The sequence below is a fragment of the Podarcis vaucheri genome (genome assembly GCF_965113315.1).
Source record: "Podarcis vaucheri genome assembly, chromosome: 6".
Taxonomy (NCBI): domain Eukaryota; kingdom Metazoa; phylum Chordata; class Lepidosauria; order Squamata; family Lacertidae; genus Podarcis; species Podarcis vaucheri.
This window is the reverse complement of record NC_138764.1, coordinates 22,745,939-22,818,027: the sequence shown is the minus strand read 5'-3', so window position 1 is coordinate 22,818,027 and position 72,089 is coordinate 22,745,939. Positions and strand designations below refer to the sequence as shown.

The 72,089-nt window shown below is 43.7% G+C and overlaps 1 long non-coding RNA gene across 1 annotated transcript; it reads right to left on the bottom strand.

Annotated features, from left to right (window-relative positions):
* Window positions 1–18,842: 18,842 nt before the first annotated feature.
* LOC309533947 lies at window positions 18,843–26,759 on the bottom strand. Its single transcript, XR_014220561.1, has 2 exons — window positions 26,669–26,759; window positions 18,843–19,461 (listed from the first exon to the last, which is right to left on the bottom strand). It is a non-coding gene; the product is annotated as an uncharacterized lncRNA (long non-coding RNA).
* Window positions 26,760–72,089: the final 45,330 nt, after the last annotated feature.

Sequence of the window (72,089 nt, the reverse complement as noted above, 5' to 3'; positions counted from 1 at the left end):
GGTCATTTCTAATACTTGCTTAGTTATTTTGCATATTTCTCTTATGGCTGTTGTCCAGGATAGTTGGATTTTGGGACACTCCCACTACATGTGGAGGTATGTGCCTAAGGAGAGTCCTTTTTAATGAGTTTTATTCAATCCAAATAGACAACACAATGAGCCTTAGCAATGGGGTTACTCCAAACTGGGCTCCTCCTCCCTAGCAACAGTACCTTCCCTTACAGTGGTCACTCGTGGTCAAATGCCTCTGATGTCGTTGTTCCTCCACTCTCAAGGAATGTTCTGTTCTGGGAGAAGGGAGATCAGAAATATTCTCAAGTGTCATTTGGCTGCCCCTCTGCAGCTTCCCCTCTCCTCCTTCCAACACTGCCCAGCTTCTCTGTTCATCTATCTCAGAGCTGTGACCTCCCTCAAACTCCTCAAAGCCCCGCTGTAATTCAGTGCTGTCTTCCTCCCCTCCTGTAGCGTCAGAAGGGGGGGGTGATATCCAGCACTCCTCCTCCTCCATCTCACCCTCTTGAGTCCAATCCCTGACACTGCCCAAGCGAGGATGAAAGCAGCAGCGGCAAGGGGGTGCTCCCTCACAGCCTCCACATCACCATCACTCAGGGCATTTGCGTGGCAAGACACCCAAGCCGATCCCCCATTAGAATAAAGAAATTCACACAGACACAGATATTTTGTTTAAGGTTTTTGGGCAAAAGTTTTGGCCACAACTTTATTGATTACAGGAATGAGAGCGATATTGGCTTAGGCATTGGCAAGACTATATCTGACTCCTGCCTGCTTTGCAGGAAGTCTGTAAGGGTAAACTACCCAAAGGGAAATTGCTTCGGGGGAATCTCCCCTGGTGTTCCCAGAGGCCTGGCATGGCCCTAGCCCCTCAAGCAGACTTCAGACAGGATCCAGGCCCCAGATTCCTTTAACAGAATACCCTGGAAATGGAGGGGCAGGCTATAGCCGACCTCCCCTCCCCCATTCAACAATAAGCCAATGCCTAACCGCCAAACTTTAGAAAGTTGTGACGATTGCTAAGAGGTAGGCAAAAACCAAGTGGCCCGTGCCAATTTGCCAAATGGAAAAAATCCTACCCGGTCCCTGACTCAAGACGGGCAACAAACTGAAGTCCAAAGCAAGGCCAAAGGTCATTTAAATTAAAGGGAGGGTGGGCGGGTGTTCGGCAGCATGAAGCAAGTGCTTGGCACACATTGTGCTGCCGCTTTTATACTTTGCACACAATCACCCATTCAAATTGATTGGGCAAAAAAACTAAGATGCTTGAGAAAAATTTAACACCGATTGAGAAAGAGAAGTTTCAGAAGGAGACAGGTTTAACACTGGTTAAGAAAGTAAAATACCTGGGGGTGAATATGACCGCTAAGAACTTAAACCTATTTAAAGACAATTATGAGAAATGTTGGTCAGAAGTGAAAAAGGACTTAGAGATATGGTCAAACTTGAAGCTTTCCTTGTTAGGTCGAATTGCTGTTATAAAGATGAATGTATTGCCGAGAATGTTATTTTTGTTTCAATCATTGCAAATTTTGGACAAAATGGACTGTTTCAAGAAGTGGCAGAGAGACATTTCTAGATTTGTCTGGCAGGGCAAGAAGCCCAGAATAAAATTTAAAATATTAACTGATGCAAAGGACAGAGGTGGATTTGCCCTGCCAGACCTTAAACTTTATTATGAATCAGCAGCATTTGGCTGGCTGAAAGAATGGCTGCTTCTTGAGAACACAGACATTTTGGATTTAGAAGGCTTTAATAACGTTTTTGGGTGGCATGCATATTTGTGGTATGACAAGGTTAAAGCACATAAAGCATTCAAAAACCATATTGTCAGAAGAGCATTGTTTAATGTCTGGACAAGATATAAAGACTTACTTGAAAATAAAACCCCAAGGTGGCTATCACCGATGGAGGTGAAGGCTCAGAAAAAACTCAATATGGAGGCCAAATGACCAAAATATTGGGAGATTTTGGAACACGAGGGTGACAAACTGAAATTGCAGAGTTTCGAGAAATTAAAAGATAGAGTGCGAGATTGGCTTCATTATTATCAAATAAGGGAGGCTTACAGTTTGGACAAAAAAAAAATGGTTTCCAGGTGGAAAAATCAAAATTGGAAACAGAACTGTTAGATCCTAAAACCAAGATATTATCAAGAATGTATAACTTGCTGTTGAAATGGAACACTCAGGATGAAATGGTGAAATCAGCTATGATTAAATGGGCACAAGATGTTGGACATAACATAATGATGGCTGACTGGGAACAGTTATGGACCATAGGTATGAAATTCACGGCATGTAATGCCCTAAGAGAAAATTTAATGAAAATGATTTATAGATGATACATGACACCAGTTCAAGCTTGCAAAAATCTATCATTTGCCCGATAATAAATGTTGGAAATGTAAAGAAACTGAAGGTACATTCTTTCATCTTTGGTGGACGTGCCCAAGGATTAAGGCTTTCTGGGAGATGATTTATAATTAAATGAAAAAGGTATTCAAATATACCTTCCTGAAGAAACCAGAGGCCTTTCTCCTGGGCATGGTCGGCCAATTGGTGCTAAAGAAGGATAGAACTTTTTTTATGTATGCAACTACAGCAGCAAGAATACTCATTGCAAAGTATTGGAAGACACAAGATCTACCCACCTTGGAAGAATGGCAGATGAAGGTGATGGACTATATGGAACTGGCGGAAATGACTGGCAGAATCCGAGACCAGGGAGAAGAGTCGGTGGAAGAAGATTGGAAAAAGTTTAAAGACTATTTACAGAAATATTGTAAAATTAATGAATGTTAGAATGATGTTGGATAGAAACTAAGTGGTTTATAGCTGTAATGTTATAAGGGAATATGAGAAAATGGATTATTAATAGGTAAAAATTCAACGTTACAATATTTTAAGATTGAACATTAGGATAAACAAAGAGGGGAGGGATTTGCTGAACTAACAAACTGAACTGGAATACAGAAAAGGAGGTCCGGGAAATAAGCAAATGAAAGATAAGTCATTGAAAGATTGAATTGTTTTTAACTATTTTTATTTTGTATTTTTCTTTTTTCTTTTTTTCTTTTGTAATATTTGGAAAATCTTAATAAATATCTTTAAAAAAACAAAAAAACAAATTGATTGGGCAATAGTCCTGGGTGATCGTGGTCCCACCCCGGCATAAGGGTGATTGCTCCAGCCACGCCAGGGTGGTGGTGGGGAACCAGTTTGAGGGCCTGCCCACAACCAGGACCATCTGTTAAGATGATCCCATGTGCTAGCTCATCTTCTTACCCGAGCTCAGCAGTGGCAGCACTGGTGGGGGAAATAGGGGCATTCCAGGATCAAATCAAAAGCCAGGATGGCTTTCATAATTCCTGGACTGTCCCTGTAAAATAGGACCATTTGGAGGGTATGTCCAAATTTTAAGAGTGATGGTTTACAACTGAAACTATTACAGAAGACACACAGAACCCAACCGAGTGCAAGCAAAGCATTTTCGGGTGCTGTTTCAGTGAGAGTTAAGCATGGATTCATAATGAGAGTAAAACAAACAAACAAAAACCTGTATGACTTATTAGAGGATTGGATAAAGCATAGTGACGGTGGACTAATCATAAAATGAATAATACGAACTGCAATATTATCAGGATTGTGCTGCAACAGCGACACATACTCGAGAACATTTGGAGCTGTTCTGAATTGCCGATCTTTGGCTTTCATGGAACGAGAGATATAAAGGATATGCTATTACAGTGAGAATTTAATTGTAGTGTGAATAGGAGAGAGGGCATTATTCCCGGCCATTTTAGATGCCAGGGCTGTGGGATATTATAATTAAAGTTTTTTCCCATTAATCCCTGAGATGGGGGAAATTAGAATTGAATACTTGCTCTAATTACAGCAGCAGTTATGTAGTTTATGTGATTAAATGTGCATGTGATTTGCTTTTTGTGGGGAAAATCAGTTGAGCTTTAAGAATAAGAATTTTGGAGCATAGGAGTAAAATTAGGAACAGAAAATTAGAAGCACCTTCACATCTACATTTTAAAAAAACACAACAAACCCAGCAATTTTATTCAGAAACGATTTTAATGCTTTGCTTGGAAAAAGACCAGAAGCGTAGACCATAATGATTGCCAAATTCAACAAGATGCTTGAGGTCTGTGATTGAATCAGTAGTCCCTCTGCATTTTTTTCCATTTAGGAATCAGGTAAATTGGGTTGGTACTGCAGAGTTATTGGTGGAGGTTAACCCTTTGTCCCATGTCCTCTTGTTCAGGGATCTCCACAGCTGCTTTTAAGAGACATTGAAAGAGACCTGAAATATGATTATGGATCTTGTCTCATGTTCAACTCATGTATTGATTTGGATTAAGATGTAGATCAGCTACCTAGGTAATCTTTCGCCTTTAAATTGTCAAACACAGCTGTCAAGAGTGGCGTTGGAAGGCAAGTGGAGTGTTTTCAGTGCTTTGTAGGCATTCAGTTGCAACTTCCTGAATCACCCAACATATATGTGGGGCACCAAGGTCTGTAGGCCACACAGGATAGTGCTGGCTTGCAATGCCATATGTGAATGCCTGCCATTGTTCAGCAGAAGTGGCCAAATGCTATCTCCAACTCAATCTCATTGACTGTAGGTGGATCTAAACATGGGACACACACACACACACACACACACACACTATAAATAAGTAAGAAAACAGATCATTTTAACAAAAGAAAAAAAATCACTATGGAAAACTGTGTTTTAAAATTTCCTGCTCTCTAGCACCCTCTGGTGTTGTATGTTTATAGTGCATTCAGTTTGCTGTTTCTTTACTAATGTAACTGAGTCCTGTGTCAGGTCATCTAAAGTGTGTGTGTGGTGGGTTGGGAAAGAGAGTCACTAATCTGGAAACACTAATTTGGATATGCTTTTATCTCAGTAGAAAACCTTTTTGATCTTCATACAGTAACATTTCATGGTTTAAATAAATAAAATAACAACAGAAATTTATATTTTATTTTTAGATAAAGCCAGGCCCAGTAGCTATTTGTTCTGTGTCTGTTAATTATAATGATGCTGGCAATTTTCTGATATTTCCGTTGTTTATTGTATTAACATTTTTGTTCCTGTTTAAAGTGATTAATTCTCTATAAGTGTGTGTATGTGTGTGTGTGTAACACCATGTATCAGGAAGCTTTTAATGTTTGATGTTTTTATATATGTTGGGTTGCCCCAGCCAGATGGGCAGGGTAATAATAATAATAATAATAATAATAATAATAATAATAATAATATATTGTGTTCACACAGTCACTAGGGGCGGTCACGCCTGCTTGCATTGTTCAACAACAAACAAATAATGTTAATAACTATTACATTTTGAATTAGAGCAGCAACATTTTATTCAGGAGTGACGTCTGCATACAGCTTGGAGAATAGGAAGATCTCTTCTCTTCTATATTATTTGAGTGGGGATTGGCACTATAGTGAATTTTGCTATTTAAGCAAAGTTGAGAGGCCGGGGCACCAAATTTTGCCCTTGTACAGGGTGCCACTGAAATTTGAAAAACCAGTCCACCTCTGAGGCCACTGAACACAGTGCAATTTCCATCTGAGTAAACATGCAAAGGATTGAGAGAGTAACTTTCAGTGTAATGTAGGGCTTTCTTAGTATGAACTTTATGGAGGGCAGAAGTTATGAAGACACCTGGATAAGATTCTTCTGAGTTTGATTGAACAAGTTGTTAAAAAAATGTTTCTAGGCGAGGTGACATAAATCAGTATTCATGATGAATTGATATCATTGACTGGAGTCTTTGTAGATTTGAATTTCACTAAGGTGAAAAGTTATTAAACTGAAAACCATGTTTATATGACTTTGTAGAAGGGTATTGCATTCACCAATCGTGATTGGCAGAATGCTTTGTTGCAATATTCCTATGCTCTGTGTTTTCATTATTATTAAGAGGCTTGCTCAGCTGCGAGAAGCTCATGAAACAACCCAGGGAGTCAAAAAATGGTCAAGTTAAACTTGAACCATATGTATCACACATGGAAGCTCTGTTTCTGTTAAAGCTAAAGTATTATTTATATAATACATTTAAAGCAATCTCATGCTACTTCAAAGAGCCATGGATTCTCCCAGATAATCCTGGGAGATGTAGTTTCTTAAGGGTGCTGAGAGTTGTTAGGAGATCCCTATTCTCATTGGAGAGCTACAATTCCCAGGGTTCCCTGGAAAGAGGGATTGATTGTTAAACTACTCTAGCTCTGTGCAGGGAATAAGGATCACCTCCCAGCACACTTAACAAACTACAGTTCCCAGGATTCCAAGGACAACCAAAGAGTTATATGTAAACCTTTTTCTCAATTTGATGTTCTATTCTGCTCGTCATTTAATTCTCCTCTTCCATTATTCCCCTCCTTTGAATCCCTTCTTTCCTTTCTGTCAAACAAAGCATTTTTCTTTCTCCCCTGAACTGCCCATTACCCTGTTTCCTCAATTTACTGTATCTCTATTTGTATTCACATCACCTTGCCAACAAAGGTCTGTATAGTTAAAGCTATGGTTTTCCCAGTAGTGATGTATGGAAGTGAGAGCTGGACCATAAAGAAGGCTGATCGCTGAAGAATTGATGCTTTTGAATTATGGTGCTGGAGGAGACTATTGAGAGTCCCATGGACTGCAAGAAGATCAAACCTCTCCATTCTGAAGTAAATCAGCCCTGAGTGCTCACTGGAAGGACAGATTGTGAAGCTGAGGCTCCAATACTTTGGCCACCTCATGAGACGAGAAGACTCCCTAGAAAAGACCCTGATGTTGGGAAAGATGGAGGACAAAAGGAGAAGGGGATGACAGAGGACAAGATGGTTGGATAGTGTTCTCAAAGCTACCAGCATGAGTTTGACCAAGCTGCAGGAGGCAGTGGAAGACAGGAGTGCCTGGAGTGCTCTGGTCCATGGGGTCACGAAGAGTTAGACATGACTAAACAACTAAACAACAACAACAACAACAACAACATTCTTTTGTAATTACATCCATTCTGTTTTTTATACTCGTATCCAGGTAACCTTTCTTCTTCTTCTTGTACTTGTGTCTTTACCACTTGTAAATGTGAATCCTTACTGTGACCCTTATGCAAAAGTTACATGTGGCATCTTTGCAAATGGAATTGACCCCTTTGTATCCTTTGCCTTATCAGTGTATGTTCAACTCCTCAATGATTGTAAGTATTTTCAGGACGCGGGTGGCGCTGTGGTCTAAACCACAGAGCCTAGGGCTTGCTGATCAGAATGTCGGCGGTTCTGTGCGCTGCTCTGGTTCGCCAGAAGCTGCTTAGTCATGCTGGTCACATGACCCGGAAGCTGTCTATGGACAAACACTGGCTTCCTTGGCTTATAGAGTAAGATGAGCGCTGCAACCCCAGAGATTCACAACTGGACCTAATGGTCAGGGGTACCTTTACCTTTACTTTCAGGAAAATAAGAATTGGAACCCATATATACAAATTGCATCACTTTATTGTAACCATCAAAGTATAAATGTTATTTTTACATCAACCTAACTAATCACTTCCATTCAGCTCCCCTTCCTTCTTTCTTAAAGTGCCAGAGGACAAGATCCATTTCCTCGGACCCAGGTGTTACATAAAACTCTCATCCCTACTGTTATTCTCGAAAAACCAGATTACCATATCATTTGCCATCTCTTCCTGGATTTCTAGGTTACTAATGTAGATAGGATCCACATCCCACCTTGTATCTTGCACCCGAACCTCCCTTTTGTACCCTGCACCCATGTACCTCCCATTTACCTTGTAAATTGGCAAACCTGTGATGAATGGGATCACCTACAATTGCAATTGTATAAAATACTGGACTTACCTTTGGGCGGGGTTCCTTATACCTTTTGTCACCTTTGCATAGGGAACCCGGTTGCAACTGAATAAAGGATCTTTGCTCTTAAAAAGCCTCTTGCTTCTTTCTTTCCTTGTTTGGACATCACCCATCTTCTCGGACCGTAACAGACCTTTCAGGGCCCCGAACCAAAATGTTAAGTGTTTTACATCACTGCAGATTTATGTTGTAAATTAAGCTTTGGGCCTTACTTTCCCCATCTTGCCTGTTTGCGTCATGGGCACATTTTATATTTGTGCTATGAACTTCACCACAGTGAATTAGAAAGAAAGGAAGGTTGCTATTTCTCATTTAGTAACCAAATATTTTAGCGTGGGCCCAAAGAGGTAGAACCAGATTTAGCCTGACTCGGATGGTAGGAAATGCCCAACCATTTATCAATAGCTAGAAAAGTTTCTGGGGCTCAGAACAACCATTTTTGTTGATACTTAAAAAGCAGAGACATCACCTTGCCAACAAACGTCCGTATAGTTAAAGCTATGGTTTTCCCAGTAGTGATGTATGGAAGTGAGAGCTGGACCATAAAGAAGGCTGATCGCCGAAGAATTGATGCTTTTGAATTATGGTGCTGGAGGAGACTCTTGAGAGTCCCATGGACTGCAAGAAGATCAAACCACTCCATTCTGAAGTAAATCAGCCCTGAGTGCTCACTGGAAGGACAGATCGTGAAGCAGAGACTCCAGTACTTTGGCCACCTCATGAGAAGAGAAGACTCCCTGAAAAAGACCCTGATGTTGGAAAAGATTCAGGGCACAAGGAGAAGGGAATGACAGAGGACGAGATGGTTGGATAGTGTTCTCAAAGCTACCAGCATGAGTTTGACCAAACTGCGGGAAGCAGTGGAAGACAGGAGTCCCTGGTGTGCTCTGGTCCATGGGGTCACGAAGAGTCGGACATGACCAAACGGCTAAACAACAACACCAACAACAAGGCTTGGCTACCATTAGCCTGTGTGCCACAGGAACCCGAAATTACTCCTTGCTTTTCTCAAAGTTTAGCACTGGAAGTTTTAACTTTTGAGTGCTGATTCACCTGCCAGATAAAATTGATGCATTTCCCGCCCTCCGTATCTTGTCTCCTGGCCCTCTCCCCCTCCCTCGTACTGCACCAGTGTCAAATATTTAAGTGTTGGAACAACTGGATACCGTTACCTAGCAAGCATTGCTGGCTAATTGAGTTTCTAAATCTGTTTCATACCAATTGCAAACTCAACCAATTTACACTGTTGCACAAAGACAATCTTGAGGTGAAATGTTGCCATCCTTACTAATTATTCATAAGAAGTGCAAATTGCTGCAAAGCGTATTAGCATTTTCCCCAATAAACAAAACCTGTTCCCTCTGCAAGGTAGCTCTCAGCAGTCTCCATTGAAGTCAAGGGACTTGCAAAAGAGGAAAGTTGGCGCGAATGCATCTGTTCACTGCCACACCAATGATTGCATATTCAAAACCTAGTCAAGCTGCTTCACTTTTTAATTTATTTTAATGTCTATCAGACCCTCCAAATGCCCATATTTTCCAGGGACAGTCCCAGATTTACAGAAGATGTTCTGGTTTCTGATTTGATCCTGCAATGGCCTTCTTTTCCTTAGGACGTCCCTAAGGAAATGTTGGAGGATATGGAGTTGTGTCAGTGAGATATGTCACTATACAACCATTAGAGGACACCTGAAGGCAGCCCTATATAGGGAAGTTTTTTAATGTTTAAAGTTTTATTATAATAATAATTTATAATAATAATAATTTATTATTTATACCCCGCCCATCTGGCTGGGCCTCCCCAGCCACTCTGGGCGGCTTCCATAAAAACCAAAAATACAATAAAATATCACACGTTAAAAACTTCCCTGAACAGGGCTGCCTTAAGATGTCTCCTGAATGTCAGGTAGTTGTTTATCGCCTTGACATCTGCTGGAAGGGTGTTCCACAGGGCGGGCGCCACTACCGAGAAGGCCCTCTGCCTGGTTCCCTGTAGCTTTGCTTCTCGCAATGAGGGAACCGCCAGAAGGCCCTCGGCGCTGGACCTCAGCGTCCGGGCAGAATGATGGGGGTGGAGACACTCCTTCAGGTATACTGGACCGAGGCCGTTTAGGGCTTTAATTATGTTTAGATATATGTTGGAAGCTGCCCAGAGTGGCTGGGGCAAACCAGTCAGATGGGTGGGGTATAAAATAATAATAATAATAATAATAATAATAATAATAATAATAATAATAATAAAGGTAAAGGTAAAGGTACCCCTGCCCGAACGGGCCAGTCTTGACAGACTGTGGGGTTTGTGCGCCCATCTCACATCTATTGGCCGGGGGCCAGCGCTGTCCGGAGACACTTCCGGGTCACGTGGCCAGCGTGACATCGCTGCTCTGGCGAGCCAGAGCCGCACACGGAACGCCGTTTACCTTCCCGCTGGTAAGCGGTACCTATTTATCTACTTGCACCCGGGGTGCTTTCGAACTGCTAGGTGGGCAGGCGCTGGGACCGAACAGCGGGAGCGCACCCCGCCGCGGGGATTCGAACCGCCGACCTTTCGATCGGCAAGCCCTAGGCGCTGAGGCTTTAGCCCACAGCGCCACCCGCGTCCCCCCAATAATAATAATAATAATAATAATAATAATAATAATAGGATGTCCCTATTTTCATCAGAGAAATGTTGGAGGGTATGCTATATCCAATACTTCCTTCTTCGATTTGCCCAATAACAGTTCCTATTAGGTTGACTCATGTAAAATACTGGTTTTATAAGTACAGTGGTACCTCGGGTTAAGTACTTAATTCGTTCCAGAGGTCCGTTCTTAACCTGAAACTGTTCTTAACCTGAAGCACCACTTTAGCTAATGGGGCCTCCTGCTGTTGCCGCACCGCCGAAGCACGATTTCTTTTCTCATCTTGAAGCAAAGTTCTTAACCCAAGGTACTATTTCTGGGTTAGCAGAGTCTGTAACCTGAAGCGTATATAATCTGAAGCGTATGTAACCCGAGGTACCACTGTACTTGGAAGGCATCATAAGAATCAGTATATATACCATCCATTTAAAGCACTTGTGAGGTTGGGTAGTTATAGGGTTAACCTCTGTATGTCCTGCATCTGGGGAGGAGCTTCCACACAGGAAGCTGAGTTTCTTTGTCTGTGTGGTAGGTTTCACTTCTGACCGGGAAAGCATCCGGGATGTACGTTATGGCTCCGGTCTCTGACGGATCTGTTTCTTTTATCTGTCTGATGTAAATAAAGGCTGTTTAGTTAGCAAGAAACAGCGTATGGACTTTCCCTTTCTTCCACACATCAAGCATGCACTGCCGCTCGGCTGCTGCCTGAGAGCTTCTGGCGCAGCGGAAACATGCCGGACCCAGGCAGTTATCCAACAGCACTCTTATACACTTTAACAGGTGGGATGTGGGTGGCGCTGAGCCTCTTGGGCTTGCTGATCAGAAGTTCGGCGGTTTGAATCCCCTCGATGGAGTGAGCTCCCGTTGCTCTGTCCCAGCTCCTGCCAACCTAGCAGTTTGAAAACACACCAGTGCAAGTAGATAAATAGGTACCGCTGTAGCGGGAAGGTAAACAATGTTTCTGTGCACTCTGGTTTCCATCATGGCGTTCCATTGCACCAGAAGTGGTTTAGTCATGCTGGCCACAAGACCCAGAAAGCTGTCTCTGGACAAACGCTGGCTTCCTCAGCCTGAAAGCGAGATGAGCACCGCAACCCCATAGTCGCCTTTGACTGGAATTCACCGTCCAGGGGTCCATTACCTTTTATACACTTTAACAGCCAAAGCTTTCCCCAAAGAATACTGGGAATTATAGATTGTCAAGGGTGCTGAGTATTGTCAGGAGACCCCTGTTCGCCTCGCAGAGCTACCATTGTCAGTGTGGTTTAGCAATCAATTCATCTGCATAGAAAACTCTGCGAATAGGTCAGTGAGGGAAACGGGGATCTCCTAAAAGCTCTCAGCACAGATTTTTTTTTGGGGGGGATAGTGATGGGGAGGACAGGGGGGAAGTTCCACTGCCTATGGACAAATCCTTGCACTGATTGATCGAGTTAATTACAAACGACATATAGCTACTACTGCTACTAAATTAATAATACAATGAGCATGAAGATTGAAGAAAACTACCCTCAACTCTTTGCTGTTTGTCAGCTTGGCAATGCAGTTTCTTGCTAAGTGTTCACTCTGTGTTTTGCACAGAGAAAGTCTTGTAAGAAAGACAGGCAGTCATTAAGGAAATGCAGACAGTGGCATTATAAGTAAGATCTGTGCATTACTACAATACATGCTGCAATAAAGGGGAAATATATTGTTCTGTGGCTGGGATTATGGAATCCTTAAGAGCCCCATAAACTATAATTAACAGGATATCACAGCTTTATAAAGTTTTAATGTCATAAACTTGCCATTCATCTATTAAAATAAAGAGAAGCAATTTCTCATCTCAAAATTCTTCCTCATATTCATTATAATGGGAAGTGAATTATTTCCATGCAGCGAGCGGCTCAACCCGAGACTCCTTGTTAACGCAACTTTGAATTATGCTTGAATAAAAGTGGCTGGGAAGAAATCAATTATTGCTCTCTCTTTCTCTCTGCACTGCCTGGTGTAGAGGAAACAACTTAATATTGTACCTAAGTGATATCAATTATAAAATTTGATTGGCAAAGACTCATTTGCGGGAATAATCCTCTGTTTGCTTTCCCACTGAAAACAGCAAATGCAAAGCCAAAGGTACATGTTACAATGGAGGTGTGTGAATCCATTTCTGTTGTTTCTTTTATTTTTATTTTGCAAATAATAAGTGCATGGGGGGGGAGGCAATCTGTTTTAGAACTGAATTATATGGGAGAGAGAATGATGCTTCCCCCTCCCAATGGAAATTGCAGAATGCACAAAAAAGTATGCACAACTTACAAGAGAGAGAGAGAAAAAAAGCTTGGATCCCTGGCAGGGATGCCTACTGGAATAAAATATTGGGGGCAGGTAAGCCCTGTCCCACATAATTGATCACAAGATACAGGGCACACACACCATTTGTTTGGCAATGCCCATTGAAATATACTCAGAGTTGAGAGTAGATTTTATGCTCTTTATTCAGCTCATAGTGGTGAGGAGGAATGAAAGGTCCCCCAAAGTATCTGCTTTATATACATTATTTACACAATGGGCTGTATGTGATTGGCTAATTCTGGAATTTTCCTGTAGGCCAATCAGGTTGTGGATTCACTTCCACCTGGAGCTGGATTGGGTGGCTCCTGAAGACCAATCATACTGCTGCATTGTTCTAGGACCAATCAGACTGCTGCATTTTGGATCCTATTCAAACCAGTACATAACATCCATCAACTTGGGGAGGGGGAGGTTTTTTTTGGGGGGGGAGTGAAGGACCTTGGCCCCTAGCAGTTGGCTCCTATGATTCCCGGGTATGCTAAAGCTATCCAGTATTAGATGAAAATTACACATGCACACATCCCAAATTATTATTTGCTGTTTTTTTAAACCATATAAGCACTCAAACTAGGCAGCTGAGAGGTTTATGTCCCTGCAGACCTGCCACTGTCTTCCCTGTGGCTCCTATCCACATGTTTCTCCTTGAAAAAAGGATAGTTTTGCCCTACAGCAGTGGAGGGGATCTTGTGGCTCTACAGAATTGTTGGACTCCAACGCTGTTGTAGTGTTGTGGGTATCAAGGAGTTAACATTCTGTGCTGTGGAAATGCTGACTCAGCAGCACGTTATGACTAAGCATCACAAGACATGGGGATTTGCCTAACTGGCCTATAGCCAGCTAGTATTTCTTTTTCTGTCCCCGCAAACTCTCAAAAGAAATCATCTGAGAAAAGCAATGAACTGATACGTCATTAAGAAACTAACATGTGAGCCAGCCCTTTGGAATACAAGGTGTGACCAGAAAGTTCGGTGAATGGTCACAGAAATCGGACAGCGAGAAATAGTCAAACATACAATCGGCATTGGAAACCTACAAAATGCTCACAATTGTGTAACTCGAAAGACAGTGTATGAACGGTTTAAGCGTTTTTGTGAAGGGTGGCAAGCCATCAAAGATGACCCTGGGTCTGGCAGACTGTTGATGAGCAAAACGGCGGCAAATGTTGACAGAGTTTGTGTGAGCTGTTGATGTGGGATCAGCGTTTGTCCGTTCAAATGATGGCGGAAGAATTGCATATTCTGCAGGAAATCGTTACTGAGGTTACTGAGTTTTCCCACCTCCATATTCTCCCAATCTGGCCCCAGTGGATTTTTTTTCTTTTTCCAAAACTGAAATCTGCACTGAAAGGGCACAGATTTTCCAACATTTCACATGTCCAAGCTGCTGTGACGAGGGAACTGAAAGCAGTACGAAAAGAGGACTTCTCTAGAAGTTTCCAACAGTTCTATGAATGTTGTCAATGGTGCATTGCATCAGAGGGGGACTACTTTGAAGACCTGTAAGGCATGCACGTTCAAATATTTCTCACTGTCCAATTTCTGTGATCTTTCACTGAACTTTCCGGTCACACCTTCTATTATCATGGCCAAGATTGTTTGGCTAGCTGAGAACTCCAAGGATAAGATGAACTCTGTTTTTCAAATAATGATGGGTTTGTGGAATTTAACACTGGAAAAGGCACCAACATAAACATATACAGGCACATGGTTTTCCTACCTGACTATTGGAGTTAAAATGAATCCAATATATGTGAAGCTCAAAAGAAGTTAACCGAGGTAAAAAAGAGAAAGGCATAAGAAATGCCCTGCTCGACACTAAGAGCTGAGTACTATATTTGAATGTCACTAGCTATCAGTGCTGAGAAGATCATCTTATTATATACTAAGTCAAAAACTCGTTTCCCAACATGTTAAGGTTATGCCTGCATTCTTGGAAATTGGCTCAGACTTTGAAGGATACAATTTCAGTGATTGTGGTATAGGCTATACATTTCTCAGTCAGGGATTCAACCCCCCCCCCCCCGCCGCCCAATTCCATGCTCCTTTGAAATTACATGGGTGTGAAATTGTAGCTTGTGAAAGATAGTTCCTATCACCACTTTGGTTGTGATTTGAATAAACAGCAACAGAGAGTCTGTAAAGGAAATTTGAAGCATCAGCAATTGGACAGTGTGAGGAAGAATGAGCTTTTCCTGTGAGTTCACAGCATAAGAGCAAGATTAATCATTATGCTTATTATGCTGCACGTATTGGTTACCTGGAGTTCATATGTTACTGCATTTTGTGAATTCCACTGTGTGAACTTGTGAATAGCTTCCTCAAAACATGATGTGAGATTAGGATTGAAACAAAACTGCATACTTTTATGTTCAGTGTTGTGAATGTTAAAAGCACCTCCCATTTTTAGCCATATTTGATACTCTTCGCAAACTTAATTGCATTGTTTAAGTACCATTCAGTGAACTTCTGTTCCTTTCTTTACTCTCACTATAGTTACCTTCATTTGCTGTGAGTAACATTGAATTTTATTGTGTGTAGTAATTCACTACAGTCAGTTTACGTTCCATAATTTACATCGATGTAAACTGGGAGTATGAACCATGAATAACTGATTATCATTCCACAAGGGGGGAAACTATTGTGAGACCAATCCCTTCATTTAAAACAATTATTAGGTTATTATTATATAACAGAAAGAACAGCAACAACAAGCTCTTACTGATCTTAACCCCTATTTTACAGTTTTTTACAGTATGCTAAAGGAAGGGCAACATGAGGAAAACACGTTGGCAGAAATAGCTTCTTTCTCTGACATTAGAAGTCTTCCCTCATACTCTAGAAAGGATAATAAAAACCTCATTTTATTCCAATTTATATGTACACATCATGGTCAGAAAGATGTGTATTCAGCCTTCCCCAGCAAGAATGCAAAAGCTGACCACTTTCTGAGAATAAAAAATCCAAGAAATAATTAGATCAGCAGGATTGTTTTTTTCCTATCTTTGCATTTTTCTTTAGCAGACCACCAAAATATATTTTAAACTCTGATGAGAAAAAGTGCCTGCAGCTCTCGAGATGAGCTCCACAGGAATGAAACTGATTACAATTTTATATGAGAGAGCTGGGAAACAAAAATGTTGGCTTTAAAATACTGTTTGGTGTCATTACCAAATCTTCCTTTAATGTAATAATGGCAATAGATTAAACAAGGACCTGTCACTTGTGTTATCAAAAACAATATCTCCGTAGATGCATTAGAGGGTGTTACGATCTATAGTTTCAGATCGTCCCATTATGCTGTTAATATTTCAGGTTTCTGTTTTCAGTTTTACGTAACAAATATTGGCTTTCATCATTCAAGTCCATTCGAATTTCATTTTTTTTGGCAAGCTCTAATGGGAACTTATTCTTGAGAGTCCCATGGACTGCAAGAAGATCAAACGCATCCATTCATAAGGAAATTAGCCCTGAGTGCTCACTGGAAGGACAGGTCGTGAAGCTGAGGCTCCAATACTTTGGCCACCTCATGAGAAGAGAAGACTCCCTGGAAAAGACCCTGATGTTGGGAAAGATGGAGGGCACAAGGAGAAGGGGATGACAGAGGACGAGATGGCTGGACAGTGTTCTTGAAGCTACCAGCATGAGTTTGACCAAACTGCGGGAGGCAGTGGAAGACAGGAGTGCCTGGCGTGCTCTGGTTCATGGGGTCATGAAGAGTCGGACACGACTAAATGTCCAAACAACAACAATGGGAACTTAGCAATTTGCACAAGCCATATAAAAATGGGTTTCCTTCAGGAGGTTCCGAGGTTCAGTTCCTCACAGGACCAGTTAGGGCTGAGAAGGATTCCATCCTGTAGCCCTGGAAGCTACTGCTTGTGTTCAAACTGAAAATGGGGATGAGGAATGGCAAGAGATTTGGAGGTGAAAACTTTTCCCGTTAAACTTATGCACATTTCAGAGTTATAATCAACCTCCGTGCCTGAAGAACCTAACATTCTGTGGTCTCGCTGCATTCATTTACCTTATCTGAATCCTCACAACATTAATCTGTGAAATTTATCAGTGTTCACCGTGAATAATGGTTTTAGCTTTAATGCTTATCATTTTCTTGTTATAAATGCTGAAACCTCCCCATTTTCACACAGGCCCAGGTATACATTAAAGCGCACTGTGATTATATTATCTGTGCATAGTCATTCACAAAATTACCCAATAGCCTTAGGCAACTCATTACCTCTCAACGTCAGTGACCTACCTCACAGGACTACTGGGGAAAGTGTAAAATTAAGATTGCCACCCACTCTGCAGGCCAAGTTGTATAAAAAAACCTCCCAAAATTAATAATGAACCCTGTTTGCTTCATGGATGTGGGGAAAATGAGATGACCTAGCACTTCTGTGTAAATACCGAATAATGCTTGAGAAGTTTGAGAAGACGTACTGTCCTTATATCTTTGGACAAGACCCTGATTCCTAGCTGAACCCCAAGCAGAGATGACAAATAGGTGTTGTTGTTGTTGTTTTGGAGGGGGGTTCCCAGCGGTGGAGCATATTTTCCCAGCACCCCGGAAGATGGATGCAGATGGCAATGTGAGGAAGACACAGCAGGGCACTCATGTGCCGGATTTACGTATAAGCTAAACAAGCTATAACTTAGGGCCCTACTCTCTTGGCCCCCCCCCCAAAAAAAAATAAAGGAAAAACACACACCTGGATGTACATTTCCAAAATACAAGATAAAAAACAAATAAAACCTGCATACAACAACAGTGTTTTGTAGGCTCCTATGATGTAAATAATGGGCCTCGCCTGCTAGCCTGCTCCCTAAAATATTCAACAAAAAACAGTGACAATTTGTTGTTGACAAAGTACAGCTGGACATATAAAGGGCCCCATTACCTTTAGTAGCTGAGGGCCTCATCAAACCTACCGTATTTTTTGCACCATAACACTCACTTTTTTCCTCCTAGAAAGTAAGGGGAAATGTCTGTGCATGTTATGGAGGGAATGCCTACGGGTGGCGGGCAGGAGGGAATCTACTGCAGTCGTGAACAGAGGATCCATGGTTCCCCTTCCTTCCCTCCTCCGTGGCTCACTTTGAAACAGCAAAGCGGGAGAAGAGCTGCTGAGTGGGGAGAAGAGAGGGACAGAGAGCCTGCTTGCTTTAAAGGAGCAAAGTGGGAGAGGAGAGGAGCCTTCTCCCCTTATACCCCTCTTCATTATTAGCAGCATCCTTCTCCTTGTCCCTTGAGTGCTTTCCCTTCCCTCCCCACTTAAAACGTGGTTACAAAGCACGGATCCACATGGATCCTCAGGATTTTTGCATTGGGCTACTCCAAACTCACTGTCAGATCACATGTCTGTGGCCACAGCATGAACCACAAAAATCATACATCCACTGTTTCGTTTAGAATTTTTTTTGTTCTTGTTTTCCTCCTCTAAAAACTACGTGCGTGTTATGGTCGGGTGCGCGTTATAGAACGAAAAATACGGTAAATCCGGCCCTGGTCCAATAGATCTGATTCGAAGGGTGCGTGCTTGTTGCATCCTCCTCATGTCTGCCATTTAAGAAGTCACAGATTTGAGGGGGGGGGCGAGTGAAAGTGATGTAAGTGGCTTTCAAAGAAAGAATTGATTATGAATGATTTTCTGCCTATGAAAGGCAGAAAAATATATTTATATAAAATGAATGTAAAAGCCATGAAAGAATATTGTAAGGTTTGGGGTTCATTATTTTTTTTAAAGCAACTTTCCACCTCTCTAGATGAGAGTTAATGAGAACTTTAATATTGGCGTTTGGAGGAAACACATATCGCTTCTAGTTTTTGAACTCTATTACAATAAATTGACTTTAGTAAGAAATGTCCAGGGAATGCTTCCTTATACCCCATGGGAATATTAACTTTCTACCAAGATCATACTGTTTGTAGTGTTCTTTTAATAAAAAAGTTTTTGAAGGTGAGGAAAAAAAGAAATCAAATTTGGACCATATGAGGATCTAGCACAGCTACTATTGTCATTGTTTAATTTGCTTTTTCCTGCCTGAGACACACTGACAGAATGAAAAAGGGTTAGGAACGGAATGCAACGTATATTGATCACTGTATACCCAGCTGTGATATTGGTACAACTAACTTCATTTCCAAAGGCCAAGGAAAGAGAAATCTGTGTCACTGAAGACTGTTACCCTCAAAACCTTTTAGGACCCTGGAGATGGGAAGGTGATCAAAACCGACATTGATATAAAAAAATGGCATTCCAGATAAGGGTTTCAAAATGGTGAGAATACATCATCTAATGAGCTCCCCTCAGCGGTTCAGCCTGAAAACCATGAGGGTAAAAAGTGTGCCAGGGAGCCATGACTTTCTGTCCTGGCTCCACCCTCAACATCTCCATGAACTTTGGCCTCACCTCTTCCTCTCCTCATCTCTGTGTGTTTTGTACAAAAGTTACTAAAGTCAACTTGCTGAGTTCAAGGAAGCTTCTAAGCATCTTCAGCTGAGCACATGTAGAAGCTTCCTTCAGATTGTGTCACTCCATGCAGGAAGATGGAGACGAAGTATTTGCACCCAACACGAGCAGAGAATTCAGGGGCGGAGTGGTGTTTAGGCTGAAAGACAAAAGAAAGGCTACAGACTCTGTGTCTTCCAAAACTAACTTCAATTATGTCTTCTTCTTGGTGAACTAAATCATTGGCTTGTCTGGAGCAAGGGACTCTCCACAAAACCCATCTCTTTTGAAAGTTCATCGGCATTCAGATTACACTTTTCTAACTCAGCCACAATTGTGAGAGATAATCAAAACTGAGCTGGGTAGTGTTGCTGAGTAATGAGGAAGCTGGTGTCTTTCCTATAGTCGTAGATTCCTTTAAAACTCTTCACTTTATGCTGCATTTATAGCTTAGGCTATATACATTGTGGCTCTAACACCCCTTGATTTAAGTCTCTAATTACACTTCAGTCGTGATTCCAGCACACATGGATTCCATTGTCTATTGAGTCAGTGCATGTGTTTGGCACATGCCACAATTGCATTCTACTGAGAACTGAAACACTAGCCAAGAAAATGGAAACGAATGAAACAATAAACATATAACCCCCCCACACACACTTTTAGAAGCCATGTGGAGAGAATTCAGTTCAGGGTTCTTGTGCTAGTCCCGGGGGGAAGGTTACCGTTGTCGTAGTCAAAGTCCAGTCCTGAGTCACTAGCTTGGAAACAGTTCACAAGGAGCAAGGCAAGGTCCGAAGCAGGAAGCCGGGCGGGGACAGGAACACTGGAAGGTCAGAAGCAGGAAGCCAGGCGGGGGCAGGAACACTGGAAGGTCAGGTCTGGGTCCGGGTAGGAGCAGGTACTCAACGACGACGTTGCTTCCGCAACCTGGGACCGGGCTGACTGGCCTTTATCTTCTCTGAGGCCAGGGGCGGTCCCGGCCCCCAGGAGACCCGCCTCTCCTGGCCTTAAGGCGAGCACTCCTCCTGGGAGAAACCAGTTCCCTTCGCCTCTCTGCCCTGAGCCTCTGCAGTTCAGGAGAGGCTGAAGGGTTACTGGGCCCAGGGGGAGACTCACCTGTAGGCACTGAGTCCTCAACCACCTCTGGAGCCAGAATGGATTCACCTGGTGCCTGCTCCTGAGGATCCGGCACAGGTGCAGGCACCTCAGAATCAAGGCCCTGCCCCAGTTCAGCCAGCCCTGGAGGCGGGGACTCCTGTGCAGGCTGGGATTCCTCTGGTTCATCCTCTGAATTGGATTCCCAGGCCATCACAGTTCTGTAATACCACTGATGTCCTTTTTCCACACACCCCTTTCCCTGTTGTGGGAAAGGGCACATACTTCTAATGCTCTTTTGTTCATTAGGTATCAAGACAAACAGCTCAGGCATGCTTTACATCACTACATATCTGTCTGTCAGTATGTTTTTTATTAAGTTTTTATTTTATTTTATTTTTAAAATTAAAGGTTAAGTCCAGTCAAAGGTGACTATGGGGTGCGACACTCATCTCACTTTCAGGCCGAGGGAGCTGGCATTTGTTCACAGACAATTTTCTGGGTCATGTGGCCACCATAACTAAACCGCTTCTGGCACAACAGAACACCGTGATGGAAACCAGAGCACACGGAAATGCCATTTACCTTCCCGCCGCAGTGGTACCTATTTATCTACTTGCACTGGTGTGCTATCAAACTGCTAGGTTGTCAGGAGTTGGGAAAAAGCAATGGGAGTTCACTCTGTTGTGGGGATTCGAACTGCTGAACATCTGATTGGCAAGCCCAAGAGGCTCAGTGGTTTAGACCACAGTGCCACCCGCAGTTCACATTTTTATTATTGATGTTCTGTAATGTGTTTTTAATGTTGTACACAGCCCTGGGATCTTTTGATAAAGGGTGGTATATAAATTCAATAAATAATAATAATGAATAATGATTTCCCCTTAAGCCCCCTTCTGGAACAATAGATCCACGCCCCTGGCCTTGGCCTTAGCCATGCTCCCATGCCAATTGAAGGGGGAAAGTCTACACATTGGCAGTTGCTCACAGGTGGGCTTCCAGAAATGATAGGTACAGCTTCCCTCCTTCTCCAGAGGGAATGGCATTAGATTACATGGCTTAGAACAGCAGCCATACAATCTGATCCAGCTGTAGAAACTTTTGCATTGGCTGTCATGGTGATATTCGTACTCACAGATATGACACTTTGCTCTCACATTTAGTGGATTGGGAGATTCATCAAAGTGCTGCAAGATCTGGTAAAAATATTAACAGGTGGTAAGCTAATTGGGCCCCAACTACACCTTTTGTTCATGTCAGAAAGACACTGATCAGTGTTGCAAACTTCTGTCTAATCAGATATCGCTAGCCGTTAATTTGATACAATGCGGGCACCAAAGAAAATTAAGAGACTTCAAAAAATGGTATCAAAATAAATCTTCCCCTGACAGAATGAGAAAGCAGATGGCTGTGGCTGTAGGGCGAAAATTTCAAAGAGGCAAAGTGGGATTCAATTACAAAACACAAAGTAATGCATGGAATTCTGTGACTTGTGTGGGATTTTAAATAAAATGGCTAAAACTCTGCATATTTTTTTTTAAAAAATCATTTGTTCAAATGTAGTAACCACTTTTCAGTTGGAAATGCAAAACCAGTTCACAGCATCAATGAAAACACAAGTCACCAGTGAAGAGGAAATTGGGAATAGGAAAGGAGCTGCAGAATAGGAGGGGATGGTGTGTTCATAATTAGTAAAGGTAAACGGACCCCTGACCATTAGGTCCAGTCGTGGTCGACTCTGGGGTTGCGGCGCTCATCTCGCTTTATTGGCCGAGGGAGCCGACGTACATGTGGCCAGCATGACTAAGCCGTTTCTGGTGAGCCAGAGCAGTGCACGGAAACGCCGTTTACCTTCCCGCCGGAGCGGTATCTATTTATCTACTTGCACTTCGTGCTTTCAAACTGCTAGGTTGGCAGGAGCAGGGACTGAGCAACAGGAGCTCACCCCGTCGCAGGGATTCAAACCGCCGACCTTCTGATTGGCAAGTCCTAGTTTAACCCACAGCGCCACCCACGTTAGGCAGGAGGTTAAAATGGTGCTTAGTAGCTGCAATGCATGAGGACAATGTAGAGGGTTTCCATGGGGGTGGTCTCAGTACAAGGGAGACTGTGAAAAAGGAGCTGGGAACAGAAGACATGGGGTGAAGGTGGAAATGAGTGCAAAATAGATGGGAGAAGATGGGATGTTTTCTTGATTGGGCAGATAGTGAAAGTAAAGTATCTCAAAGTGGAGCAAGCAGGTGGGCAGAGCCTCCTCTCCCTATTGAGACAAATTTGCTGGTGAATTTTCATGAGGACTCCTAAAACAAATCAATAAATGACACAGAAATGTAGAAAGCCGAATTTAAGAATGGAAAACTGAAAAACTGAGAGAAACCAAAATTGGCAGACTCACCTACCCCGGCACAACTTGTGATTCACAAACCAAACCAAACTTGCCATCATTTGTGGGTGCTTAATAGCTTCTATTAAGGGACGCGGGTGGCGCTGTGGGTTAAACCACAGAGCCTAGGGCTTGCTGATCAGAAGGTCGGTGGTTTGAATCCCTGCGACGGGGTGATCTTCCGTTGCTCAGTCCCTGCTCCTGCCAGTTCAAAAGCATGTCAAAGTGCAAGTAGATAAATAGGTACCACTCCAGGGAAGGTAAACGGTATTTCCGTGTGCTGCTCTGGTTCACCAGAAGCGGCTTAGTCATGCTGGCCACATGACCCGGAAGCTGTATGCCGGCTCCCTCGGCCAGTAAAGTGAGATGAGTGCCACAACCCCAGAGTCATCTGCGACTGGACCTAACGGTCAGGGGTCTCTTACCTTTTAATAGCTTCTACTACTCACTCTTGCAATAACAGAAAGGGAAGAGAAGAGAAGAGAAGAGGACCTTTGCTGAGCTCTATATAGAGTACCATATATATAGACAGCAGAGGGAGATTGTCTTGGGTAGATATAGCCCGTAATACAGAAGGCACCCTTATTGGAAAACTTTGTTATCTCATTTCAATTCATTTCCCCCCTACAGCTGTAATTATGAGCAATGTTAGTTCATTCCATATTCAACAGATCTTCCTCAGAAAGTTGCATTATGCAAAGGAACACTAACAGACTCTTCAACAAACAGCTTTTTCATTAAAGTCTCTGGAGAAGTAGAGAGAACATACACAATTGACATCTCTTACTGGCGCGGGTGGCGCTGTGGGCTAAAGCCTCAGCGCCTAGGGCTTGCCGATCGAAAGGTCGGCAGTTCGAATCCCCGCGGCGGGGTGCGCTCCCGCTGCTCGGTCCCAGCGCCTGCCAACCTAGCAGTTCGAAAGCACCCCCGGGGGCAAGTAGATAAATAGGTACCGCTTACCAGCGGGAAGGTAAACGGCGTTCCGTGTGCGGCTCTGGCTCGCCAGAGCAGCGTTGTCACGCTGGCCACGTGACCCGGAAGTGTCTCCGGACAGCGCTGGCCCCCGGCCAATAAATGTGAGATGGGCGCACAAACCCCAGAGTCTGTCAAGACTGGCCCGTAAGGGCAGGGGTACCTTTACCTTTACCTTACTGGGGGAAAACATGGCATTGGATCAAATATGCCATTCATAAATGATGGAGATGGGTATACTCCTCGTCTTTGGAAAGTGAACTGCGTACCATGCATGGCTGGTACATTTTAAAGGTTAATTGGGAAGTTTAGCACTTTATTTATTTGTCTGTATTTACCTATTTACTTATTTAAAAGCATTTACATGCTGGCCTTTTATTGACTGAAACTCCCAACTCAGAACTCCGAAACCCAGAACAAAACAAAACTATCTCAAACACATAGTAAAATGATATTTAAAACTGGCAGAGCAGAAACAGTACAAAAGAAAGTCTACTTCTTTTTTTAAAAAAAATATTTTGTATTAAAAATAAGCAATATTAGTAGCACGCTTCCATGGAGCTCAGAGGTCCAAGCCGTCAAGGCTTCTTTATCATAGAATAATAGAAATGTAGAGTTCCAAGGAACTCAAAGGATCATCCAGTTGAACCCCCTGCAATCGAGGAATCACAGCTAATTCGAAGTGCCATGTTACATTGCTTGAACTGGTCTCATTCGAACATGCTTCCTTATTGCTTGAAGACAGAAGACACAGTAGCTTTTTGGAATTGTTTCATGAGCGCAGGGAGAGTGGTGGACAAAACAAACTAAACCTAAGGAAGATAGCAGGAATGAGCTGTCCCTATCACCTTCCAGCTTGTGGATGATGAACTTCTGAAATGGGGTCTCCAAGCAGTTGTGTAGGCTCAGTGAGTTGCTGTGGTCTAAACCACTGAGCCTCTTGCGCTTGCCGATCAGAAGGTCAGCAATTCTAATCCCTGCAACAGAGTGAGCTCCCGTTGCTCTGTCCGAGCTCCTGCCAACCTAGCAGTTCAAAAGCATGCCAGTGCAAATAGACGCAGTCATACCTCGGGTTGAAGTAGCTTCGGGTTGAGTGTTTTCGGGTTGCGCTCCACGGTGACCTGGAAGTGCATGCGCATATGCTCATTTTGGACTCACAGCTGTCCATGGAGGCGCAGGTCAATTCTGTATCCAGGGCAGCTGTCTACCAACTCCACCTGGTACGCATGCTGAGACCCTACCTGCCCGCGGACTGTCTCGCCAGAGTGGTGCATGCTCTGGTTATCTCCCGCTTGGATTACTGCAATGCGCTCTACGTGGGGCTACCTTTGAAGGTGACTCGGAAACTACAGCTAATCCAGAATGCAGCAGCTAGACTGGTGACTGGGGGCGGCCGCTGAGACCACATAACACCGGTCTTGAAAGACCTACATTGGCTCCCAGTACGTTTCCGAGCACAATTCAAAGTGCTGGTGTTGACCTTTAAAGCCCTAAATGGCCTCAGCCTAGTATACCTGAAGGAGCGTCTCCACCCCCATCGTTCTGCCCGGACGCTGAGGTCCAGTGCCGAGGGCCTTCTGGCAGTTCCCTCATTGTGAGAAGCAAAGCTACAGGGAACCAGGCAGAGGGCCTTTTTGGAACGCCCTCCCATCAGATGTCAAAATGATAAACAACTACCTGACATTCAGAAGACATCTTAAGGCAGCCCTGTTCAGGGAAGTTTTTAATATATGATATTTTAGTGTTTTTTTGGTTTCTATGGAAGCCGCCCAGAGTGGCTGAGGAAACCCAGCCAGATGGGCGGGGTACAAATAATAAATTATTATTATTATTATTATTATTATTATTATTATTATTATTATTATTGTTATTATCAAAATGACATCACATGCATGCACGGAAGTGGCGAATCGCGACCCGTACACATGCAGACGCGGGTTGCGTTCGCTTCAGGATGCGAACAGGGCTCCGGAATGGATCCCGTTCACATCCAGAGGTACCACTGTAAATAGTGCAAGTAGATAAATAGGTACCACTGTGGCAGGAAGGTAAACAGTGTTTCCATCTACTCTGGCTTCTGTCATGGTGTTCTGTTGTGCCCGAAGCAGTTTAGTCCTGCTGGCCACATGACCTGGAAAGCTGCCTGTGGACAAACTCTGGCTGGCTGTGGACAAACACCTCAGTCTGAAAGTGAGATGAGCACTGCAACCCCATAGACACTTTTGACTGGACTTAACTGTCCAGGTGTCCTTGACCTTTACCTTTTACTGCATGGTTTAGAACCTGAAGTGTGCTGGTTTCTGAAACCCAAGGCAGTACAGGCAGGGGCGTACGAAGTGGGGGTGGAGGGGGTGGTCTGCCCCAGGTGCCACTCTGGAAGGGGGGTGACAAGATGGCCCCTGCCTCCCCCCAGCTGTAATGCAGCTGAGGGCACGCACATTGTGCATGAGTGGCAGCCCATATGGACTGCGCATGTGCAGCATCCCATATGGAGTGAGCACGTGTGGCAGCCTGTATGGTCATTCCAGTAGCACCTTAAAGACCAACTAAGTTAGTTCTTGGTATGAGCTTTCGTGTGCATGCACACTTCTTCAGATATGCACACAAAAGCTCATACCAATAACAAACTTAGTTGGTCTCTAAGGTGCTACTGGAAGGAATTTTTTTTATTTTGACTATGGCAGACCAACACAGCTACCTATTTGTATGGTCATTGCGCATGTGCACTCTGTATAGGATGCCACACATGCACAGTCCATATAGACGTCGTGTGTGCGTCACCGGGCAGTTTGCCCCACCCCTCTGTGTCCCACTCCGGGTGCCAGAGAGGGTTCCTCTGCCACTGAATACAGGAGGAGCTCCACTTCAGAAGTTCGAAGTGGTTCGAAGTGGTCAGAGCTTAGCACACTCATACCTGTCCTCTCTGGCCACTTGGAACATTTGCACGTAAGCAGAGGGCTTGAGTGATGGCATGTAATGTAAATGAGCCATTCCAAGTGAAGAACCGCAGACCAGTGGCGTAGCGTGGGGGTGCAGGGGGGCCGGCCGCACCGGGCGCAACATCTGGGGGGGCGCGCTCGCACTCGCAGCTCTCTGCCCCTACCTGGCTCACTCACTCTCTCTCACTGCAGTGCTGGCTGTGCGAATCCGATCCGAGCCGCTGGGTCGCCGCCCACTGTGGAGGGGGTGGGTGCCAGGCGTGCGGTGCGGAGAGAGAGCGAGGGACTATCTGGGGGAGGGACAGTGCAGCGGCCGCCCAGCACAGCGCTGAGCGCGGGAGAGAACCACACCAGCCCAGCCCAGGCAGCAGCAAGAAGAAGCTGGCAGCGGCGGCAGGTTAGGGGTTAGGGGGCGCAAATTACTTGCCTTGCCCCGGTTTAGGGAGCGCAAATTACTTGCCTTGCCCCGGGTGCTGACAACCCATGCTACGCCGCTGCCGCAGACAGAACCTTTGCAGCACTGCACACCTCCAAGATAATATGTCACAATGGAGACAGTTGCTCATGCATTCAGTCACAAGGGGTACTCTTCACACATGACATTCAACAAATGTACCATCTGAGTAGCCATGGACACAATAGCTGAGCCATTCAAACAACTAGTGCATACTCTCACACAAACACTGTAGAGAAAGCATGTACCTGTGTTTAGTGTAACATGTGAACAATTAAGCAAATAATCAAACGATGGGAGCAGGAAGGATTAGTATGTGAATCATATGCATAATTGATAGCTATAGGATTGCTGGGGAGCTCCATTTAGAATAATAGAATTCCAAAGTTGGAAGGGACCCTGAGGATTGTCTAGTCTAACCTGCTACAATGCAGGAATATGCAAGTGTCCCATATGGGGATCCAACCTGCAACCTTGGTACTATCAACACCACGCTCTAACCAACTGAGCTAGAACCCTCCCTTTTGCCAGTGTGGGGTAGTGTGGGTTGATCTGGATATCTGGAATCGCACTGAAAGATCTGAGATTATTAAGGCTTGGTCTACCTGGGCTCCTTGAGAACTCCAAACCTGCTACTCCCCTCTGGGTACAGCATGGCACTCTGGATAGCTCCATGCAGCTATTTGACCTGTGCAAGGAAGGGGGCAGTAAAGATGCCACTGGCAGTGAATTGAGGCCTAAATTTCCTTCAGCATCCAGAGTTAGATGACAAATAGGTTTGGCAATCCAACTTTTCTTGGATTATTCATGAATCAGACTGGCAGGGGACATCCTGAATAGCTTCAATATCGCTGTGTGGTATCCAGATGTGATTCACCACATCTGGGTTATCCTAAGGCATTGTCTCTGCTCTGTCCTCTGAGGATAATTTTTCAGCATAGTTAGGATCTGCTACAGGACAAAATATTATTGTGAACAGCCGAGTTCTCTAATACAGTTTTGGAATACTTTACTTTTTATTATCTTGTGCTACGAAATGACTTAATTTGTTTTCTGTGCAAATATTCTAAGAATAGAAAATCTATTATGTTGGTACAATAATAGTGCCTACATTTCCTATAGCAACCTGCATTGCATTCTTAAGGCGTAATGTGGTCTGCAGCGATAAGCAATAGTAACTATGCTGGACTTTGTGTGGATTCAGATTTATTTATTTATTTTCAATGCCCATCGGTTCTAAACTTCTATTTTGGTGTATTATTTAGTTACACACATTTCTGGTGCATACAGACCAATTAAGAGAGTATTGTGGCAAACCAACTCAGAGTTTGGCCTTCTAAATATGATTTAAATTCGCTTTGGGCACAGAAATATATGACACTACTATATTGCACCAATTCTAGAATCCAAAAGGGCTGCTTTAGGAAAAAATTCTATCAAACTTTAGGATTAGAGCACGGTGGCCTCACACCTGTTCACATGGCTGATGAGAACAAAGTCACCGCCAGACTTGCTTTTAGTGTGTATGCATTGCCCAGGAGCAGTGGCTGCTGGTACCTTTTGGGCCTGGTAGAGCAGAAGGTAAGGAGCCCAACAGCAGGTGGTACCAGAGCTAACAGAAGGCTTAGCCAAATAATCATAGTTCTGTCTCCATCCTCCTCCCTGTTGAATTCTACAACAATATCCTGAGACTAAGGAGGGAACTGTAAGGCAGTCTTCTTCCTCTTCTTTGGCGATCACTCGTAGCTATGTAAGATTGTCTTCCATAAACACGGTTTTAATAGTGGGTCCTTAAGTGACTGTGGAGGCCAATTCTGGATCCACACATTCTTCCACAGTGGGGACATTGGTTTCCGGGCGGGGGTTGATCATGGTGAGGGTTTGCCAGGCATGCCTTCCTCTTAGTGCATTTCCCGCAGTTTAGTCAGACTCATGCTGGTAGCTAGCTTCGAGAACACTATCCAACCATCTCGTCCTCTGTCGTCCCCTCCACCTTGTGCCCTCCATCTTTCCCAACATCAGGATCTTTTCCAGGGAGACTTCTCTTCTCATGAGGTGGCCAAAGTATTGGAATCTCATCTTCATTATCTGTCCTTCCGGTGAGCACTCAGGGCTAATTTCTTTAAGAATGGATAGGTTTGATCTTCTTGCAGTCCATGGGACTCTCAAGAGTCTCCTCCAGCACCATAATTCAAAAGCATCAATTCTTCGGTGATCAGCCTTCTTTATGGGACAGGAAAGGTAGGGGCTGGCTAAGTGAAGAAGAAATTGGTGGGACAGTACCCATTCACCCAAATGGATCAGCCTCCACTGACCAGGAGAACAGACTCCTGACTGTGTGTTTGCGTGTGAAGACCCCCAAAACCACCCCCAAATAAATACACAGTAAACACAGAATTTTAGTTTAAGGTTTTTGACAATAATTTTGGCCACAACCTTATTGGTTACAGCATGTGAGTGGTTGCTTAGGCATTGGTTCCCAAGTACCTGAACCTGTACTGTGTCAGGAACAGGACTGACAACTGGGCACCACCTTATGTCAATACAGGAAAGCATCCTGGGGGAATGAGAAGCTGGCTTCGATCTCACAGCTCACCCCAGATGCTGTCAGGGGCTCTGGCGTGGCCCTAGCCCCTTGACAGGGTTTGGACAAAAGAAAGACGAATCCCTGGATTCATTTAACAGAATTCCCTAGCAGCAGCAATGGAGGGGCAGGCACAGCCAACCATAGCCCCTCCCCAAAACATTGAAGTAATGCCTAACCGACAACCTTACAAAGTTGTGACTATTTGCTACACGGTAGGAAGGCTGATCGCCGAAGAATTGATGCTTTTGAATTATGGTGCTGGAGGAGACTCTTGAGAGTCCCATGGACTGCAAGAAGATCAAACCTCTCCATTCTGAAGGAAATCAGCCCTGAGTGCCAACTGGAAGGACAGATCCTGAAGCTGAGGCTCCAATACTTTGGCCACCTCATGAGAAGAGAAGACTCCCTGGAAAAGACCCTGATGTTGGGAAAGATGGAGGGCACAAGGAGAAGGTGACGACAGAGGATGAGATGGTTGGACAGTGTTCTCGAAGCTACATGAGTTTGACCAAACTGTGGGAGGCAGTGGAAGACAGGAGTGCCTGGCGTGCTCTGGTCCGTGGGGTCACAAAGAGTCAGACACGACTAAACGACTAAACAAACAAGGCAAAAACCAAGTGGCACCAGCTAATTAGCCAAATGGCAAAATTCCTACCGGGCCCCTGCTCAAAAACAGATGACCCCTAGACAGGCACAGCAAGGTCCAAAGAACAGCCCTAAATATAGGGAGGAGGGAGGGTGATACGGTGTACATTGCGATCAAGTGGAAGCTCCATGCGACATGCGGCAGCTTAAATAGCCCCTCGGTAGCCAATAGCCATCCCAAAAGCCAAATTTCTGCCCCAGCAACCGAGGGACATCCAATGGGGTGTTTTGGCTATCCAAACAGTCCCGCTGCAACAACCAGGAGGCAGTTTAGGTGATCTCATCGCAACACGTGCTCTCCGTGATGGAGGACACGACTTCTGTGACGCACGGAAAAACTGTGGGCAGTGTGAGCATGCCCTGAGTCACCCAGCAAACTTTTGCAGGCTTGTTCCCTCTTTGTCTTTCCACCTCACCCCAAGGAAATGATTCTATGATTAAGAAGCAACAGCCGAATCTTACAAAATGTAAAAGTATTTTAGTAGCTGCCGAGTTAATCAGAATCAATTAACTTTCCGCACAAGAACGGGCCATTAGCAATGCATAGTAGTCACATTATCATCTGCTAAGCCTGTGCTTCTTGCACCTCTGCTTGCTATTGATTTTTGCACTTAAAACTGTAGTAAGGTGTCTTAGCACAGACTTAGACTTCACATGACATTTAATCATGCAAGGTTGGTTCCCCCCAGGATTTGCTTTCATAAATAAATACAGCAGCCACTCGGACAGTAACCTTCAATGGGAGACCAGTATTTTCTCTTTCCAAATGCCCATTGCCTGCTTCATTTGCCCCTAATGGGGGACAGGTACATGTTGGTACGCATTACTGGCTTAAAACACAGCTAGCTCATTCTTGTTCTTAATTCAGATAAAGGCTCATTTGGGGGGGAATGCATCAAATTGCAGCATTTCCTAAGAAACAGCAGAATAGATAGGGCTGAGGCAGTATGGAGACCACTTTGATTCAGAGTACGCATGCCTATGCCAAAGCCTACTATCATCTTAAATTGATAAAGCGTGTTCTCCATAACAGAGAGCACGTGTTGCGGTTGGGAAAAACAGGCCACCCTGCAGTGACTAGGCAAATTTGGAGGAACCCAAGCCTTTAAGTGGTTAAAATTGGGTTGCTGGGGAGTTTTGATTGTTGCCAATTCGGAGGAGGGGTCAGAGTCTTTAAATACAGGGGCCAGACGTTGGACGTTCTCTTGGCCGTTTTGCACCGGATCACCCGCCCTCCCTCCCTTTTATAGGGTGGTTTTTTGTTTTGCTTGATTGACCTTGCTATGCCTGTCATGGGGTCGTCCGCCTTGCAGCGGGGGCCTGGTAGGAATTTTGCCATCTGGCTGATTGGCTGGTGCCATTTGGTTTTTGCCTACTGCGTAGCAAATCGTCACAACTTGTAAGGTTGGCGGTTAGGCATTGGTTAAATTGGTGCTTGGAGGGGTAAGTGCCTATCCCTCCAAATGATGCAAAGGGAATTCCGTTAAAGGAATCCAGGGGCTTGCCATTCTTTTCGTCCTTGTCCCCGGAGTCGGACTTGGGCCGTGCAAGCCCCACCGGAACATGAGGGTGAGAGGTGTGGGTCTGTGTCCCAGCTTCATCTCTCACCCAATACTTGTTTCCCACGCTGGTGTTCGGAAGGGCCAGCTCTGTCCTTGAGGGCAAGGACAGATAGTTGGAACCAATGCCTAAGCAACCACTCACATTTTTTGTATTTGAATAAAATTGTGGCCAAAATTATGCCAAAAACCTTAAACAAAAAATCACGTGTGAAGTGTGAATTTTTTGGTGGGTGGCACTGTGGGACTCAACATGCAAAGTTGCAGCTTGTTTCATGTCTTGTGGTTATTACATCTTCCCAATGTTTGGTCCCTGCTACCTGCAGCCTCACAGCCCCTGGGCCAGAAGCACTCTACAGTGGTATCTCGGGTTAAGTACTTAATTCGTTCTGGAGGTCCGTACTTAACCTGAAACTGTTCTTAACCTGAAGCACCACTTTAGCCTATGGGGCCTCCTGCTGCCGCCGCGCCGCCGCAGCACAATTTCTGTTCTCACCCTGAAGCAAATTTCTTAACCTGAAGCACTATTTCTGGGTTAGCGGAGTCTGTAACCTGAACCGTATGTAACCTGAAGCATATGTAACCCGAGGTACCACTGTACTCTGAATTGGCCCACTATCCATAGTGGTGAACTGAACTCCGTCTTTGGTGAAAATTTGCTAGACGATACATCACAATATTTTGTTGCAGATCTCTTCTTCCTTATTTTTGCTATCACCAGATGATCGTGATGATCAAGACGCAAAGGGAACGTTCCAAGCAAAGCCAAGAAAACTTCAATGACTTGTATTTCAGGCAAAAATAAAAGCCTGACATTTCGATCACATCACTGCAACAGTTTTGTAGCACTGCTGATAAAGCTATGCATTGCTCACCGTTCTGTTTGTGAGATGACCTCTCTAAAGCAAAATGAAAAAGTCTGCAGTCCTACCCATTGCATGTAATGGAACTTACATCCAAGTAGACATAATAGGATAACACTGAAAATTGTTTTAGAAGGGCGAGAGCAGCATTTGAGCATTCCTGCTTCTGCTACTAAACATTCATTTTCTGTTCTTCCTAAGTAAAACAAAACATTACAAATGGAAGACAAATTGCCAGGACTTGCAATATTTCATAGAGATGTTGTTGTGTAGCTAACCAGATTCATTATTTGCTCTTTATCTGGAGGGCTAATGACAGCTCAGCCTTCACAATAAATAAAAGTGCTGTCTGCGTATGGTCATTTCTATGCATTCAGATATTTTATATTTTCCTAGGGTATTTTCAGCTGCATATAACAAATGGTGCTAGCAATAATAGCTTCTTTATGTTTTTGCCCCAACTTCGTAGTTTTATTGTAATATTCCAATAACTTATTTCTATCTGATAACAAGGGAGCACTTCCCATTTATTAAATTTCGCCTATTTCATTAATCTCCAGCATGCAGCAGGCTTTATTTTGTCCGCCCTGCATCGGCATCTTTGCTCCTGGGCACTGTTTTTAACTTATTTAATAGGAAAGGATAGGAATTACTAGTCTGCCTTTATTTCCCAGGCAATGAAGGACTGATTTATGCATGGTGCAGGACACCCAGCAGAACAGGGTTCCACACATCCCTGCATCTCATTTAAAATGCTTTTATCCATGCTTCATGTGCATAGTTTGCACCCCAATGTGGCTCTCTTCTGGGTTACTGCTGGTTGATGTTAGGGACCCAACGAGCGTGAAATGCATCTTGCACTTCAAGACCCCCAAGCCACCCCCAGAAATAAAGACACAAGGACACAGAATTTAGGTTAATGTTAATGGGCAAATTTAGGCCACAAATTTATTGGTTACAGAATGTGAGCGGTATTGGCTTAGGCATTGGCAACAACAGACTGTATCTGACTCCTGCCCACCTTGAAGGAAGTCTGGAAGGGTAAACCACCAGTAGGGGGAGCCCCACCGAGGCAGATCAACTCGAGCCCCCCTGGGTTCCCGCTGGGGTCGTGGCATGGCCCTAGCCCTTCCCCGGGCTTCGGACAAGAGCCACACCCCTGGATTCCTTTAACAGAATATGCTTACGCATGGAGGGACAGGTGATGGCCGCACCTCCCCTCCCCCACACATTGCTATTCCAGTGCCTAACCGCCAGACCTTACGAAGTTGTGATGATTGCTACGAGAGCCAGTGTGGTGTAGTGGTTAAGAGCGTTAGTCTTGTAATCTGGGGAACTGGGTTCGCGTCTCTGCTCCTCCACATGCAGCTGCTGGGTGACCTTGGGCTAGTCACACTTCTCTGAAGTCTCTCAGCCCCACTCATCTCACAGAGTGTTTGTTGTGGGGGAGGAAGGGAAAGGAGAATGTTAGCCGCTTTGAGACTCCTTAGGGTGGTGATAAAGCAGGATATCAAATCCAAATCCAAACTCTTCTACGAGGTAGGCAAAAACCAAGTGACTGGAGATTCCACAATATGTAAATGCATACTGGGTATAATCCAAAACTGAAGATGTAGTTCTACTTTGGTATATAGAAGCTCTAAACAGCTCCCCTGGAACCCACAAACTAGATGTGGTTTCCAGCCACACAATTCAAAAAACAGTTGCTGCACATCTGTAAACCAGTGCAACAAGACTGATGAGTGCAATGGGGATTTCTGCTCCTTTTCTCATCCCATGCAATCTTTCCGTTCTGTGATTCTCTTCGTCTAGCGGTTTTTTCGTCTTGCGAAGCAAGCCCATTGAAGGATTAGCGGATTAGCGCTATTAGCGCTATTACCGGCTATTAGCAGCTATTAGCGGCTTTTAGCGGCTTATCTGCTGATCGGATCAGCTGATAAGCGGCTTAGCGGCTTAAAAAAAGGGGGGAGGGAAAAAAACCAGCAGGAACTCGCAAGACATTGTCGTCTTGCGAAGCAAGCCCATAGGAAATTCGTTTTGCGAAGCACCTCCAAAACGGAAAACTCTTTCGTCTAGCAAGTTTTCCATCTTGCAAGGCATTCGTCTTGCGGGGCACCACTGTAATTGCAAGTAGATCTAGCCTGTACCTTTTTCAACTCTATGATTACCAGGCTTCAGGCAATCTGATCTGTCCCCCCCCCCCATGGCAGGCTGCCACTAATGGATAGACAAGAAGCTCTTTCCAATGTATTTTATTCAATATTCAAAGAGAGAGGCTTAGAAATGCTGCCTCTTGGGGTAATGGCGTTGCTCCGAGGAATCTCCCCCATTCTTTTCTCAGTCATCAACAGCACCACACCCATTACGGTGGCTCCTTAAGGCCAATTGCCTCTTAGCTCTCTGCTCTCCTACTTTCATTGTTCACCAGGTTCTGGGAGTAGGAAGAAGAAGAAGAAGAAGAGGAGGAGGAGGAGGAGGAGGAGGAGGAGGAGGAGTTTGGACTTGATATCCCGCCTTTCACTCCCCTTAAGGAGTCTCAAAGCGGCTAACAATCTCCTTTCCCTTCCTCCTCCACAGCAAACACACTGTGAGGTGAGTGAGGCTGAGAGACTTCAGAGAAGTGTGACTAGCCCAAGGTCACCCAGCAGCTGCATGTGGAGGAGCGGGGAATCGAACCCGGTTCACCAGATTACGAGTCCACCACTCTTAACCATTACACCACGTTGGCTCTCTAGTGATAACATGTCAGCCAGCTGTTCCTGCTCTGCATCTCTCATTATTTCCCAGCTTTGCCCCTCTTCTAGCTCTGAGCTGTGGCCCTCTGCAAACCACCATTGTAAATTTATACTGTCTTCCTCTTCTTGGGAAGGTTCAGGAGGAGGGGGAGGCGGTCTCCACCATTCTTCCTCCGATGTCCAGTGCCTGACAATGATATCCTTTTTGAGGTGAGGTACCCACAACTACACAGTACTCAAAATGTGGTTGCACTGTAGATTTGTACAACGGCATTATGGTATTGGAAGTTTTGCCTTTTTCAACACTGTCACACACTGGAACGACATCTTCCTCACGCTGTTTGATATGACCTCAAGGTCTTGCTCCTGGCCCATCACAGACAGTTCAGACTTCCATGAATGTATACGTGAAAATAAGGGTTCCCGATCTCCCTGGCAACATGCATTGCTTTACACTTGTTTACACTGAATTGAATTTGCCAAACTGAGGCCATTCACTCAGTTTGGAGAGATCCTTTTCAAGCTCCTCACTGTCCCAGTCTCTGTCTCTGTTTCTATCTCTCTGTCTGTCTGTGTCTCTCTAAATGACCTTGAACAATTTAGTATCATCAGCATACCTGGCCACCTCACTGTTCATTCCTAACCCTTGGTCATTTATGAACAAGTTAAAAAGCACAGGTCCCAATTCATTCCAAAATGAGAACTTAAAGCAGCGATATTTTCATCCAGCTTCATCAACTTTTCAAGCAGAAACAAAATAATCCACTCATGAGAAGAAGAATCTAAACCTTATATTTACTGGAGAGTTGCAATGAGGGAACAAGGAATGTATGGCTGATGTTTTAAGATAATATTTGTTACTGTGCAGCACAATATCTTCGCAGGGGGCCACTTTCTTTCCATCCCCATTATCGGGCTTAGACTGCTTCACCATCTTATTCTTGTTATCTTGAATACCTTGTCCTCTCTCCAAAGCACTTCCTTGCCTTTTGCTACTGCAGTGAAGATGGATGTGCAGTCTTGGATGATATATTTAACTAACAACAGGAAATAATTTATGGAGTAAACACAGTGCTTAATGTAACCGTGATATATCTTATTTGCTGCAATTGATTCTCCTCTCTGCTGGATGTGTGGCAACTTTTAACATTTCCTGCTGGGTCCTAAATATCTTCCACCCAGGAAAGGTGCTGGAGGGAGGAAGGGAAGATGAGGGCAAAGGAAAAAGAGGGAACCTCCAGTGCATATTTGTTGAAAGACCTCAAGTTTTCGAGATTAGTCTCTGGCCTGCTGGGCTCAGACAGCAAAATCAGTTAAAAGGATGGGCATGAACATACAAATATGGGAGATGGGCATATTCTCCAGTGGCCCCTATTTACTTCAAACTGATTTATTTACCATAACTTGGTAGGCATTGAAAGTAAATTGCTGTTCTTTTTTCTTCTTCTTCTTTTGCCTTTAGGCAAAGTGAGGCAACTGCACCATCTCATTTTGGATGCCATGGAAGCACACAGGGACATCTTAAGTATATCCGGCGCCATGGCGCAAAGATCCCTCTGGTGCCCCCCACTTTCCCAGAGTTGTTGACCTTTTTCAGGGCTGGAGGAGGCAGGCAGCAGCTGGAGGGCTGCCCATCCGGCAGGGAAGAGGCGGAGGCTGGACGCAGCACCTCTCTGCTCAGCTGGATGCTTCATGCCATGGCAGGCAGCACACCCAGCGAGCGGGCCTGCGCCAAACAAGCAAGCAAGGGCACATGTGCTGCTCCCACCGAGCATTGGCTCGGGTTTTTTCCCCTTTTAGCCTCTGGCAACCTGCAGAATTCGGTGCCTGCAGGCTAAAAGGGAAAGAACCTAGCCGATGCACCCTCGCTCACTCAGCGAGCTCGTTTGGTGTTTCCTGGACTCTCACCTTGTGCCCTCCAGAGCTTGGCGCCCTGGCGCCCACGCCACTAGCCTCTATGGGTAAGACGAGCATATTCTTGCTTAAATAAATAATAAATAAGAATTAAATAAATAAGAATAAATAGTAATACATAATTTATTACTATTGTTGCTGTATTTTTATGGCCGGAGAGCAGAAAAAGTGCTTATAGAATTTTCTGCCTTGGGTGCCAAAATAATTTGGCTGTACTTGGGCCCTACGTATCTTGACTGAGAAGGGGCAGAAATTCTGTTTGGAGCACCCTATGTTGTGGAGATTTGTGGATACCATTTAAGATTTTAGTTAGGATGAATTACAAATATTTCTGTTCTTCAGGATCCAACCCCTCTCCCCTTGTAAAAGGGTGGAATGGACCATTATTTAAGTGCATATGCATGTTACATTCATAAGCATGAACACTAAATGATTTTGCTCTTTCTCTCTGTATCTGTATGTGTGCATATTTGGCTACGTTTACACTCCTGAGAACTATATTACAACACTTGAAGAAGTATGAAATTGGCTTGGTAGCTAAATTCTAGACTGCACATTAGCCTGAGAAGTGGGGACCACCAGGTCACAGAATTCACAGATATTGAATTCCTCAGGCATCCCTTCAAGATATTTTATCAAAAGTATAAACACCTCTGGTTTTACTTCTATGTAAGGGTAAGAATTTCAGGCAAAGAGGAACATTCAGCTTTATTTAGTAAAAAGGTGAGAGAAGATGCCTTGGAGTTATTTAGGTCTGCTCATGCACACTAGTGTGTAGTGTCAGAGGATAAGAAGGTAAGTAAAAGTCCTTTTTCATCCCCCTTGCAAAATACCTACAGGAGCTGCAGAGGCTGGTGTAAACACACACCTCTTCCCTTGGTAATAGCATCTGGGACAGAAGGCTTCTTAGAAACACAACACAGCTTGCAAAGCCTGCTTCAATTGTCTGAAATATAATCACAGCTGAGCTGCAGTGGTAGAAATTGCGGCATGTTCTGATACACTCAAAGGCGATCTCTAAGATCAGGCTGCCAGAGAGCCTGGCAGAATGTTTTGCCATAAAAACAAGCAGTGCCTCTGAGAAACAGAGATATTGATTAGATCTAGTGTTTGTTTGTTTTTTCTTTCTCTGGAGCTGGGTTTCGAAAGCTAAGATGCAAAAAATGGTTAGCTTTATAGCCTTCTGTGAAGATTAGACCGGGGGTGATCAACCTTTTGGGTAAGTGATGCCAAAGTTCCAGTCAAAGAATAATATGCTGCCACTTTTGGGTGCTATGCAACATGTCCATTAGTGTAATTTGGTTATTGTACCCTAAACCTCAAAAATTAGGAGTGCAGGTTTCACTTGATGACAGTTCTGTGGTCCAGCCTAGGAACACCATGTGCTCCCGTTCCAATATGTTTGCCAGTCATGAATTACAGACTGACAACTCCTCAATAGATTCCATCAACGGTGTCTCTGAAAATTTCTACACATCACTTGGGAAGACAGGAGAACTAATGCCAGTGTACTGGAAGAAGCAAAGATCACCAGTGTTGAAGCAATGATTCTTCCACATCACCTTCGTTGGACTGGCTGTGTTGTGAGGATGCCTGATTATCATCTTCCAAAGAAACCACTCTATTCCAAACTTTAAAATAGTCAACAAAAGAGGTTCAATGTAGTATAAACACCAACAATTGGGAAACACTTGCCAGCGAGCGCTCCAGTTGGAGAACAGCCTTTTCCAAAGGCGTCATAGGCTTTGAAGACACTCAAACTCAGGACGCAAGGGAGAAACATGCTAAGAGGAAGGCACACTTGGCAAACCCTCATCGTGATCGACTCCTGCCTGGAAACCTATGTCCCCACTGTAGAAGGAAGTGTGGATCCAGGACTGGCCTCCACAGTCACTTACGGACTCACTTTTAAAACCTTGTTTATGGAAGACAATCTTACTCAGCTACAAGTGACAGCCAAAGAAGAAAGAAGAAGAAGAAGAAGAAGAAGAAGAAGAAGAAGAAGAAGAAGAAGACAGACTGACAGCCAAAGAAAGAAGAACCTGCAGGAAGTTTTCAATCTCTCTCTCTGCTAATAGCAGCTTAGGGGGAGCAATCACAGTTGGTGCTATGACATGGGGGTAAGGATAGAGCTCTTCTTCTTTTCTTTTAAATAGTTTTTATTTCATTTTAATACACCACATAAAAAAAGAAAATATGAAGATACACAGATATCCATCACCTCCTAACAACTAAGAAAGAATGAAGAACAGAAAAATACAAAATAACAACACCATACATTGAATATTGCTCACAATACATTTAACATAAAAATGACTTTTTCCTATGTAGCTGACTTCCTGTCTACTCCTTACTTCTATTTCTCATCCGTTATTCACTGCCATATTATAGCATATTTTGGCTTGAATGTTATTTATTCTAGCCTAGGTTTTCCATCAGATTTAAAACTCCTACTGAAGTTATTCAAATGCTGCTACAGACTTCAAACTGCCATTGCTATTTTTCAAATAAATTTTAAAGACTTCCCCTTTTGTGGTAAATACTTCCTTTGATTTATTTTTTTATTCTTTCTGATAAAGCGTGTTCTCTATAACAGAGAGCACGTGTTGCGGTTGGGAAGAACAGGCCACCCTGCAGTGACTAGGCAAATTTGGTAAGGAACCCAAGCCTTGTAAGTGGTTAAATTGGGTTGCTGGGGAATTTTGAATTGTGGCCAGTTTGGGGGAGGGGTCAGAGTCCTTAAATACAGGGGCCAGACGTTGGACGCTCTCTTGGCCGTTTTGCATCGGATCACCCGCCCTCCCGCCCTTTTATAGGGTGGTTTTTTGTTTTGCTCGCTTGACCTTGCTATGCCTGTCATGGGGTCATCCGCCTTGGTGCGGGGGCCTAGTAGGAATTTTGCCCTCTGGCTGATTGGCTGGTGCCATTTGGTTTTTGCCTACTACGTAGCAAATCGTCACAACTTGTAAGGTTGGCGGTTAGGCATTGGTTAAATTGGTGCTTGGAGGGGTAAGTGCCTATCCCTCCAAATGATGCGAAGGGAATTCCGTTAAAGGAATCCAGGGGCTTGCCATACAATTTGTCCTTGTCCCCGGAGTCGGACCTGCGGCCGTGCAAGCCCCACCGGAACATGAGGGTGAGAAGTGAGGGACTGTTGCCCAGTTTCAGATTTCTCACCCAATACTTGTTTCCCACGCTGGCTTCCGTTGGTGTCCGGAAGGGCCAGCTCTGTCCTTGAGGGCAAGGACAGATAGTCATAACCAATGCCTAAGCAACCACTCACATTTTTTGTATTTAAATAAAGTTGTGGCCAAAAATTATGCCAAAAACCTTAAACAAAATTCACGTGTGAAGTGTGAATTTTTTGGTGGGTGGCACTGTGGGACTCAACACGCAACTGGTCTAATTCGGCATATTCGGTCATTTTTTGAACCCACTCTGATCTAGAAGGGACTTTATCACTTTTCCAATTTGTCGCAATGAGTATTCTTGCTGCAACTGTAGCATAGAGAAAAAGGATAGAGCTCTTCAATGTGCAACCACCCCGAAATACGTAAGTTACCTACTTCGCAGCTCCTTTTACAAGAATAAAAGTACACAAAGCTGCAACATAAAACACAGTTTGGCTGATAGATTCTGTGCCTCCTGTGATCTCTTTATGGCATTTAGTCATTGGTAATCTCAGCAGTGACTCTCAGAGGCTTCAATGCCACAAGCAAGCACAATATAATACAGAAAGTAGATTGGGAGCTGCTATAGATCTCTGGGTTATTTGCAGTAGATGAAGGATTTCTGACTCCCAAATGTTTAACAATAGCGGCAATAAAATGACCCCCAAACACCAACATTTTACTACTCATATGAAGAAAGTTTGCGGTGACCTGGAATTGGTGTGTGTGTGTGTGTGTGTGTGTGTGTGTGTGTGTGTGAAAGGACTGTGAACTCTGGTGCTCAAAAGAAATCCCTGAACTCAATATTTGCTCAGAAGCACCATGCTCTTTAATTCTAATTCATGTCTTTTGCACCGGGTTCTGGTTGCTAGATTTTAGGATTCTGAAGAAAAGAAAAAACAAAATTTGAAGCAAATCTCACAAACCCAAAGTCTGTTTTACCCTGATCTAGATAACCTTTGACTTTGTTCAGATCAGTTACAGTTTTTCATTATTGCAACAGTTAGAAAGTTTGTGAACATTCTGTGACATCATAACATTTCAGCCAATGGCTGAGGGGCTGCTGCTGGTGGTGGGGTGACAGAACAAAGAAAGCTAGTTTTCAACTCTCTATGTGCACTTGCTACCAAAGGACAGACATTCTAAACAAGAGAGGAAAGGAAACGCACCAATATTGGGGGGTGGGGGTGGGACGACACACGGCCATTTAATTCTTCTACATAAAACTTCACATCCACTGACTTCCTTAAAGGAAGTCAGCAAAATGAATGGAAGCAATCATTTTAAGGGTATAGCCAATTTTTATTGTCATCTGTGACAGATTTCAGTAGAAACATATTGCCTTGTAGATTATTAAAGTGAAAGATGGAGGGATATATATCCCGAAGTTTCAGTCTGAAGGCATCCATTTGTTAAAACTATTGATAAGCTGGAAAGAGACCAAAATAGTCAATAGAAAATGATGGATGCAGATTATTTCCCCCATAAAATCCTCGTAGATATTTGTGTCTCACCATGAATATGCATAGCATGCTAACAGCACAATGCAAAATAAAAGCAATTTCTTTCTACATTTAGAAAATAATTCACACCACAACATAAAATAGCTCTTAATATGATATTAGAATGATATGCTACCGGCCAATTCCGTTTATCAGCTTCTGTTGGGCAGCAGGTGGGGGCCCAGGACAGCAAAATATACCACAGACCTTGAGAAACTCCCCATCTTAATTACATTTTGAAAACTGCTATCATCTGTCTTGCCATCCTGTCATTGGTCATGTGTGACCTTTCCATACAAGAACAGATTTGCTCACACATTTCAGAAACTACTACAACAAAACCTTTTTAAAAAATAACCCAAAGATGTTTGTTTGTAACTGGAGCTAAGGAAACAAGATTTGGCTAGACCGAAAATCTCCCATCTCTTCTGATGTAACTTTGACAACCAACCTGTGGCCTCAATAGAGCCCAGAAACAGGCACATTAATAACTATTCTGCTCCTTTCTAGCATCAAAAACAAGCCGTTTCCCATATAACTTGAGTGACGCCACTTCTTCAAAAAATCCTCCATGCCAGTTTTGCTGCAATGCTCAGGGCCAACCATACAATGGAATGAGTTTGCCTGGTCTCTGTCCTTCCTTAAAATTTTCATCAGCAGTTTTGTGCTCTCTCTACTTCAGTCTGTGCTTTGGGTTTTAAGCCATTCTCTATAATATGAAGCTCTGTGTTCCTTGTTCACTATAATGGGGGATCTGAAAATGGCTAGACTCTCTCTCCCCCCCCTTTTTGGACAAAGTAGATGAGATGTACAGTGGCCCCTCGGTTTTCGAATGTAATCCGTTCTGGAAGACCGTTTGACTTCTGTAACATTCGAAAACCGAGGCGCAAGGGGCAGCCTTCAATCTCAGTGGGGAAATCGGGGAAAAAACCCAGGGAAGTCGTTGGACTTTCAAAAAGCATTCAAAAATGGAAGCAATTACTTCCAGGTTTTTGGAGTTCGAAAACTGAAACATTTGGCTTCTGATACGCTCAAAAACCAAGGTACCACTATACAGGCAAGGGAGCCCTTCCAGAGTGGAGTAAACATAGCAGATTGTGGCAGATACATCCAGTGGCTTTAATGCTGGGACCTTTAAAGTTTGATAAGAAAAAACCCCAAAGAAAATGTCCATTTTATTTTCCAGAATTTGCAGGGATGTTTGTGCCTTCTTCGGGGATGAAGCCTGCCCAATTTCAGAATGATAACTGCAGTAATTATCCTACAAGCCACCAGTCATTAAAGTTTTGGGAAGGGTCCAGTAGGAATCACAGGAGGTGGGTTGTTGGTGGGGAAAAGAGCATGGATTCTCCCTAAGAAACGACCCTCTTTCACCAAATATAATGGGTTATGAGTTGGATTGTGCACACACACACCCCAACATGGCTGTAGGGAATCTTTTTGAACCAGATGGCCACATTCCCTTGTCTCTAGCCTAAAATTGTCAACACCTGGGAAACAAGAAAAAGAAGGAATAGAAAGGAAGATCACTTATATTTCTGAAATCAAAGAACCACACCAAGCACCAACTTCAAAAACTCCTTAGGCACTGTTACTCCTGCTGTTAACAGAAAGATAGCAAACTAAGATCAGAGAACTCTTGGGAACGGCTTCTTCCACATCTTCTTCTACTTGTGCTTCCTCATCAAAGGCAACCGCACAGGTCTAAAGTCTTGTAACATGGAAAAATCATGCACAGTCACCGTGTGTTCTCTACATAGCCACAATTTATGAATTTAACCTAAGGACCATTTTGCAGGTTATATTTAAAAGACACATGGCTAGTGGACATTTGACTCCATGAGTGTAAAAACTGAACATGACAAGGGCTGTGCACACATCCAATACCCAAACCTGTACAGTCATGAATGTTAGCCACTTTGAGACTCCTTAGGGTAGCGATAAAGCAGGATATCAAATCCAAACTCCTCCTCCTCCTCCTCCTCCTCCTCCTCCTCCTCTTCTTCTTCTTCTTCTTCTTCTTCTTCTTCTTCTTCTTCTTCTTCTTCTTCTTCTTCTTACCTCTGGTTGTGTTTGTTTTATGTTGCAGATTTTCAGGTTGCAAATGCAGCAAACCCGGAAGTATATACTTCCGGGTTTCACTGTGCGTGCATGCCCATGCACGATCTGCGCACTTCACGCATGCGCAGAAGCACTCTTTCATGCTTCACACACACGCAGTAGTGGCACTCTACTTACGGACTTTTCAGGGTGTGAATGGCACCCCAAAACGGATCAGGTTCATGAGTAGAGGTACCACTGTATTTTAGAGTGGTATATTTCCTTTAGTGATTATGAAAGCATGGCCCACTTTCTAATGCAATAGGTTCATACTCCTTAAAGCAGGATTAGAGAAACTCTGGTTCTCCAAATGTTGTTGGAAAGAACATTCAGTGTCAACCCTAACTGTTGGCCACCTTGTCTCAAGCTGATGGTAGTTGGAGTCCCACAAGAAAAGAAGAAGAAGAGTTTGGATTTGATATCCTACTTTATCACTACCAGAAGGAGTCTCAAAGCGGCTAACATTCTCCTTTCCCTTCCTCCCCCACAACAAATACTCTGTGAGGTGAGTGAGGCTGAGAGACTTCAGAGAAGTGTGGCTAGCCCAAGGTCACCCAGCAGCTGCATGTGGAGGAGCGGAGACGCGAACCCGGTTCACCAGATTACAGTCTACTGCTCTTAACCACTACACCAGCATCCCTTTCCTTTGAATGTGGCTTTCATTGAAGTCACAGGATGTGTAACCCTCTGGTGACAAGTGTGAATAGAGAAGGAGAGATGATAGACAACTTTGTGGCAGGTAGTCGGCAAAGGAGATGGGGTGGAACATCCAAGAACCTTGGTTCTGCCAGCCAGATTGATTGACCACATGGCTGCAGCGGTGGTAGTAGTGGGATTATAGATTTAATTAAAAGGCTGAAGCCAAGAGTCCCTTTTTCAGAAGAAAGGAAATGAATCTCACAGCCAGGATTTATCTTTTTGTCTGCCTCAAGCAAACGGCACTTACACACTGCTGAGCACTTGCAATTAGCACCCACTTTTTCTGTTTATGTGATGTGATGTCCTGTTTACTTTTCTTGATACTGAATGTATTAGGTTTAGGTGTGTACTTAACAATGGCTGTGTTCCCCTCAGGGAACCCACCTTCACTCGTGGTATAATTATTTCAGCCATTTCTTAAGTTCTTCAACTGCAATTGGATTTCTGACACACTATTGTCAGACCAAATGGCTCCAATAGCAAGGGCGCAATCCAGGCAAACCTAAAGCAGTTTAAGGCTGCAATCCTAAATTAATTATTTTCTTTTGAATTCAAAGTGTTTGCTGGTGGCTGAATCAAACCCCAACATCTTTTTCTTTTTCTTTTTTTAAAAAACCCCATATTAAATGCTAGAAATCCAGTAATTTTTAAGAGGTAATACTCATGAAAGCTCCTACCCAGCAAAATTAGCAAGACCACAATTATTTTCAAAAACTGAGATGGAAATAAAAATTGTAGTGAATTTGCACATTACAAGAGTGAATTGGTTCAGCAGTAGAGCTGGAAGGATCAGTCAGTTTTGGGGGAGGTTCTCATTTTTCCAATCTGAAATTCAATTCTCCACATTTCTGCAGCAATTTGAGGGGTGGTTGAAATTCAATTCTCCACATTTCTGCAGCAATTTGAGGGGTGGTGTGTGTGTGTGTGTGTGTGTGTGTTTAAATCCTCAGAAGAACTTCATCATTTAAGTGTGAATTTCTTCTAAGAAACAAATTTTTGTATGTAGTTTTGACAATACAGTGGTGCCTCGCAAGACGAAATTAATTCGTTCCGCAAGTTTTTTCTTCTTGCGAGTTTTTCGTCTTGCGATGCACGGTTTCCCATAGGAATGCATTGAAAATCAATTAATTCATTCCTATGGAAACCGCCTTCAGACCAGGTCCGGGGACAGTCTGTCCCCCGACCTCTTCTGAAGGCTGGGGGGGACAAGGGCTTTTCTTCCCACCCCCAGCATTTTTAAAAACCCCGGGACAGCGGAGGACTTCTCCGCTGTCTGGGGCGATCTTAAAATGCTGGCGGGCGGCATTTTAAAATCGCCCGGGACAGCGGAGGACTTCTCCGCTGTCCAGGGGGATGTAAAAGCCCCTGGGAAGGCAGGCAGGGGGGACAAAGACTTTTGCCCCCCGCCCGCCTTCAGAAGAGGTCCAGGACCTCTTCTGAAGGCGGGCGGGGGGCAAAAGTCTTTGCTCCCCCCCCGCCTGCCTTCAAAAGCCGTCCGTGATAGCGGGAAGCTCTTCCCTGCTATCCCGGACTGCTTTTAAAATGCTGGCGGTGGGGAGCAAAGCCTTTCGGCCCCCGCCGGCCTTCCTGGACCTCTTCTGTAGGCCGGAGGGGGGGAAAGGCTTTGCTCCCCACCACCAGCATTTAAAAGAGGTCCCCGGAGATTTCCCTATGGGCTTTCGTCTTGCGAAGCAAGCCCATAGGGAAATTCGTCTTGCGAAGCGCCTCCAAAACAGAAAACCCTTTCGTCTTGCGGGTTTTCCGTCTTGCGAGGCATTCTTCTTGCTGGGTACCACTGTATATACATTTTTGCAAGCCCTGATAAACAAAAAACAAAAATAACCCCAGTATATTCAGTTTCACAAAACAAAGAGGGGAAACTAGAGAAATACAGTTTAAAGTACCCCCATAACTCAGAATTATTTGTTGTTCTCCTGTTGATGCTATGAACTCTCTCTCTCTCTCTCTCTTTCTCTCTCTCTCACACACAATAATAACAATAATAAGCATTTTTCAAAAAAGAAATTACAAAGGTAATCATTTCACAATTTAATTACTGAGCTAGCTCCAGTCTCTTCCTTTCACTGCCTCCCCCCTCACAGTTGCTTAGTTCCTCCATAAAAGGAACAGATGAGGAAAGAGGAATATAATACTTTCGAGAACAATCCCATTTATTTCTTCAATCACACTCAACTTGTGTTGGTGAATCCTTACAGGCACAGCTTCCTGAAGGCTATATATACCGTGCGCTTATTTGTTCAATTTTTCAGGAGCTTCTCTGACAACCTCCCAGATTTTGCCTGGGGGCATTTCCTCTCTCCCCCCTCCCCCGTTTTGTTCAACCTGCAAAATCCATGGAGGGATCCTTCTCAAATTTGTGACAGTTACTTAGGAGAATGACATGGCCCGTCAATGGCCTCCAGGTTTAGCTGGCTCTCTGGATGTCATTGATAGCTCTGTAAGCTCTACCTGTGAACCTGCCTGAAAAGATTCCCCCCCCTCCTCTGCTGATGCTTTTAACTCACCAGGCCAAATTAAATCCCCAGTGAAAGTCCAACAAGGATATACGTAGCCCGGCAGCTTTAAAAGCTGCACAGGACTTTCATATTTTTAACAGCTTGTGCACAAACCTGAGCTTTGCCTTTCTTCTTTCTGAAATTTCTTCCGCTGTTATCTGGGGGAAATATCTTCGTTTCTCTAAGCTCCTTGGGGGTGTAAGGAATTGCACAAGCTTTTATTAACCAACAAACTTGGATGCAAGAAGATCTCCACACTTCTCTAAAGTTATGAATAGCCTATTGAAACCAAGTTTATTGGCACATTTAAAGGGAAGGAAGAATACTCACTAAAGGTTGATCACTAAAGCAGGATAAAATCTACCACTGGTGGCTCTCTGTTGGTCCCCACTGCCAGATAGGGGCTGCAATGATGTTGGTGGTGTTTGGCAGTTCATTGCAGTAAAGGCCCCCACTGTACCCACTGGTGAAGAAAGCTACCATCATCAGCTCTCCTAATAGTGACAGCAGGTGGAAATCTCTGAAACATGACACTTTTGCGGGATGGGCAACTAGGGGCATTGATTATGCTTGACCCCTGGCCTCTGTGGTATGTCATGAACTGGCTCTACTTTGACTTGTTCTATAAAATATATTTTCAACCATATCATCATTCATGTCTACTTCTTGATTGGAGATAAGTTTTAATAAAACAACATCAACTCAGGCTGTTTCACGCGGAGTTTTAAGTGTGAATGTTCTGCATACGTTAGCAGACTGTGCTAGACTTGGGCTCGCCTGTTCTCATATGAACACTAATAGAATGGATGGATGGAATTCAATTGCACTCATGAATCCAGTGGAGGCATCAGCTAGTGGAAGAGAAAAGTTGCCATTTTTGTCCTTATTTTTGCTCCCCTATGCATCTTGCAACATCACGAATAAATCAGCTCCAGAGAGTTTTGGGACCCCATAGAATATACATACAGGTGTTTCCTAAACATGAACACAGAGGCCCAACATACATTGTGTTTGCAGGTGGAAGGGAAAATACAAAACCCACTCTTATAAGCTCACCAACAGAGAGAGGTTTGAATCCAGCTAAGTCACTGTGGGAGTGGAATGGTTTCTGCTTGTGCAATGGAACTTCATTGCTCTCCCCTTGCATCATGCAATGACTTAGTTGAAATTGGGGAATAAGGAAGGCAGATATGTGGAGACTGCAGTGGCGTAGTGTGGGTTGTCAGCACCCAGGGCAAGGCAAGTAATTTGCGCCCCCGCAACCCGTGGATTTGCGCCCCCTAACCCTAACCTCCAGATGTTGCGCCCGGTGCGGCTGCCCCCCCTGCACCCCCCACGCTACGCCACTGGGAGACTGGGAGGCAAGAGGGATATTAATAGATTTAAATTGCCACATGCTTTCCTGGTCTACCAGATACCTTCACGTGGAGGGTCCCAATTGAGAATGAAAGTAAACAGGGCGTCTGTTATGTGTTAGGTTTTATGATTGCTTCTTACATCCCATAATGTGAGTTTTAACAAGCCCTTTATTTATTGGTGTGGCTTCCTTGGCTTTGAAAACAAGCTTTTCCGCTACAATTTGCACTCCAGATTAATTCGATAAATTGCCACACATTTACTTCCTTTGGATAATTTCTTTTAACTGCTATGCTATTTCCCTCAAGACCACTTTCATATAGAAATTTGCCAGCGCCACTCTCTAACTGCCTGGGTTTCCCTGGCACAAGCAAAGTGCCCTCACAGCTAATTGAAATGATTGCAGAGAAATGGCGCATAAGCAGAGGAAAGCAAAACAGAGTTTCCGCAATGTAAAATTCTCTGGCATTAACTCATTAAAAAATGTGTTTTTCAGGTCTGATTGAAAGCACCACATCATGTGCTGTATAAAAAGTAGTTTTAAAGTAAACGTTGAGGTCAGTAAGTGTAATGGCCACTGCAGAACTTTGAGGGCACCTGGCCCCTTCATTGATTAATTTTTTTTGGGGGGACCCCAGTACTTGGTGCACCTGTTAGAGGCACAGGTGTTAATTCACCAGACTCTTTAAGCAGTTTTAAATAGCCTTATATACAATGACCAGATCTGCAATTAAATCTGTCCTCTCCCCCCCCCCCGAAAAGAGAGAAGTAAACACCATTACATGCAAACATTAAAAGAAAGACATCACCTCAACTCCTCCCGTGTCTCTTATTCTGATATAGCAATGAGGCAGGCAACCACACATTATGCTTTTGGAATGTAGGTTGCCATTTCTATATCAGATTCAGAGTATCAGCTATAGCCTCAGGGATGGTGCTAGGAACTATTCATTAAAGCTAATATAAGTGGCATTTGGGGGTGTTGCTGCCATTTGACAGCAATAATTTGGCAGTCAATTTATCTCCAGCCTGAAAGGATTGATGAGCTTGTGCTTACAAGGGAGTTAGAAGAAAAAGAAATTTGCTGGATATCCTCTTTTTGTGTTTATTTGTAACTAAAACTATTATAGTGCTGTACATTTGGAAGTGCAACATTTCAGCCATAGAAATCTAGCAAAGGGTGGCAGGTCTACCCAGCTATTCATTTGCTGGGATTGCCTGACCCAATTGCAGTGTACAAAGCAATGTGTGCAGAACTCTTGAGTGTTACCGCATGGGAAATATAAAAAAACATGAGAAAGCAATCCAATAGCCCTTGGGTTAGAGGGCTTACAGCATTCCAATTAAGACAGCAATAAGGAGCTTGTTGCATAACTTTAGAAAACAGGCAAATCCAACTGCAGGAAAAAGTGCAGAAAAAAGTTTCCTACCTTTGCACTCACAAGCTAATGGGGTTGCTATTGGGGGGGGAGTTGTAAAACTTTTCTGTTTGATTCTGGGGTTGGTTTGTTTTGTGCAAACTTGAGTCACACCACACTCAATGCATATGTAGGCAGATACCCTATTGTGTTTCATTGTAACCCATTTCTTTTTTGGGAAAAAAATATGTTTATGAAAACATTTCTATGCTGCCTACCACATCTGTCTTGAGATGTGCAACAACTTTTTTAAAAACACACTATCCAAATTATATATTTGTTACGTGCAGCTAATAGTCGGGGCAGAGTGGAAATCATGATAACTTACCAGAATTAAACACTTGCAGAGGACTGCAAGCATGAATACATTTTTAATATGCACCAAGATGCCATCAGCACTGGTGCCTATCTCTGCTCAAAGAGAAGGTAATTATAGAACTACTAACAGCCAGCCCAACAGATCCCAGCACATGAGCATTGAAGGCCTTCTGTCTGCCACTCAGACACCTTTCAATAAAGCCAAGTCTCAAGGAGTCCAGTTGAATGATTCTTTTCTCTCAAAAGAGTAGGTGCTAACATGGAAGGCCTAGTGCACACACAAGACTGTCTCTGTGTCATCTCTTGCTTAAGGTGGTTCAAGCGTTGGTGGCCATTTTGGCAGAAACATTGTGCTGGAGTACCCAAGATGGTCCTAGAATGGAAAGCCTGCTGCTTTGAATCATGAGATTATCTTGCTGCTTCTTAAATGGTGTAGAGGTATACAGCTTCCAGAAAACAGATGATGTGGGGAATTGCTAAGCACACAGCGACTATCTGGAATCTTAATCCCTTTACAGCATTAACTGTTAACTCCGCTCTTAAGGTTGAAGCATCTTCCCACCTTTCTGATAACAAATCTTTGAATCTCTCTTTGGCAGGAAGAAGTCTTTTAAAGGATTTGAATCTTTAAAGAGATTTCTGCATCCATATGAAGCCACTTCAAATATATGTTATAGTCTTTTAATAGCTTGCTTAACCATGCATATATTTGAAGTAGCTAGATCACTGAATGGTGTCTCAACATTAATTTCAACCGTAGAACAAGAGGCCTTCCATGTCAGCCAGTGTGGTGTAGTGGTTAAGAGCGGTAGTCTCATAATCTGGGGAACCGGGTTCGCATCTCCGCTCCTCCACATGCAGCTGCTGGGTGACCTTGGGCCAGTCACACTTCTCTGAAGCCTCTCAGCCCCACTCACCTCACAGAGTGTTTGTTGTGGGGGAGGAAGGGAAAGGAGAATGTTAGCCGCTTTGAGACTCTTGAAGGGGAGTGAAAGGCAGGATATCAAATCCAAACTCTTCTTCTTCTTCTTTTAGCAGTAGTGAGTTGCCGAAGACCATCCAGTGACCTTGCCGAGTGAACATAGCTTTGAGTCCTAGGTGCACATCAGAGTGCTAGTCTTCCAATATGGGGTGCTGGTGGCGCTGTGGTCTAAACCACTGAGCCTAGGGCTTGCCGATCCGAAGGTCGGTGGTTCAAATCCCTGTGATGGAGTGAGCTCCCATTGCTCTGCCCCAGTTCCTGCCAACCTAGCAGTTCGAAAGCATGCCAGTGCAAGTAGATAAATAGGTACCGCTGCTGCAGGAAAGTAAACAGCATTTCAGTGCGCTCTGGCTTCTGTCACAGTGTTCCATTGTGCCAGTAGCGGTTTAGTTATACTGGCCACATGACCTGGTAATCTGTCTGTGGACAAACACTGGCTCCCTCAGCCTGAAAGTGAGATGAGCGCTGCAACCCCATAGTCACCTTTGACTGGACTTAACCGTCCAGGGGTCCCTTACCTTTATCTTTTACCTTTGTTAGTCTTCCACCACACAATTATCAGTGGTGGTGATTCACCATCCTTCTGTTTCTTCCTCATCCTACTCCTCAGTCTGAGCTTGCCAATTCATGCTCAGTCCTGACAGGGCTGTGGGGCTCATGATTGAAAATTGGTGCTAAACTGATTGTCAAGGCTTACAGAGAGTAAGCCCCGACAATCACATAATCCTTCATGAGGGCAAAAGTGGGCCTCCTTCCACAACTGTGATGTCAACCTCAGCTTGCAGAGGGTGGAGGAAACAAGGTTCCAGCCAGCCCCCCACTCTTGGCATTCTGGTGGAGCTGGTTTCATAATTTCTTTGGCTGTAGAATCGGCCTTGGGCAAGATTCCTTCCTTCTTTTTTATCCAGGTGTGAATTACAACAATGTGAATCACAGAACAACTCATAAAACAAATGAACGCGATAGGACTTCCAGTCAATACCATTTTGAGATGTAGGTCAGGTTGAATCCGTGGGGAGAGCTGGAAGTGCTATCTTCCTCTACCCCCTCAGATAAATACGTTATTTATTAGACCAGAGGCTGCAGGCCTAAACTGAATAACAGGTGCAGCGATTGCAAGTTGATCCAATTAGCCACACAAAGACGACAAGATTTAGATGGATCAGGTAAATCAATTGCCATTGGCCCCGTCTAGTGTAATTGTTTTCTTTCAGCCATGTTCACTCTTAAATAAAGATGTGTCAGACCAGTTCTTTAAAATTCAGACAATGACCACAAAAGTTACCATGTTGCAGTTAGGTTACGACAAGCTCAACAGCGTGTGTGTTTGTGTGCAGGGGAATTTTCTCAATTAAAAGTGAATTTTATTGAAAATCAATAGCAGCTCAGATGAGTTGCCTCACCGTCTCTCAACAATTTCGATTTGGCTAAAGGCAGGAAGAAGATTCTCATTACCTGTAGTTTAAAGTTGTCTTTGTTCTGCACTGGCAAAGGCTACAGTACAACACAAGCAGCAGCCCAAAGCAGAAATGTACAGAATGCTCAAAGTCTTGGACAATTTCCGTTAACAACAGTAGGTGACTTTGGTACAACTTTGGAAACAGTAAAGGGCAGCAGCAACAGGGAACAGCAACACAATCACAACACAATAAATAGGTAACTGATGGTGGAGAGGAAGAAACAAAAGTGGGCATTGGTTTTGTGCCACCTATAAATACCATCAAGCATTGCCGGATCAAATTGACTGAGTTTTAAGGATTCTTATTTATTGTCTTATTCTAATTAAATTTTGATCTATGGTTTTGATCTATTTAATCTATGGTTATTGGTGCAAGTTGCTTTTATTTTATTTTATTTTATTATTTTATTTTATTTTAGCTGGTGCTGCTGTTTCTGAACCAACACTCTTGGATACCTTTGACCAAAATGTACAGTAAATGAAGTGTAGGTGGGTTCCCACAAGGCAAGACACAGTAATAACAGCAAGAACCTTTATTGAACTAACAGAACTGGACAACAGGGGCAAAGCAACTGCTTATATACATTTCTGAAGTCCTGGGCCGCTCCCACTCCCAACGTGATTGGCTGTCTAAACTTCCAAGCTGCAAATCATGACTCAGAGTTTAAGGGCCAATGGCAGAGGCTCAAATCCTGAAATGTTCTGTGATTGGATATCATGTATCAAATCAGAACACAGGAGCTCAGAATCCTTAGTTTAGGCTCAAGCTCAGGCAAACACAGACCACTGAATACATAACACCGTAAAGATGTGATCTTTATTTATTTGTATTTACATCCAGCATTTTTCCCCTAGGAAAGGGGTGCCAGAATTGTCCCCTCACCACCACACAGTCCTTCCCCCCACCCCACCACATGCCCTACAAACCCTTAGAATCATAGAATCATAGAGTTGCAATAGACCACAAGGGCCATCGAGTCCAACCCCCTTCTTTCATTCACATTTCCCATCCCCTGACTGGGCTGGAGGCGTGCCATCTCTGGCCACCTGGCCCCCCACTCCACCCCTGCTCAGCCACCCCATTGCCTCTTTTTCTTCTTCCTCCTCCTCCTTGTGGTGATCCCCTCATGCTGTGACATGGCTTCCCCTTCCCTGAACTTTCTGTCCCTCTCAATTCCTCCAGCACCATGGGCTTTCCCGCCTCCTCTTGCTAGACCGGCCAAAGTGAAGAGGTAGATGGGATGTCTCAGCATCCTATGAGTAGGGCTTGGCTTCACCCAAAGTGGCCTCCGCCTGTGGGGACGAGCAATGCCACAGCCCTGTCAGGGTTGGGGATGTGTAATTGGGGAAGGAGAGGAGAAGGGTCATTGGTTCGGGAGTTGGTTCCTGCCAGGGCTCAAAGCCAGGAGTTGTCATTTGGGGGGTTCCAGAAAAATGTGCCAGAACTGAGCTCCAGCGCACTCCGGCTGAAAAAAGCCGTGGTTATATCCCACCTTTTCTCCACAGAGCTCAAGGTGGTCAAATTGTTCTCCCCTTCCCAATTTGATCTTTAAAGCAACCCTTTGTGGTAGGCTGGGGGGCACAGGGAGACTGATTCAAAGTCACCCTGTGAGCTTCATAACTCAGTGGGATTAGAACCCTGTTCTCCCAGGTCCCATTCCTTTCTATAGATAGAAAGATGCAAACTGGTCTAAAAAAAGGTAAGGTGAAGGACTCCCTGGATGGTTATGTCCAGTCAAAGGCAACTACGGGGTTGTGGTGCTCATCTCGCTTTCAGACAGAGGGAGCCAGTGTTTTTCCGCAGACAGCTTTCCGGGTCATGTGGCCAGCATTACGAAACCACTTCTGGCACAATGGGACACCATGATGGAAACCAGAGCGCACGGAAATACCGTTCACCTTCCCACTGCAGCGGTACCTATTTACCTGCCCTGGTGTGCTTTCGAACTACTAGGTTGGCAGGAGCTGGGACAGAGCAATGGGAGTTCACCCCGTCATGGGGATTCGAACCGCCGACCTTCTGATCAGCAAGCCCAAGAGGCTCAGTGGTTTAGACCACAGCACACCCCACGTCCCAATGCAAACTGGTCTACTAGCTACATGACTAAGTAGTTACTTTTAGGATTCTTTCCCTGAATATTTGATAGAAAAACCTGCAGTGGCATGGCACATTTTCTCTCAACTTGGGGGAATACACATGTCTCCAATGAGAAATACAATCAGTTCCTAAGACTGCATTGGAATCAAGTTATGCATAATTTATTTTATAAGAATTCTACCTTGAAGAGCAGTTATGCACAAAGTGCTTATTTTTTATTCAACACAGCATTTGGCGATGAATAAGAAGTGGCGCTGCTGTTTCTAACCTCTGTTTCCTTGCATTATTCTCAATGTAATAGAAAGAACTCTGTAATAGAAAGAACTATGAAACAGGGAATGATTCGACCAAACTTAAGCACATTTTAAGTCTTACTGATAAGAGTGGGAGAGAGTTAAGCGCTTCCTTAGCTAGGGATATGCATGTGTGGGAAATTTCTCCGGTTGAACTGGAATTTCTTTTTGCTTCAACAAATGTGTCTTCTCATGAGGAAATCCAAATTCTCCTCAAAATATCACTGCAAGAGAAATTAGTAGGTAACTAGTTTCTTCACTCGTCCCAGATTCCCCAAAACATATCTAGTGTTGGTGATAGGCAGATACAGTGGTACCTCGGGTTAAGTACTTAATTCGTTCCAGAGGTCCGTTCTTAACCTGAAACTGTACTTAACCTGAAGCACCACTTTAGCTAATGGGGTCTCTTACTGCCCCTGCACCACTGGGGCTATTTCTGGGTTAGCGGAGTCTGTAACCTGAAGCGTATGTAACCTGAGGTACCACTGTACAGCACTGCTTAACAGTGAAATCCTAGGTATGCCCTGTTTAATCCTGCTCACTGCTGTGGCCAATGAGATGATGGTGTAGTTGTTAATGCTAAGACCATAGGCAATTCACATTCAAGATGAATAAGTACAGTACAAAACCAATGCAACCTAAGCAGGAATAGACCTTGTCTTCCATCCATCAGCTGACATCACCAGTGACATCAGCTGATGGGCAGATGGGCATGGTTTGGGGAAAATATCCTAGTGGGACCAAATTGGGCCCGCTGATGGGCCAAGATTGGTTCATGGGCTGTCAATTCTCCTTCCCTGCTTCTAGTCATCTACATGATCAGTTCCAAACCAATGTTCAGTCAGAATAAGGGAGATATTCTGTTGCTGTACTCATATTTCAGACCTCTATGCCTAGAGTGGGTTATTTTGCTGCTTGTGTCACTGGACTTCTGCAAAGGAGTTAAGACTTTCCCATCTTATTGCTGCCCTGCCATGTACTGTACTGCTTGGTCTTCTCATCATTGGTATATATAATCTTTTTACGGTTCTTTGGAAGGAAACATGGGTTATATCAATCCTGAAAGATCGTGCATCAATCTGTAGCTCCACCCACTTTGGGTTCTGGCCACACTCACTGTCGCAACACCACCCTGACAGATTTTGGCTGAAGTAACGCAGATCTCAAGAGGGAAAAAGAGTTGCTTGCTCTTGTGTAGTCGAGATGCCTCTCTTTATGTGAGCCTTTATTGAGAAAATTGAGCATAACGGTGGCGCCATCTAAATTATTTAGGCTGTGTTTTGTTAACCTGTCTGCTACACAAGCTCATTTGCCAGACAGTTTTTAATGCCATGTCTTCATGCAGGAGCACTAAAGACTTTTTTATGTGCATGGAATTTATTTTTCATTGATGATTTCCAAAGTTTGAAAGGTAAATATATGAAGGTAAGGAACAACAGCATAAACTGTGGTTATGAAGCCCATATATATAATACAGTGGTACCTTGGGTTAAGTACTTAATTCAATCCGGAGGTCCATTCTTAACCTGAAACTGTTCTTAGCCTGAAGCACCACTTTAGCTAATGGGGCCTCCTGTTGCTGCCGCACCGCCGGAGCAAGATTTCTGTTCTCATCCTGAAGCAAAGTTCTTAACCCGAGGTACTATTTCTGGGTTAGCAGAGCCTGTAACCTGAAGTGTATGTAACCCGAGGTACCCCTGTGTGTGTGTGCGTGTGTGTGTGTGTGTGTGTGTGTGTGTGCAACATGAATTAAAATCTCTGCTTTCTTGTCTTCGGGTATAATTCCACAAGGGGGTGATATGAGGCAGTGGGAATGGGGAACCGGGGGCAAGATGTTAAATTCTATCTTTTATTCCAGCTGGTTGATCTTGGAGAACAGTGAGCTAGGGTTACATGGACCTTTGAAGTACACTTGCAAGGTCCTCGCCCAGAAGCTGTGCCTACACCTCTCAATTTTCCGAGGCAGCAGGAGGAAAGGCCGCAATTGCATTTCCCACTTCACTGCTTACTGGTCCTCTTGGTTCCCTCCCTGCTGTGGCCCAACAGGAGAAGGTTTAGGCCAGGGTTAATGGAGCATCAGGGCAGGAACTGGAACAGCTGCTAATTCTGTGTTTCCTCCCTCAGAAGACTTGAAAAGAACAGGCAGCAGGAGAACATAGCAACTCTTGTCTTGCTCTGACCAGGCACACCAATTTTTACATTCTTCAGGATGGGTTTAAATTATGGACCTATTGAACAATTTTGACAGTCCTGTTGAAACTCCTCCACCTTTCAAGATTCCTCAGACGTTTCTCCTAAGCAGGCAATTTTTACTGTAAGAGAAATTGTTTGGCCAGCTTGCAGATTTGGGGACCTCGTGGCTGGTCTTTAACACTGGTCCTAATCAGAGTAGCTCATTGAAGTTGATAGACTAACTTGGCTCCATTGAGTTCAATGTGTCTACTCCATGCAAGACTATCATTGAATGCAGCCCCCTTGACTCTTTTGAGGAATTTCCTGCCTTCAAAAATTCCTTGTATGTTTTAACCCACTCTGAGTTTTGTTGTTGTTGTTTTTTTAAAGTTGAAACTTAATAAAATATATAATTATAAAATATATTTGGAAAACAGTAAGCTCGAAACCTGCACTGACTGGAATTCTAAACTTTTCGTCCAGAAAATTAAGCAGAAAAATCAAAAGTTCTTTTGCTGGAAAGAGAGCATTTTGAAAAGCTGGAGGGGGGACTTAGAAACAGGGTTAATTCGCTTTTCTGTTTATGAGGTGTGACGACTGCATTCAGCTGTCCTCGTGGCCATTTGGGGGCTATCTTTGTCAATGAACTGCTAGTGGCATCCAAGCAGGGCAGCTTTGAGCCAGTACATTTCCTTTAGTACATTTATTATGCTAATTGTTTCAGTACATTCTTTCCCAGAATATTGTTTTTTATGACAGCAGTTCCTGAGACCAGGACTTGGAGGAGTAGGCTGGGGTCACTTAAAACATAATTATTTGTTGAGGGTTCTCTGACTGCTCTATGAACCATATATTTATCATAGTTAAAATTTTAACTTTGTTTCTTCCCGCCCATCCAATATATGCTCATAAATAATGTATTTTGTGCATTGACATCATTTAAAAGTCTTAAGTTAAGAGCAGCACCCTTTTACACAGAGATAAATTTTATACGCAAAGGCAACGCTTGGGGTGCTTTCTTTCCCAGAGCACCAATCCTTTGTAACAAAGTGTAGCAATATTCCAACCTTGAGCAACTCAATAGCTCATTGCCACCTGCTATGTAGCAATTGCAAACTCTACTCAAATCTCCAACATATTGATGCAAACCCAACACAATATAACATATTCAGAACAGGGAACACATTTTATTGATCCCTTAACACCTTGAATACAATCTTCACCCACCGTCCTGTCACGAGCATTTCTGATGCAACACCAAGTAATGACTTAAGCGTGTGAATGAGCCACTGCAAATATAACACCAGAGAAAGATTTTTGAAATCATACGGTCCAAGCCTCATATGTCTGAAAGCATATGAGACTACCCCCTTGCTAAAGCTAAGCAGGTCTGGTTGGGAGACTTCCTGGGAACTACATGTATCTCAACTTGGGTTCCATGACAGAAGAAAGATGGAATGCAAATTTGTTGGGTAAATATTGGGGCTCAATATCCAATAACATGTGGGTCCAGTCTAGATGGCCAATAAAATCCAGGTTCCAATTGTCAACCAAATGGAACATTTATTTAGGCATTGCAAGGTCAGTGTGATACAACCTCAACTAGCAAGTCGTTGATGGGGTGGCACCTCAAAGATAAAAAGCACAAGCCTTTATATACCTAGAAGCTTTTATATACTTCCAGCCAATTTCTATTTATGGTTTTCTTTCTGTACACAAAAAAAGCATCAAGGGTGGTGGTGGGGGAAAGGTTCCAAGAAAACCAAATTAATATTACATGGGATGTGATTTTCATTTGGTTGTGTTTATTTTTACCCTAGCCAATATAGCACGTTGGGGTAAAAAATAAATAAAAAATCCAAGAAAAACTGATTTGATTACATAAATTCAAATATTCTGTGAGTTTTCTTTTTCAGAATCTAAAAGAGCCTGTGACAATAAATATGTATATAGCCCAAGAAATCTCTTGATTTTTGCTGCTAGGCTGCTTTTTTTGTCCCATCTAATATTAACATATGGGGATAACAAATGTCTTGTTGCTTTTTTCAAACAAAAACTGATCAAGGGGAACAGAATTAAGTGCCATGCTACTGATGCACACATGGCTGTTTTGAGAAATTTTACTACCCCCAGATACATTAGAATGTAGCTTTAGGTAGAAAAAATGTTCCAGGAAACTCTCATTTGTGTTATTTTTTTTTCTAGGTGAGTGGCTTAGTGCTAGAAATACACAATCACAATCATAATAATATTTGATTGTTGAGTTCATTATGCACCAATCCTCCTGTTTGGGCAAAATTTTCAAATCTATAAGGTTCCCCCCCACACACACTGAATTACCCATTTTTTTTGTCACAAACAACACATTCACTCACTCATTTATCACTACAAACTTCATCTTTATTTACTATATCAAATGGGGCATCTGTAAAGGCTTTGGCGTTCCCCTAAACAGGAACATCACATTTTCAAATGTTCTTGATTGATCCAACATGTGAAGAAATTGAGGATATAAAAGCAAGGCCATGAAACATTAAAGACTCCATAAATCCTGTGCAGTCTGCTTGCTGAACATTAATGCATTATTCTTGCCAAATGTGGTGTACATCAAAATAAACATTGTTTCCAGTGCCCCATGGATGTAAGTCACACAGAAAATGAGATTGTCCTCTCATTATTCTTCAGAAAATTCCAGCACCCAGTGCAGGAAAATAGATAGAATATATTAGTGTCTAGCAATTAGTGTCCAACCAAGATTCACACATAAATTTACTTAAAGGTAAAGGTAAAGGTACCCCTGCCCGAAAGGGCCAGTCTTGACAGACTCTGGGGTTTGTGCGCCCATCTCACTCAAGAGGCCGGGGGCCAGCGCTGTCCGGAGACACTTCCGGGTCACGTGGCCAGCGTGACAAAGCTGCATCTGGCGAGCCAGCACAGCACACAGAACACCATTTACCTTCCCGCTGGTAAGTGGTACCTATTTATCTACTTGCACCCGGGGGTGCTTTCGAACTGCTAGGTTGGCAGGCACTGGGACCGAACGAATGTATTTGTACAGATTCCATTTTGTTACAGAGAAGCAGCTATCATTCCCCACTGTAAATTAATGAATAGATTAATTTCTGTTTTATGTTTAATAAACATCACTTGAGAAGGCCTGTTTACATATCCAAATAAAGATAGTGGATGAACCATTATGAACGAAGCTGATGGGGTTTCATCTTATCAAGTTGCCAAGACATTTCTCCATTGAATAACATTAAGTGCTTTATTTAATCATGGGGCCACTATGGACTTCCACTTTACAAGCTACGAGAAAAATATACTGACCTGACTTTGGTAAATGATGTATGCAAAAAGAAATCATTTACCAAAGTCAGGTCAATATATTTTTCTCGTAGCTTAGCAACTATAGCCAGTTAGTGGAAATTATTTGCTTTTTTGCTTTGTTTTCCTAAGCATAAGCAGAATGCTAAAAGCGAAAGAGCACACAGATGGAGGATTGTTTTTACAGTACAGTTAAGCACGCTGCATATGCTGGATTTTGTTTATGTCAGCTAGCCAAAAATCCCTCAGTATCTGTCTGCAAGATGCTGTCATGCAGCTCAGTTAAAAGATCTCGCCCTTTGTATATGTGTGCATGGAGGACAGAATGCAGACCTCAATGTGGACAAAATAGCCCCAAGACACAAAATCATCTGACGCCACTGGTAATGAGTATGTACTGCATTCCTTTTTATTTTTAAAGACCTCCAGTACACTCAGAACCAGTGGCATCAAATTAAATCTTTATGTTTTTGTTGTTGTTTAGTTGTGTCCGACTCTTTGTGACCCCATGGACCAGAGCACGCCAGGCACTTCTGTCTTCCATTACCTCCCGCAGTTTGGTCAAACCCATGTGGTAACTTCGAGAACACTATCCAACCATCTCGTCCTCTGTCGTCCCCTTCTCCTTGTGCCCTCCATATTTCCCAACATCAGGGTCTTTTCCAGGGAGTCTTCTCTTCTCATGAGGTGGCCAAAGTATTGGAGCCTCAGCTTCAGGATCTGTCCTTCCAGTGAGCACTCAGGGCTGATTTCCTTCAGAATGGATAGGTTTGATCTTCTTGCAGTCCATGGGACTCTCAAGAGTCTCTTCCAGCACCATAATTCAAAAGCATCAATTCTTCAGTGATCAGCCTTCTTTATGGTCCATACATCACTACTGGGAAAACCATAGCTTTAAATATACGGACCTTTGTCGGCAAGGTGATGTCTCTACTTTTTAAGATGCTGTCTAGGTTTGTCATTGCTTTTCTCCCAAGAAGCAGGCATCTTTTAATTTCGTGGTTGCAGAGTTTATGAGATTGGCAGATAGCTGAGATGAGCCTATCTCAGCTATCTGCCAATCTCACATTCCCACCACCCTTCTGAGAAATACCCCTCCCCACCTTCTCACTATATAGAAGGATCTGGCAACTTCTGTTTCAGTGTATCTGAAGAAGTGTGCATGCACACGAAAGCTCATACCAAGAACTAACTTAGTTGGTCTTTAAGGTGCTACTGGAAGGAATTTTTTTACGTTGTTATTCTGTTAGGCTTTGGCGACTTGGATTTAATTACACCTCTGGAATTTTGGGCTTGCATTGAAAGTTACCAGAGCACTTAAGGAACTGTTACCCTGTGATCCATTTCTTGTTGCTATGCTGGTGTGAGGAAATCAAGAACAAGAACATGCCAATGCAGCTGATCCCTTTGGGTTCTCTTTACGTGTATTATCATAGTCAGTGTTTTTCTTCTTCTAAAAAAATAAATGTTTAGGGGGTACAGTGGTACCTCGGGTTAAGAACTTAATGCGTTCTGGAGGTCCATTCTTAACCTGAAACTGTTCTTAACCTGAGGTACCACTTTAGCTAATGGGGCCTCCCGCTGCCGCCGCACAATTTTTGTTGTTATCCTGAAGTAGAGTTCTTAACCCCAGGTACTATTTCTGGGTTAGCGGAGCGTGTAACCTGAAGCATCTGTAATCCAAGGTACCACTGTACTCTCATTTTGACTCAAGAAAATCACCATTTTATAGTTCAAATCAGGGAAAATAAATACAGTAAAGGGAGAAAAGTACAAAGAACATGCATTACCTCATATTACATAGCTGACAGCTCACAGTAACTTCCACATGGGCATGAGGTTGTGTGCCCTAACACAATAAACACTTGCTTCTGTCTGAGTCTCAGGAAACATCGGGAAAGGAAATGAGGGCGCCATCGCGGGTAGCAACGGAACTGATGATTCACCGTGCTAGGGAAGAAACTATTTTTTTCAAAAAATAAAATAGTTTCTTCTCCTGTTAGATTCACAAAATGTTTAGGGGTACGCGTACCCCTGAGTTGTCGTCCCCCCAAAACACTGATTATAGTAGTTGCTCCCATACCATTCCAATCATGTGTGACTTCCCGTGTGGCCTTGACCAGTTCCAGTTCCATATATTGGATACCGAGTTAGATGGACAGCATGTAAATATTATTATTATTATTATTATTATTATTATTATTATTATTATTATTATCAATTAGCTTCACATTGTTATGACTGCCACATCCACTTTCATCATTCCATGCAGCATCAAGTGGCGACTTGCATGTGTGAATGAAGCATTACAGATCAGACAGAATTTAACACGCAGTGTCACACCACACACACAATATGTTCCAGTGAATTTGATTCACTTTTTCATCTGTGCACCATCTGACATTAATAACCAAGTGGTAAGACATCTAGCGATGAGTCTGGGTGTGTGAACCACCCATTTTTTGAGAACAAACCCCATTAGCATTTTCAGGACACATTGCAAATTAAAATTAGCTTGTTGAAGGATTTGTTAAAAAATACCAAGAAGTAAGGTCTGGCTTGAAAATCTGTAGGAATGTACAACATCATGTTTGAAGACTGGGAAAGGTTATGGACCACTGGTATGAAATTTACGGCATGTAATGCCTTGAAAGAAAACATTATGAAAATGATATACAGGTGGTACATGACCCCAGTCAAGCTGGCAAAAATATATCACTTGACTGACAATAGATGTTGGAAATGTAAGGAGGCTGAAGGGACATTCTTTCACCTATGGTGGACTTGTCCTAAAGTGAAGGCCTTCTGGGAAATGATATATAATGAGTTAAAAAAGGTGTTTAAGTACACCTTCCCTAAGAAACCAGAGGCCTTCCTCTTGGGCATTGTCGGCCAAAAGGTGCTAAAGAAGGATAGAACGTTTTTTATGTACGCAACTACAGCAGCAAGAATTCTCATCGCAAAACACTGGAAGACTCAAGATTTGCCCACATTGGAAGAGTGGCAAACGCAGCTGATGGACTATATGGAATTGGCCGAGATGACTGCCAGGATCCGAGATTTGGGAGAAGAAGCAATGGAGGAGGACTGGAAAAAATTTAAGGACTATTTGCAAAAGTTTTATAAATTATATGAATTATAAGAATTCGCATGACTTGGAAGGATTAGCTCCAGCAAAGAGGGTAGAGGACATTGAAATCAAATAATAAATTAATGAAAGGATCAATGTTTAAATGTTTGAAATGCTATTACATTGGCTGTTTAAAGTAAATTGGTAATAAGTAATTTAAACTAAAATGTAAGTTTTGAAGGTATAAAAGAAACGCATGAAACAAGGTTATAATTTGCTGATACTTTTATTGTTAAGAATGCATTGCGAGGGAGATGTGGGGAAGTCCGATAGTAGACTGAAACGAGCTTTGAAATGATTAATCTCTCTTTTCTCTTCTTTCTTTTCTTTGTAATTGATGTTTTTTTGTGTAAATTGATTGAATATCTGGGGGAAAAAATAAAATAATTACCCTAAAAAAAAAAATCTGTAGGAATGAAAAATCACGGGAGACGAGAGAGGCAGGTGTAACATGAGGCGTCTCTCTGGGCGGACCCCTGAGAGCCTCTTTTATTGAATATTACAAGCATTGCCACAGGTGTGCTTGTCGCTGATTGGTTGATACATAAGCATAAGGTGGGAATTACATGTGAGAGGTGGGGATTACATGTGATCATTTATCATTGATGGAGTAAATGCTGGGAATCGGAGCTAGGACTAGACAGGCACGAAGCCTCCTAATTAATTGTAACTAGAGATTAATATGGCACGAAACCATATAACAATCAAGTTCTGTAGATGTGGTCAGCTAGGCATGGAGAGCAGGTCATGTTGTTTTCCATGCGCTTAGGATGACTGAACAAGGAAAAGAATGTCCTGGTGTTTGGAACAGAACTGTACAGTGTGTGCAAAAGCAGGGAAAAGATTATAAGCAAGACTTTCTAGAATGCAAGAGAAAAGGTGCAAGGCTTCCCCAAAATGCAGCAAGTATGGGCAGAAGGAAAACTTCCCTTTAAAAATCAAAGGTAATGTTTCTTTCCACGGTGATCTACAAAAAGAAGTAGCTGATTCAATTCCCTTTCCTCGCTGATCCACAAAGAACTGTGTCTCAGAGGGCAATTTTATTTGAAATCATAAAACCTGCATGACAAAATCCTGAAGGAGAAGAATGGATATGAATCACTCAAAAAATGTGCCCTACAGATACACTGAAAGCATATAGGAATAACTGAAAATATAATATTCCATTTAATAAATCATTTGTTCTTTCTCTCTCTCCAAAGTTTAACAAAATATCAGAGTCACAGCATGGTTTTAGAAACATTATCAGGGAATCTGTGTGAATCAAACCTTGTAATGCTCTTAGTTTATGAAATGTTCTTCCGGGCCTAAGCCACAGAGTAATTCTCCCCACTATGAACATTAAATGTTATTTTAATGTTGTTTTGTCTGCCTAACAACTGACAATCTGAACATCATAAATGTTTCTTCAGGATATTTCCATGCATTGCTCAGCTTGGTTTGATACTGTTTACTTGGGGCTATTTTTTAAAGGGCCAAGACAAGATTGTATTAATGCTTCCAAAATGTTAGAATTACTCTGGTTCTCTGGGGATGTATTAGCAGCTTTCATAAGTTTTGCTATTGTTAGCAATCAATCAATCAATCAATCAATATCAAATTGTTTTCACATTTTTTTTCTACCTTCCAATGGTACCTTGGTTCTCAGATGCTTTGGTTTTCAAACACCTTGGTTCCCAAATGCTGGAAACCTGGAAGTAAGTGTTCTGGTTTTCGAACATTTTTCGGAATCTGAATATCCGATGTGGCTGTCAGCTATTGTTTCCGGGGCGCCTGGTTTTTGAACATGTCGGAAGTCAAACGGACTTCCAGAATGGATTCAGTTTGGAGCTTTTGTTTTTGCTATTTATTTTGATTTTTTTTTATTTTTGAGGCTTTTTTGGTTAATTTGCTTTTGTGACTGTGTGGGGAACCCTGTTCATCTACTGATTGATTGATTGATTGATTGATTGTGTGACTGCGGAAATGGATAAAAGCCCCTCATCCAAACAATGACTATCATCAGTGGAGGGAAGAAGAAAAATAATTTTTATTTTTATCATCTACAATACTGTCTTATTTATTTTATAGTACAATACATTGATTATTGCTTTCATTTTATGGATCAATGGTCTCGTTAGATAGTAAAATTCATGTTAAATTGCTGTTTTAGGGGTTGTTTTTAGAAGTCTGGAATGGATTAATCCGTTTTGCATTACTTTCTTTGGGAAAGCGTGCCTTGGTTTTGGAACGCTTTGGTTTTGGAACGGACTTCCGGGATGGATTAAGTTTGAGAACCAAGGTACTACTGTACTTATTCCACATATTCAGTATACTATTGATAAAAATGTGTATAAAATTGTAACAAGGAAAACTTTAAGTTTTGGAATCATTGTTTTTCCATACTGTGTACACATTTGCCTTAATGGTGTATTGTTTCCCATTCAAAAGCACAGGATCATCATTATTGTGTGTCTCTCGCACACAATATTGCACAGTTAAGATATCCCTTTCCCTTTGCCAGTCTAGAAGTTTGATAAATCCCTATCTCAATTTAAAATAGGCTGAGAATAAGGGAATGTCACTGGTTGTAATACTTAATACAAACAGGAAGAGACGGTCTTGTTACCTTTACTGGCTGATAAAGTTTGTTTTGATTTATAATAAATCTAAACATAAAAACTGCTGCTTTAAAAATGAACCAATTGGTGAATGAAAACAGAAATGAAAAAAGGAATTCACTGTACACACCGGAAAGGAAACAGTTTATCTGAAATCATTAGGCTGCAACAGTGGCAACAACTATGGGTCCTAAACAACTTTTAGACCACTGCATTAGATGGAACAGATTCAAAATGTGACAGCTACTGAAAACTTTAAAGGTGCACAGTAGGCCATTTAATTTTTTTTATAAAGTCTGTGTACTATCGTTTTAAGACACTTTTAGAACATTCCATTTGAAGAGTTGTACTGGCTTGAGCATCAAATGTTATTCATGGATTGTATTTGCCTATAATTAAAAGCAGACCCTCCCTCCCACTTCTTCATTTTAATTCGGAGGTGCTAAAGAAAGAAATGCTTGCAAGTTTTTTATTTTTAAAATAGTGCAGAAAAGCAGATTACCAAAGGAGGTTGTGGTTTGCCTTGGCAAGTTCCCCTTGGTTTCTCCAAGGCCCACTCAATGGCATTCTACTGGCCAGCTGAGCTGAAGAATATATGCCCAGGGAGCAGACCTGAGTGAAGACTGCACCCCCCAGCTCCGTTTCCCAAGTCACCCCCTCCAGCAGGCTGCTGTGGATTGGCTGTATTGATTGGAGGATCTGGTGGGGACCCATGAGCCTCCACGGCGGCTAAGAAGAACAGAAAAATGGCCCCCCAAAATGGCGCTGGGCTGTGGGGCATGCCAGAGCTGTCACGGCGAGCAGCAACTGCCACTCACCCCAAAGTTGGGTAAGAGCCCATTCTCCTTCTTGGCTCAATGTGCACAATTGGAGTTGGACTACAATTCCCATCATCCTTGAACACTGGACATGCTGGCTGGGGCTGATGGGAGTTGTAGCCCGACATCTGACCACTCATGGTTGGAGAAGCTGCTCTGGAATGTTTGGTGGCATGGGGGCCTCATTGGGTGCCCAACTTTGCCTACCCCTCAGCAGTTATATCTCTTAATGCCAGATGCCAAGAACCTCATGGGGCTATTGACTTCATGCACTTCCTGAAGCTTCCCAGATATATTTTGTGGGCAATTGTGTGTTCAGACTCAGAAACCTCCCCCCTAAATAAATTCACACTTGACTCAAATTTTAGGTTTACTTTTTGCCAGAACTTAGGCCACAACTTTATCGATTGCAGAAAGTGACTGGTTGCATAGGCTCTGGTTCGACTAGCTCTTTGCCATGCAGGTAGCGCTGACCCAGGGCACCAGCATAGGTCAGCCTAGGGTGAACACCTGGATAAGCAGAAAGCCGGGAACGGGCTATCTCCGCCACCCAAATGCCCCCCTGGACTCAGGCATGGGCACAACCCCCTCTCAGGGGTTGACCAAACCATCGAGTCCCTGGATTCCTTTAATGGAATACCCTTCACATAGGAATGGCGAGAGCGTTCTCCCATCCCTATCACCTGAATCCACAACCTTGCAGGTTGTGACGATTTGCCACGCAGCAGGTGAAACTCAAATGGCAGCAGCCAATCAGCCAAATGGGGGAAATTCCTGTCGTGCCCCTGTCCCAACTACAGACAACACACGACAGCATAGCAAGGTCACCCACAACAGTAGGGAGAGGTGGGCGAGTCTTCCGAATGCACGCACCGAAAGAGGAAGCTCTGGGTCACATGCATGGGCATAAATAGGTCCCTCAAGCTGTTTGCACTGCATCCCATTGGCCAGATTGTACCCAGCTTCGAGGGACCTACCAATCGGGTGCCCACAACGCAGGATGTCGGTTGCCCAGGTCTCACCGCAATATGTGCCCTCTTTAAGGGAGGACCCGATCTGCTGAAAACACAGTGCTGAACTAGATGGATTTAATCTAGCAAGACTCTTGTAATTTTATTATTCACATCTCTAGCAAAATATGTCTCCCCATAGTGAATAAATATATGTTTGATGTAAGGATAGATTGTCCATTTTTTTCTGCTGGAAAAGATGAGAAATGGCTTAAGCAATACTGGGAGCAGGCAATGGGGAACAGCTCTCTCTCTCTCTCTCTCTCTCTCTCTCTCTCTCTCTCTCTCTCTGTGTGTGTGTGTGTAATCCAGTTGTGGATTTATAAACCTCTATTCATCCAAAAGATAAATAAGATTGCCATATTTTTCTGCAGGAGATAAACTTGAAGCATTTGCTTTTATCTGCAGTCTTTGGATTTTTGTCTTTAGGCAGAAGTTTTAAATCTCTTCTTTGATAGCTGATAATATGCTCGCTGACTTTATCAATGAAAGTCATATTTTATAGATGACAATATAGAGGAGAGCTTGCTTTTTGTGGGCAATGTTTTAGCTCCTTTCAAAGACAAATTGATTGGAGGGGAGTGAAGAGTATTCAGCTGAGAACAGGGTACCAAACGCAAGACAGATGCAACGGAAAATCCCCCTCCCCCTTTTAAAAGCAGATACAGAGATGAAATGTTTGTATTTACAGATGGAGATGCATGGCTGGTTATGCTTTATGCTTGTATTCAGAGATTGCGGGGGGAGAGAGAAGGCCACAGATTCTCATCTGTTCATTTCTCGAGAATGAGCGGAGTGTAACATTTTTGTAGATAATGCGTATCAGGGGATGATTAGCTGCTTGTGCTTAAAATAGTGCCCCTTCAGAGTTTGTGCGACCCCACAAACCTCTGTGTGTGACAGAGCTCCTCAGACATGTCTGCTCTAGTCACTTGTAGAGTCCGACAGTGGCTGTCTGCGGAAGCGCTTCCAGCAAAGAAGTTCCTTAACGGAAACGCGTCTCCTGGACTCACGACGTGACAGCTTCCGGCGAAGCATAGGTCTCCCTGCAGTTGCTTCTGACACCTCCCCGCTATTTTCGCTCGAAGTGTCTCTCACCCCTTTCTCTCCCCTTCTGCTTCCTGCCTGGGCTGCTGCGTGTCTCTCAGCATTACTGAGATCCTCCTCCAGAGACCCCGCGCTCCCCCTGCTGGTCCCTGCTTTGGCTGTTGACTCTCTCCCAGTCTCTGGGAGCCCTATCACTTCCCTTTCCTCCGATGTCAGTTCCCTGACATCCACCTCCCCTCCAGGGCCCCCCTCTCCCCCGCCCCTACTCTCTCCTCTGGGCGGTGAGGAGCTGAAACCCCTAAAAGAATCCTCTTCATCTTCCGACGTCTCGAACATTTCCCTCCATCGGTCTTCGTTCCGACTCGCTGAATCCTCCTCCACCTCGGAATCGGCGAACCCCTCCAACTCTTCTTCTTCGTCGGTGGTGGCGAAGTATTCCCTCCGGAACCTCGCCACTGGCTGGGGTTTCCGAGGGAATCTCTGATGAAAAGTTTCAATCAAAACCTCGTCATCTACATCCTCTGCCCTGACCCAGGTGTTTTCCGACTCCGGCTCCCCTTCCCACATTACCAAATACTCTACTTGCTCTCCCCTCCACCTGGAATCGAGAATCTCCGCTACATGGTAGCTGTGTTCTTTTTCCTCCATAGCTGGTCCCCTATTGACCCTCCCCTCTCTGTCCCCTATATACGGTGACAGCAATGATCTGTGGAACACTGGGTGTAACTTCATGTGGTTAGGTAACCGGAGTCTGAAAGCCACTGGGTTGACCTGTTGCGTGACTTCAAATGGGCCCAGCCTTTTGGGTCTTAACTTCTTACAACCTCCTTTAAATGGTAACCCTTGGGTGGACAACCACACCTGGTCCCCCACCCTAATGCTTTCTCCTTCCCTTCTGGTTTTGTCTGCCTGCCTCTTATATTCCTCCTTCGCCCTGTTTAAATTAAGTTGGAGCTGGCGATGGATCGCTTCCATTTCTTCAACGAACTGTTCTGCGGCTGGAACGCTCCAGTTCTCCCCCTCCCCCCCTGGGAAGGCTCGGGGATGACACCCGTGATTGGCCAAAAAAGGGCTCATTCCCGTGGACACGTTCTCCGCATTGTTATAGGCAAATTCTGCCAACGCCAGCTTCTCCACCCAATCATTCTCTCTGTCATTCACATAACACCTCAAATATTGCTGGAGGACACCATTAGCTCTTTCCGCCTGCCCGTTGGTTTCTGGATGGCGGGCAGTGGAAAAATTCACCTCTACATGCAATAAGCTCATGAGCTTCCTCCAGAACCTGGAAGTAAATTGTTTCCCTCGGTCCGAAACCACCCTCAAGGGGGCACCATGCAATCTAAACACATTTTCCACAAACAATTTAGCGGTTTCTTCTGCTGTGACCGCATGTGAGCAGGCTATAAAGTGGGCCATCTTGGTTAACAGGTCTACCACAACCATAATGGCTGTCTTCCCTTTGGACCTGGGCAGATCAGTCATAAAATCTATTGCCACTGCCTCCCATGGTCTTTCCGGCGTGGGTAGTGGTTCTAATAAACCTGCCGGTGCCCGCCTCTCCCCCTTGGCTCGTTGACATCGGTCACACCCTCTCACATACTCCCGCACATCTTCCCTGACCTTGGGCCACCAGAATTCCCTGGTAACCAGCCACATGGTTTTGTGTTGCCCAAAATGCCCTGCTGTGGGGCTATCGTGCAGTTGCTTGAGTACCTTTTCCCTCAATTCTCCTTCAGGTACGTATAACGCTCCCTTGTAGTACAACGCCCCGTTTCTCTCCTCAAAACCCCCGGGTTTGTCTCCCTCCCTCCTGAGACCCCTGAGTTTGTCCTGGGCATATTCATCCTGCACCGTTCCCTCTATCAGTTCCCTTAGCCCCACCAATGCCGCCCCACACACCCAGCGATCCTCGGGAATGACATGGGTCTCTTCGGGTGCACCCTCTCCCTCCAAATATTCAGGTTTGCGTGAGAGAGCGTCCGCCCTAACGTTCTCCGGGCCTGGTACGTAACAAATCTCAAAGTTAAATTTGGAGAACTCCTGGGCCCATCTCAACTGCCGTTGGTTGAGCACTCGCGCAGTTCTCCAATACTCTAGATTCTTATGGTCCGTGCGCACTTGCACCTTCTGTTGTGCACCAATTAGTAGGTGCCTCCATCTCCGGAAGGCCTCATAAATCGCAAGAAGTTCCCGGTCGTACACCGTGTAGTTTCTCTCAGATTTGTTCAGCTTTCGCGAAAAGAAGGCACACGGTCGCCACTCGGACCCCTCCTTCCCCGGCTGCAGAAGAAGCACCGCCCCTATGGCTCTGTCCGAAGCGTCTGTTTCGACCCTCAGCTTTTTTTGTAAATCCACATGTAGAAGTTGTTCGTCAGAGGCGAAGGCCTTTTTCAGTTCCTCAAACGCTCGCTCCGCCTCCCCCGTCCAAACAAACTTCTTTTTGCTGCTGAGACAGTCCGTGATGGGCGCCGTCAGGTGAGCGAAGTTTCGGATGAACTTACGATAAAAGTTTCCAAACCCTAGGAACCTCTGCACATCCTTCTTAGTCTTGGGGGTTTTCCATTCCAGCACCGCTTGAACCTTGCCGGGGTCCATGGCCAACCCCTTGTCTGACAAGCGGT